This window comes from Pelodiscus sinensis, chromosome 30 (assembly GCF_052426305.1).
Source record: "Pelodiscus sinensis isolate ZL-2025 chromosome 30, ASM5242630v1, whole genome shotgun sequence".
NCBI lineage: Eukaryota > Metazoa > Chordata > Testudines > Trionychidae > Pelodiscus > Pelodiscus sinensis.
Window position 1 is genome coordinate 7,365,948 of NC_143081.1, and position 69,536 is coordinate 7,435,483.

General features: G+C 55.9%; 2 protein-coding genes, 1 long non-coding RNA gene and 1 gene segment (V, D, J or C); 1 reads left to right on the forward strand and 3 right to left on the reverse strand.

The window, feature by feature from the left end:
• The first annotated feature begins 2,982 nt into the window (after positions 1-2,982).
• LOC142821387 (olfactory receptor 10A7-like) lies at positions 2,983-4,018 on the forward strand. Its single transcript, XM_075912300.2, has one exon. It carries the CDS (start codon positions 2,983-2,985, stop codon positions 3,952-3,954), a length of 972 nt encoding a protein of 323 aa, XP_075768415.2. The 3' UTR covers positions 3,955-4,018.
• Positions 4,019-6,900: 2,882 nt separating this feature from the next.
• On the reverse strand, positions 6,901-8,057 carry LOC142821244 (immunoglobulin heavy variable 6-1-like). The segment is given in 3 exon segments: positions 6,901-6,948; positions 7,399-7,745; positions 7,954-8,057. Coding segments are annotated over 3 exon segments (441 nt in total).
• A 9,766-nt stretch (positions 8,058-17,823) lies between these two features.
• Positions 17,824-24,986, reverse strand: LOC142821231 (uncharacterized). Its single transcript, XR_016348097.1, has 3 exons — positions 24,837-24,986; positions 24,266-24,421; positions 17,824-18,501 (listed from the first exon to the last, which is right to left on the reverse strand). It is a non-coding gene; the product is annotated as an uncharacterized LOC142821231 (long non-coding RNA).
• Positions 24,987-51,615: 26,629 nt separating this feature from the next.
• LOC142821232 (olfactory receptor 5M5-like) lies at positions 51,616-52,557 on the reverse strand. Its single transcript, XM_075912079.2, has one exon. It carries the CDS (start codon positions 52,555-52,557, stop codon positions 51,616-51,618), a length of 942 nt encoding a protein of 313 aa, XP_075768194.2.
• Positions 52,558-69,536: the final 16,979 nt, after the last annotated feature.

Consider the following 69,536-nt stretch of genomic DNA (forward strand, 5'->3'; position numbering starts at 1 on the left):
CAGGGACCTGGGTGTTTCTTTCCAAGGGCAGCAGGAGGTTTGTTTCCAGACTGGGCAAGCTCAGCCAACCATGCTGAGATTGTCAAGCCCGGTTAAGGGAATCGGATGAGAATTTTGTGCCTAAACCACTTAGGCAGCTCTGACGAACTCAGCCACACAACGTGTCCTTAGAACCACTGAGTTATTTCTTGAGAGCCAGCGCAGCCTTCGCCCGCCACAGAGGGATTTGCTTTAGCGCTCAAAGTTTCTCTCCTCTTTGGGATTTTGCTTTTGAGACTAGAAGTTTGCACCTGCCGGTATCATCCAGAAACAGACCAAACACCAACCTCCCTCGCCGGTGACGGTCCCTGTGGGACTGGCACCTGGGGAGGCGGCCCCTGCCCGCACCAGGCTATACAGCTCAGCGGAGAAGATTTTCCACAATTGGCGCAGGGCTGAGGCGTGGGGCGCGTCACCGGACAGAGCGAAGGAGCCTTGGTCGCTGCTCTGGGCTCTGACGTTCCAGTGACCGGGCCCGGGGCTCAGGCGAACGCGCCGGGCAGAGCAGATGGGCGGAGGAACCTGCCTCTGGTCCTGAGACGCTGCGTGCGGAGGTGGGAGCCGGGATCCCGTTGCTGCCTGACCTGCCTTGGAGGTAAATCAGCCGTTTCCTCCCGGCTCCCTGACGCTCCAGGGTTGTGAAGCAACGTGGGTTTGGTAGGACACTAGTGGAGGCGGGGTGGATGGGGCTATGGGCGCTGGTCTCTAACAGTTCCCCACCCCCAAAGGCGAGGATTTCAGATCACCAAAGAGCTTTCAGCTCACAATTTCCCTCGCTCCCATCACCCTGGTATCTGGGCTCCGCACTCTCTGGAACGTGTCTCTCCTGCCCCATCCCCCTGAGGTGCTACGAGACCAGTTTGGCAGATGGGCACACGGCGTGTAGAGGGATCGATCTCTGGAGGAGTTTGGGCAGCTACTGGTGTGAAATCAATGGGTGCATGGTATCTCCCCCACTCTGGCATTGAGCCCCATTCTGAGACAGTGATGGAGCCTTGCTAATGGGCCCAGTGAATCCTAGAGAGAGCTGGGAGCAAAGCTGGGACGGGATTCATAGAATCACAGGAGACTATAAATGAAAGGGACCTAGAGAGGTCATCGAATCCAGTCCCCTGCCCTCATGGCAGGACCCAGTACCGTCTAGACCACCCCTGAGAGACATTTATCTAACCTGCTCTTAAAGAACCCCAAAGATGGAGATTCCACAACCTTCCTAGGCAAGATACTGCAGTGTTTAAGCACCTTGATAGTTAGGGAGTTTTTCCTAATGTCAACCCTAAACCTCCCTTGTCCAGTTTAAGCCTGTTCTTCTTGTCCTATCCTCACAGACCAAGGAGAATTTTTTTTCTCCCTCCTCCCTGTGAAATTCTTTTAGATAGCTGAAAACTGCTCTCATGACCCCTCTCAGTCTTCACCTTTCCAAACTAAAGAAGCCCAATTCTTTGAGTCTTCCCTCATAGCTCCTGTTCTCTAGACCTTTCATCACTCTTGTTGCTCTTCTCTTGACCCTCTCCAATTTCTTCACATCTTTCTTGAAATGTGGTGCCCAGAACTGGACACAATTCTCCAACTGAGGCCTCACCAGCGCAGAGTAGAGCAGAAGAATGATCTCTCTGTCTTGCTTGCAACACTCCTGTTAATACCTCCCAGAATAATGTTTGCTTTTTCTGCAACAGCATCACACTGTTGACTCATATTTAGCTTGTGGTCCACTATGACCCCTAGATGGCTTTTTGCAGGCCTCCTTCCTAGACAGTCGTTTCCCATTCTGAATCTGTGAAATGGATTATTTCATCCCAAGTGGAATACATTTCATTTGTCCTTATTAAACTTCATCCTATTTACCTCAGACCATTTCTCCAGTTCATCCAAATCATTTTGAATTATGACCCTATCCTCCACAGCAGTTGCAGCCCCTCCCAGTTTCATAGCATCCGGCGGGGAGGTAAAACACTGACAAGAGAAATGCCAGCCCCTGACCCACGCAGTCTCCCTCCTTGCTCCTCCCAAGGAGGACCAAAGGGGTGGGACACAGACCCTGACTCACCCCCCCCCCAATGGAACATGATTTCTAGGAGGTGCCATCGGGGTGTGCACTGTGCACGGTGGGTGTCTCTGTGTCTGTGGAGGAGAAGGGTGGAGTGGGAAGGGGGTTGGTAATGGGGGAATGGGGCACTGGAAATAGGGGAATGAGGAACAGAGACCCAGGCAGGGCTCTGCATGATTGGAGCCTGGGTACAGAGCAGAGGGACAGGGGAGCCCATTGGTGTGTGTGGCTGGGGGTTACAAGAAAGGGTCTGTTGGGTGAATAGCTGTAGTTGGGGAGAGGGAAACTGTTGGCCCACAGAGATGCACCCGACAGGTGGGCATGGCGTGGGAATCCACCTGCTTGGACACTGGCCCCAAAACAAGTCTCACTATCTGCACTTCAGACTGTGCCCTGCTGCTTTCTGCCTAAAGGGGCAGAACCAGGGTGAAGGGAAGCCCCTCACACCAGCCCTTATGGGTCCCAGGACCGCTTGCTTGGTTTATTTCTCTGCTGGAGCGTCCTGTGAAATATCCCCTCCTGGCTGATCTCCCCAGTGGAACGGCCCCTCCCTCATTCAGCTTTTAGCCACCAGGCAGTGATGGGAGTGACTGTCTGATCTGGTGTCTGGCACATCTGTCAGGGTGTCTGTATTCCCTGTCTGAGCCCAAGACCGCAGGATTGGAGTGCCTGGTGCCAGCTTTCAAGACGCTCCACAGGGTGCAGAGACACGGTCTGTTTCACCTGGGCTCTGCTCAGAAATCGAGAGACGGCGATTCCCTTCCCCACCCTCCATTCCCCACTTGGCTGCTGTGCCAGGGCTGGCAGCGGGAGGCAATGAAGACAAGGCTGCCATATTACAATGAATGTTAGTTACTGCTCACGGTGTCCCTCTTTGTGCCCCACAGACACACCCCATGGCAAGCCAGGGACAAGGGAACCAAACCTCCATCACAGAATTCATCCTCCTGGGATTCGGGGAGCTTCCTGGCCTGCAGGTTCCTCTCTTCCTGCTCTTTCTCGTGATCTACCTGATGACCATGGCCGGGAACATCCTCATCCTGGCACTGGTTGTGGCCGATCGGCACCTTCACACCCCCATGTACTTCTTCCTGGGCAACTTGTCGTGCTTGGAGATCTGCTACAGCTCCACCCTCCTGCCTCAGCTTCTGGCCGGGCTCCTGACTGGGGACTGGACAATTTCCTTCACTGGGTGCCTCACACAATATTATTTCTTCGGTGCTCTGCTGGTCACAGAATGCCTCCTCCTATCAGTGATGTCCTACGACAGGTATCTAGCCATATGCAACCCACTGCACTACACAGCCCAGATGAGTGGCAGGTCTTGCCTCCAGCTTGCCGGGGGATCATGGATAGGTGGATTCTTTGCTTGTAGTATAAGCACAGTGTCAATAACCCAGTTAACCTTCTGTGGCCCCAACAGTATCGACCATTTCCTTTGTGACTTTATTCCCCTTGTAAAACTCTCCTGCACTGACCCTCTGCTGATGGACACGTTGGCGTTCTCAATGTGCTTGATTTTCTCACTGGTCCCCTTCCTGCTCACCTTGGTGTCCTACATCTGCATCATCAGCACCATCCTCAGAATCCGCTCCACCACCGGGAGGCAAAAGGCCTTTTCCACCTGCTCCTCCCACCTCATCGTGGTGAGTGTTTACTATGGAGCGCTCCTGATTGCCTACATGTTCCCGACCACCGACCTCCCGAGCAATTTCAAGAAAGTTCTTTCAGTCTCCTACACCGTCCTGACGCCCCTGGTCAACCCACTCATCTACGCCCTGAGAAACAGGGAGGTCCAGGAGGCCCTGTGCAAAACTTGCAGGAAATTAAGGTTTCCAAGATACTGGCCCATTGGGTTGCTTAGGTGACAATGGAATAGCTGCAGCATGGGCGGGGTTAGGGCCAGTATCAAAGCCGACCAAATAGAAGGTTTTATTTCCACTCCCATCTGTGAGCTTCTTGCCCTGCACTTGTAGAGTCACAGTCTAGTGAGCAACGGGGGTGCAGGGACCTTTTCCAAACCCTTGCTCCGTTATAGTTAGGACCAATGGCCAATGCTACTGGGGAAGTACCAGCAGGCTGCAAGGGACATGAACTGGTGGCTCTGTAAAATGAAAAGAGCTGGAGAGATTGAGCCCAGAGAGAGGTGCAGGCGTCGGTCGCATGCTCTGTGCCTTGGGCCAGCTCTGCACCGAGAGCCAGCAGGGAGCATGTGACCGGTCCAATAAGACACTGACCAGGGGTAGCCAACCCGTTTGAGACGAAGAGCCACAATAGCAGTGGAGACAGTGTGAAGAGCGGGGACAAAGTTGTTGAGAAAAAAAACAAACCACCACCACGCGGCAGGGGGAGGGGGGAATAGATGTTGGTACTTCCATCCCAGGGCACGGCTTCTCTCTCTTTTTTTTTGGTTAACAACTTTTCCCCGGGGTCTTTTTTGGGGAGAACGGGGGGGGGGGGGAGAGAAGGGAGCTCAACGACTTTGTGCTGGCCTTTCATGCTGTCGCCACTGCTATTGTACCTCACAAAAAATACAGTGGGAAGGGGTGAGAGGTGCCAGCTCTGGGAGGGAATCTGGATGCAGGAGGAAGTAGAGAAGAGGATGCTGGCTCAAGGGGTCCCAGGCTGCACAGTTTTGGTGTCAGGGGGAGGGTTGGGGTTGTGTGTGTAGGGTAAACTGAGGCAGCCCTAAATGTGCTAGTAGGCCTCTAAACAGCATAACTCCATTTTAGGATTAAGGCCTGGGAACACCACAGTCAGGATAAGAGCTGCAGACAGTAAAAGACCCTGGGCACCATAGCAACCACGTTCTAAAACACTCGAACAGGGTCTCAGTTGGTAACGTGACACATTTTGCTTGAGATAAAATTTGCTTAAACTGTCTTGCTTCACTCCCAGATAATAAGCCTGAGAACCAAGCGCTGCACCAACTCAAGGCCATACCCGCCTGCTATAGCAACATCATCATCTATGCAGACTAAAATGTTATTACTGTTTTGCTGACATGTTTTGGCATTTAAACAATAACCACCCATATATTAATTAATAAGCTGTTACTTTGCAATGGACGGAGATATTATGTAATCTTTAGTAGTTCTATTGGCTTATGTGCTCATTTCATCTTGCTGCTAGACCTATCAAATAATTTCTCCTCCGTCCACCTGCTGACTATATAACCTATTGTATTGTGTTAATTAACCAGTGTTCACCAGGGGAACCCCTGCGTGTCACTCCATCAGCTGGTGTATAATAAATCCTCCGCTTGTTTTCACCTGCATCCAGAGTGTCCTGGATTATTTCCAACAGTGTGCAAGCTGCAGGCTTGTAGCAGTGAAAGTGCAGGAGTCTGGGCTGGGGTACATGAGGGGCTCAGGGCAGGGAGGCTGGGCAGGGACGGATGAGGGTTTTGTGGGGCCCAGGACGGCACAATTTTGCGGGGCCCCCCCTTTGGAGAAAAAACAGAAAAAAGGCATCAAATGTGCAAATTGAAGCTATTTGCATATTACATGTGAATTGAGTAAATGTGATAGAAACTTAAATTTACTTGGATAATTTTGTTTTAATAATATTGTAATTCTTTCTTAAACACAATTCTGCATTAATAATTAAACATTTTCATTTGTATTTAAGTCTACTATAGCTGTCTAGCTCTTTTGGCAGCACATTCTTCAATTATGTCAGTAAAGTCCATTTCTTTACACAGGTCTTTTTCAATCAATATAATCGAAAGATCTACAATACGCTCCTGGCTCGCAGTAGATTCTGTTTGGCTGCCCATGGCTGGTATTTGCCAGGCAGTGTTGGGTGTTCAGCAGCCAGGCAGCATTGGGACTTACGGGGGCCAGATGGAGTGTGGGTGTTGAGACTTGGGGGGGGGCAGAGGGCGTATGGGTGTTCGGGCTTGGGCAGCAATGGGTGTTGGGGGGGAGGCAGCGTGTGGCTGTTGGGACTTGGGGGGCCAGGCAGCATTAGGTGTTGGGATTTGGGGGGGATAGGCAGCGTGTGGGTGTTGGGACTTGGGGGGGGCAGGCAGTGTGTGGGCACTCGGGTTGGGGGGCAGGCAGGGTGTCGCTACATGGAGGATGGCGCACAGATGGGCCATAGGGAGGACCAGCGGGCAGGGGTGTCTGATGCATCAGACAGGCCAAAATGACCATTTCAGCCTATTGAACAGCTCCTGGCTGGGCGGGGGCAGCTGGCAACTTCCCCTGCTCCCAGGGATGGGGGGGGGGGGAGGAGGTGGCGCTGTCTGTGGTGCTGGGTTGCGCTGCACCCATGAGTGGGGGGGAGGTGGGGACTGGAGACAGGAGACGGGGATATTTCCTTTGTTTAAAAAATGAATTTTAGAGGCAAAATGTGTTTGGATACATGTTTGTTGTGTGTCCTTCACATTTAAGGTAGCTTTATTTCATACAAAATTAAATGCTGGTTTTGTTTATTTTAAATAGAATTTCCCTCCAGACAGAAGTAGATGCAAATCATATGTTTTAAAAAAAGTAGGCACCACTTAGCAAATAATAAATGAGGTAAAACAGGAAATATTAGGAAAATATTTTAAAAGTATAATTTAAATGATTAATTACTCATTTAAACCTAGGGTTTCTGCTTGCCAGGTTAAATCATGATTAAAATTAGAGATTTAAATCAAAGCTATTTAAATCAATCCACCCTGCTTCAGAGGCTGTTTTGTCCGTCCCTGAAGGAAAAAGCACCGGGCTGCTCTCATGGAATAGGTCCTAGGCTAGTGGGGTTTTGTTGTGTGGTGCCTGTCTTGTTCTGGACAGTTGAGCTGGGGAGTTGAAACAAAAGTTCCCTTAATCCCTTTGAACTGTTTCGTTGTAGAGTGAGGCTGGTTCTTGTCCCTGGACACCAAGAGTCGGACAGTTTATGTGTTGGGGATGGAGTCTGAGTGATTCTAAGACTTCTAATAAAATCCCTTTGCAGAGTGAGGAGTGGGACTCGGCCTCCAGCACTAGGTGATGTGAATAAGGGGGGGGGGCGGGAAAAGGGTGGTGATGAGTCCAGAAGGGACCCGCAGAAGGGAGCGGACGGTAACTCACCATTTCAGAGCGGGAACAGGTAACGGGGGCTCAGAAAGGGCCGGTCTGTGTGTGGCTGAAGGGGGAACAGAAAGTCAGAGCCGGGCCATTGTCACGGGCACGGATGTGCGGATGTAACTGCAGCCATGGACCGGGGAGCCGGTACCTGCTTTGTCTGCAATTCACCTGGTAAAGAAAAACTCCCCTCGAACAGACCAATGGCCCGGGACCTGCATCTCTGCCCTGCGGAGAAACCGCTTCCCCTTTTCGTACGGGCCCCGCTGCGCTCTGTGCCACTGTGTCTCTGGCGCAGTAATAGGTGGCGGTGTCCGCAGCTGTCAGCGAGCGGAGCTGCAGCGAGACCTGGTTCTTGGCGGTGTCTTGTGCGATGGTCACTCGGCTCTGCAGCGCGCTGGCGTAGTCATTGTACCACCTGCTCGGTCTGTAGTAAATGCGCCCCATCAATTCTAGCCCCTTCCCCGCGGGCTGCCGGATCCAGCTCCACTCAACACTGGCGCTGGAAACCGAGTCTCCGGAGATGGTGCACGTGAGTGTCAGGGACTCCCCGGGCTTCGCCGCTCCCGGGCCCGTTTCCTTCAGCGTCACTTGGGAGAGGACCCCTGGGAGGGAAACACGGAAATGACGGAGTGAGCCAGGCCCTGTCCCCTAGGCACATGGAAATTTAGTATCTGGAACCCCGCATAAGGGAATGAGGCACCCAACTCCCACAGAACTGCATTGGGATCCGGGCACCTTATTCCCTTGGGCTGCGTCGAACAGCTCCTGTTCTACGTCAGGGATCCCTCCTGTCCCCCAGTAGCCACGTACCTGAAGGCGCCTCCAGCACGAAGAGGAAAATCAGCAGCAGGTTCATCTTCAGTGAAGGCGCAAACTGTACCCAGCAGCCAGGGCCGGGCAGGTCTGTGACTGGGGAGAGAATGAGGCTGCTCCGGTCAGAGGGTGAATTTAACCAGGACCGGGCGAGGCAGGGATTTGCATGCTGGGTTCCCTGCATGACTATATGAATGAAGAAAGGGGGCAAGATCTGTCTACAGGTGGGGTCTCTCCCTTGGACGCTTCCTTCCCCTTCCCCTCCTCACCCAGACAGTCAGCCAACTGTGAAACAGCCAAAGGTATTTGGAAGCCCAAACTGAATTTAAATAAATCACTTTTTGCCGTTTAAAATCTTTTAAATTCCCAGCCAAATGTCAGGGCAAAGCAGCGCCTTCTCGGGAATGAAGGAAAATTTGGGAAAGAGAAACTGCCCCCTTCTCCTGAGGCTTTGGTGGGGATTTCAAAACAGCCCCTGGAATTCAGAGCCCAAACGGCAGCGAAAATCGGTGGGCTCGAGGCCTTTAACTGTCTGACCCTATCTCTTCAGTCCTACTCCGTGTCCAGCAGAGATTTACCATAGTGTGAGCCAGAGCCCCGCCTGCCCTGTGCAGCCGGACACTTGCCCAGGGGCTAAAACTCTCGTTCTGCCCCGCTGAGTGTCATGGAGCCTTTCGGCTGCTGTTACCAGGCGCTGTGCTGCTCACAGGTAGCGGGGCAGGGAGCTCTCCGAGATGGGGTGCGGGGCAGTTTTGGAAACAAAACAAACTCCCAGGTTCTCCGAGTCAGACAAATACTTGGGGAGCGGGAACGAGAAATCTCCCCCCTTATAGCGGGTGAGCTGGTAATTGCCAAATATTTGGCTACTTCCTATTCAAGAGCGGGTGTTGGCCCCTGTAGGAGGCAGAAGGCTGAGCTAGACTGGCCCTCGGGGAGAGAGAGGCCTGGCACATATGGGGGCCCCACATCTCTGCTGGCTGCTTAAAGGTAACAGTGATTCCTGCAGGCCAACTGAGGGTAAAGGCTCCGGGCTTATTGCTACGCAAGGGATGGAGTCTAAAGAGGTGGAAGGAGGAGTCTAGGTCTAAATATTCCACCTGTCCCCAAGGATCTTGTCGAGGTCAAAGGTTTAAGAGGGTCGAAGAAGTATCTGGCAATGGGCAAGCGGAGGTGGATCACTTGATAATTCGCTGCTCGGTTCATCCCTGACAGTGGCCTCCGTTGGCAAACAGGACTGTGGGTTACTAGAGGGGACTTTGGTGTGACCCTGTGACACTCACAGGCTATGTCTACACTGGCACATTATTGCACAAGAACTGCGTTCTTCCGGAAAGCGTACACACTGCCCACCCACTCGAGCGCAAGAAGATTTACAGTATGGCTGGTAAGAGAGGGCTTCTTGTGCAAGAGCTACGCTCTATTATAACAGGGCTACATAGGCGTGTGTATCTGGCAGCGATACAGGACGGTGTCTGCAGGCCGCTCAGCTGCAGGGACACTGCCGCACGGTCACTGCTGCCCCCAGGCGGCTCAAGGCGGAGGTGCAGGCTGGGTTCTTGTAGACTCTCTACTAGGATGTGTGTCGCTGTGTGCGCGGAACAGTAACAGTGGGCGGTGTCTTCGGGCTTCAGACCGGCCATTTGCAAGTGCAGCAGGTTGTTGGGATTGTCCCTGGTGATTGCGAATCGACCTTTCACAGCATCAAGGAAGTGTGTCGTACTTCCCTCGTTCCTTATATAAGCCACCCGCTCCAGCCGGTTCCCGGGAGCCTTCCGGACCCAGTACAGACTGTGGCTGCTATAGGTGAAGCCGGTGGCTTTGCAGGAGAGGCGCAGAGCCTCTCCTGGCTTCTTCACATCCCCTCCGGACTCCACTAGCTGCACCTGGGACCGGGCACCTGGGAACACAAACCGGTTATAAATATTGGAATCAACACAACGGGAATGTAATATTCTTGAATCTCTGAGGCTTTTCAGAAGAAGAAAAACACCTTCCAACGCCGTTACAGCCAAAATTACAAGGACCAAAATATTCATTGTCTCTGCTGCGGGACTGGCTGGTCACTGCCCAGACCCAGGGGGCAGCGGATTGTCCCTGCAGGTGCAGCCTGGGCAGAGGGAGGGACAGATTTAAGCAGATCGCTGACTTCCTCATTTGCATACCCCGCGTTATAAGAGACCCATCCTCTTCTCCCAGGGATCTGTGTGACTCGCCGTGGGGCTCCGGGTGCAGGAGTCAGACTGCCCCGCCTTGGTTTCTGTGCAGCGCCGGGCACGGGGCACTGGGACCCTCCTGACACTTTCGGACCTGGAGGAGCGAACAGCTCCCTGCAGTGACTGTTTCCACACACAGGGACCAAGGGGCTGGTGACTCTCAGGTGATGGGGGAGAGTGATCTCTGGAGCCCCCTCCCGTGTGCAGAGGGGCCAGACAGCGCCGATCACTGGCTCGGTGTCCGAGGAGGAGCCGTGTCCCACGGAGCCATTCTTCCGGGACCCCGCTGGGGAGGGCAGATTTCCCGCAGCACTGGGGCTGGATTTCGGCCGGAAGCCCCTTTCCCTCCCCTGCAGCGATCGGCTGCACCGAACTGACCCGTGGCACGTGGGAGGTTCCCTTAACAAGTCAAGCTCCTGAGTGGGAGCAGAAACAGGCTATTGGCCCATGGACCATTGCTCTGGCCCGGTTCGGCCAGTCCTATGTTCAAGACCGGATTCATTTCCTGGAGCCTAACACGGCATTTCTGGACAACGCCTGTCTGTTAGTGCGATGTAAGTTCCATTGGGATACAATCAGTAGAATAGCAAGTCCTGTACTGTTGCAAAGAAGGAAAATCCGATTCTTTGTCCTTTCCCTGCGTTGAAAAACCCTGTCGAGCTCCCGAACGCCCCGGGAACAGAGAGTGACAAGACCGGACACCGGAATTTTAGCTTTTCTCTCACGGGATATGGTATAATTGACCCAACTCCCTGCCCTGCCTCATCCTGACGTAGGGCGAATTCAATTTTCCTTCGAAACAGCGCCCCAGAGTGGCCGCATCTAGAGCTGCAGCTGCTGCGAAGAGAAAGTCTCATGAATCGCTGCTGGGATGAGAGAGGGAAAAAGCGGAGTGAGAAGGGGAATTGCTGCAGATGGGGCCTGAGGCAGGGAGAGAGAGGAACTGGGTGACCCACTCGTCTCTCAGGCAGTGCCTGGCAGAGACCAGAACTGAACCCAAATCCTTTCCCACCGATCCATCCAGCGCCTTTCCCCTATATCTACCCGTCCTCCCAGAATGCACTGCAGCCAGAGCGCTGATGTTTGGCGGTGCAGGGCCCCTGCAGATTTCATTGACTTCAGGTGGAAACGTTCCTGCCCAGCACCGCTGAGATTTAGCCCCCTTGGAGCAACGTTTCCTGAAGCGGTTCCCGAGTCTGAGAGTCTGAATTTGTCGGTGCCCAATGGGGTCACAGGCAGCCTGATCCCCAGAAGTGAATCGTCCCCCACAACCGGGTCAGTCAGAGAGGCGGGCGCGGAGCATCTTGTGGTGATCAGGCCCCAGGCGTCTCCCCGCCGGTGTAACCGTCACCCCTGTGCGCGTGCACCCCTGGGTGCGCATTGCAGCGGGGCGCAGGGAAGCGCCAAGTTTCACATTCCCGAGTGGAAGGGGCAAAGGCCCCTGGGCTCCCACTGTCGGCTGTGCCCTGCCTCCCCGTGCCCTGCAGGCTGCAGTGCCCATGTCTGGATCCTCAGACATTCGCTTCCCCCGTTCGTGCGGGTCCCGCCTTTGCCCCTTGTCACTGGGTGTGTCTGGCCAGCACCAGGGGGCGGCATCTGCAGCTGCCAGCGAGCCCAGCTGGAGATAAACTTTGTCCTGCGACGTGTCCCTGGTGAAGGTGACACGAGGCCGGAGAGCCGGGCTGTGCGGTGTGGTCCCTCCCTGTGCAGCGCTGCGGAATTTGTGGAGACCAGGGCTTGAATAAGGTGGAGAAAAAGATCTAGATGAACTCATGAAGGATAAGTCCATCAATGGCTATTAGCTACGATGGGCAGGAACAGTGTCCCTAGCCATTTGTCAAATTCTGGGAATCCAGTCCACTATGAAGGGGAGGGGAAATCAACCCAGCCTGACCACAAGTCTGACCAGAGGAAGATGGTCCAGTGCCAGCATGCCTGGCTGCAGACTTGAGGGAATTGGTGGATGAGTGGCTGGCAGAAGCTTTCATGTGACTCAGTTGGGTGAGGCCCCACGTGTAGGTGTCTGTGCAAGGGCAACACCTGCCAGTGATTTACTGCTTGTCACAGCATCACAGGGCGAGAGGACTCAGGGAGCAGTGGCCCATGGCTCAGGCAGCATCCCGGGGATCCCCTCCCAGCCTTTGAACAGCCCCTGCAGATGTTTCCTGGGACAAGGTGGAGATGCCGAGCAGGAGGCTTCCAGGGCTTCAGGCATCGAACGCTCAGAACTCTGCACCCAGCGAGCAAAAGGCCTTTGGAAAGACCCGCCTGTGCCCAGATCTGGCCCTGCCGGGCTTAATGCTCCCTGCTCTGGCTGCAGGATCCATGCAGGCAAGCAGAGTTACGGGGCCTTTTCCTTGTCGCCGAATTTCTTAGGTGCCCCCTCCTGAGTCTGGTGGGAAAAAACTGCCCCGATCTTTTGCCAACACTTGCCCTGCTGGGCACGTGCAGAACTGTCTGATTCCTCAAGAGACGGGGGAAATGGTGGGAAGAGCAGACACATTTGTCCAGGCACCAGGGGGAGCTGCGTCCTTCCTGTCCCCCTTAGCCTGACAGGTGCCTTGGCCAGCTTAGCCCTGGTGCTGCCCTATGGGACTTTTCTCCCAACCGCTCCATGTGTTGCCATTGACCATCCAAAGGGAGGCGAGAGGAGAGTAACTCCCCATCGCTGCCCAACCTGCAGAGGCTGCGCTCTCAGGGCGCTGACACCCCCAGGGAATCACAAGGGATGTGACTGTAGCTCTCCTCTCCCAGCACTTGCAGTCAGAGCCCTGCCTTGCCAAGGCCAGTCCCAGCAGCCTCCTCACCAGCTCCAGGCTTGTAGTTTCATTCTTCCCAATGCTCCTCTCCAATAAAACTTTTGCTTCACAAGCCATCACTTGCGTGGCCAGTGGAGGCTTCTTCTGTTTCTCAGAAGGACATTGGGAAAGGGGAGCAGAGAAGAGTAAAGGCCACAAGAAGTCACCTCTGGGAGTCGAAACCAGGATTTCCCGCTTACGAGGAAGCCCTTTTGGCAGGCTAAGCCACGCGCCCTGTTGGGAAGCTGTGTTCAACTGTTCTAGTTTATGGACGAGAATTCTGTTTCCAAGGTGCAGACATTCCCCATTTCCCTCACGACTTCCAGACCCACTCGAAGAGAAACCAGAATGCACCATCCAGGTGCCCTGAATTGGCTGATGATATTTGAACTCTCTAACTTCTTCTGCCGCTACTCTAAGGGAAGCCCGAAGTGCTTGGGGGAGGGGGGCAGTGAAATGAGGTCGCTTCTCCACATCGAAAACAAAAGCCACGGCGGGGGTGGGATTTGAACTCCTATCTTTTTCTAGCGACGAGACCACCCGCGCTTGTGTCTGGTGCCTTAGAGCACTCGGCCGTCTTGACAATAACTTAGTCTGCGCTTCCATGTCCCCACCTGACCAAGGTCCGGAGCTCAGCCGTGTCCCAGGGCACAGCAGCTCCCCTTGTCACCGCCACTGCCTGATTTACCCAGAAGCCTAGCCCCGACGGGCTGCAGTGAATTCCAAACCAGTTGTGTGTGTGAATGGAAGGCTGGCTCTTTGCCGGATCTAACCCGGATTAAGGGTTTTGCTGATTCCAGCCCCAGCTGCGGCCAAGGGCACCTCTCAGGGACAGTCTGGATAACACTGAGCCCCGCGAGGAGTGCAGGGAGCGGGACTGGATTTCCGCTCTGGGCCCCTTCCAGTCCCATGAGTCTGTGTTCTAAGGAACAGAGGATTTATATCAGGGAATTCCCATTCCAGTATCCTCCACGTGCCGGTGTGTGTGTGCGGGAGGGGAGGATGGGGGGAGGCCCCTGTGGCTCCCTTCTGGAGAATTCAGCCCTGTTAGTGTGGGGCGGGGAGGGGCTCTGGGCTCAGCTCTCCCAGCTGCTCTCGCTTCACTGCCCTGCTCAGAATCCGCTTCCCCTTTTTGTGCCAGTCCCTGCTTCGTTCTGTGTCACTGTGTAGCGTGTGGCACAGAAATACGTGGCGGTGTCTGCAGCTGTCAGCGAGCTGAGCCGCAGATAATACTTGGTGCTGGAAGAATCCACGGTGATGGTGATGCGGCCTTGCAGGGATGGGTTGTAGCTCGTGCTCCCGGTCCATAATCCCATCCACTCCAGCCCCTGGCCCGGGGCCTGCCGTATCCAGTTCCACCAGTAGCTGCTGGTGACGGTGCCCCCGGTGACAGAGCAGGTGAGTGTGAGAGTCTCTCCGGCCTTCACCGCGCCCGGGCCGGACTCCTGGAGCTGGAGCTGAGACCAGGCACCTGGGAAAAGCAGGGATCGGTCAGACTCCAACTCAGCTGCCTCCTTCCCCAACCCGCGCCGCTTCCCACTGCCTCCAGCCGTGACTCACCTGGGGCCAGGGCCAGGAGGAGCAGCGGGAGGAGCGGGGAGTTCATGGTGCAGGAGGAGGAGGCAGCTCGGCGGATGGGGACACGGTGGTTGTGCTCTACCCCGGGGCCGCTACTTTAGCCCAGAACCCGGCGCGGGGATTTGCATAAGGAGGCAGCGCCCAAGGGAGGAGCTAGAAGGAGCTGATCAAAAGGCCCCTCTGCCTCCTCGTGCCCTTCCTGGACAGACCTTCTCTCTCTGTGTCTCTCTCTCACACACTTTGCTCCGTTGCTGCAAAGGAGGAAAACACGAAAGCCCGCAGGGAATAAAACTCTCTCACCCCGCTCCAGTCTGTCCCATTAGTGTCTGGTTTATTCGGGTGAGCAAAGCAGGCGCCGAAGAAATCGAGTTTTGGGCCCTGGGACTCCAGTTATTCCGCACCCTTCCCTGTTCCAACCCGCAAACACTTACCCCTGATGCATTATTGACCTCAGCTTATTGGTTATTGATTATCAGTTGGAGGCACAGGTAGGTAGCGAAGTGGGCGGTTCAATGTTTCTATTGCCTTATTAAGGGAGAGGGTCCTTGGCGCCCATATCCCCAGGAGAACTTTGCAAATCTCGGCCTGGTATTCCCAAGGACAAGAGGCTCCGTTTCTGGAGGGTTTGCCCGCTGTTCTTTCCCCATAACCACTCGCTGGCCAGGAGGGTTTGTGACACTTTAAATGGGCTCTGAGCGCTTCACACTGGTGGGCGCAGGGGCGCAGAGGCGGTGCCTTGGAGGGCTGGGAGGGGATCGGGAAATGTTACGTGACTCTGAGCCGGGCCATTCTCGTGGGGTTGCTGGACCCTGAGTCCGGCACATACACGTGAGCTTTGTGAGCAACAACCCCCGGTAAAGGCAATGGAGACTGACAGCCAGAGCCCCGCCCCCCAGTGTGACCAATGGCCCAGTCCCCAGGGTCTGCGCACGGTTGAAAACCCGCTTCGCCTTGTTAGAGCGGGCCCGGCTCTGCCCTGTGTCACTGTGTCTCTGGCATAGCACTAGGGGGCGCTGTCTGTAGGTGTCAGCGCGCGGAGCTGCAGCCAGACCTGGTTCTGGCGGTGTCTGCAGAGATGCTGACTTGGCCCTGGAGGGAGGGGGCGTAGGCTTGTTCTCAGTCCTGGTTTCTGCTGTCATAGCACATCTGCCCCATGCGCTCCAGCCCCTTCCCTGCAGGCTGCATGATCCAGTTCCAGCCAGCGCCGCTATCCACAGTATCAGAGACAGCGCAGCTCAGGGTGAGGGTCTCTCCGGGTTTCGCCGCCCCCGGGCCGGAATGGACCAGTCGCGCCTGACCGAGGACACCTAGGAAAGGAGAAAACAAGCCAAGACAATAGTAACCCCCGAACCAATCCAGGGCTCTGTTCCTAGTTCCCCTTCATCCCCCCGGACACTCACAGCCGGGGGCGGCGAGCAGGGCAAGGAAAAGCAGCAGAGGTTCCATTCTCGGTCTCAGGCACTGAGGGAAACCAGCAGGGCCGGGCCGGGCTGGTCTGTGTCTGATCAGAGACTGAGGCTCCTAGAGCCAGGGGCTGGTATTTAACTAGGAGCCCGGGCAGGGATTTCCGTGCAAAGGTACTATAAAAGATGCCAGCGGCTGAGCTCTCATGCGGGTTCCCAAGTGAGTTTAGGAACTGGCAGAGGGAGATCGCAGTACTGGAGGTGTCACTAATGGTGTCCACTCGACACTGGGAAGATGGGAATATCCAGCTCCTAGGCCAGAGGTTATGCACAGTGCCCTCCCCAACTGTGTCTTGGGACCCAGGGCCCAGTATGGACCCTGGAGAGGAAGTAACCAGACACAGCGCAGATCCGTGAGACAGGCCTACAGGGCTTCCCCCTCCCTAGCGCGGACTGGACCAGCTGAGCTTGTAGTGTGCTCTCTGTAGTGTGCTTGTTCTCGCCCCACTTCACACCAGGTTCCTCACGGGTCAGATTTACACAGGTGCCTCAATACACAGAGCGGTACCTAAGGGCTGTGCCAAAGAGCCTGAGCGATGGAGGCGGCTAACTCCCCCTGCAGGTCAAGGGAAATGAAGCGTCTGCTCCTTCCATGTGTGAAATCCGCCAGGGCCAGGTTCTCGGGGCTTTGCAGGACCCTGAAGACACCGACAGACGCCGAGTGAGGGTCACCAAAGGAACGTGCAGCTCCCAGGTAAACCACTGGGCGTTAGACGCCTGGACACTTCTGAAAATCGCGCCAGGCCCCTCTCTGCGTGTCTGGGTGGGCGGACACCTCTAAAGATCTGGCTCTGCAGGACTTGTCAGCGGTCACACGGGGAGGCCGCGAGGGATCAGGGAAGCGAATCCAAGTGTGTGAGCCCCAGGCTGGAGCCCTTAGCTCCGGATGGAGGCAAAGGCGGGCCGAGGGGGAAGGGCAGGGATTCCTCATTCGCACCGAGACACGGAACAGGAGTCTAGTGGGTCTGTTCTCTGGGTCCCCGCGAGCTGCTATTTAAACAGGGCGACCTGGTCATTTGCAGGGACAGCAGGTTGTTGGAGTTGTCCCTGGAGATGGTGAATCGGCCTTGAATAGCCAGGGAATACAACTGTTCACTCCCACTCGGGGAACTGAGGCATGCCACCCACTACAGCCCCTTCCCGGGAGCCTGTCGGGCCCAGTTCATGTAGGCGTTGCTGAAGGTGAAGCCGGAGGCTTTTCAGGAGAGGAGCAGTCCCATCTGTGGAAGGGAGTTAGGTACCGAACTTCAGTTGGGATTCACAGCCCTGTCCTGGTGGGAGGTGCCTCAGATGATGCTTAATAACCCCTCCAAGCCCCTTGTGCGACAGAAGGAGTTGCTGGTGGCTTCCCTTAGCTGTTAGCCTAGTGGTTAGAGCACCTGCCTAGGAAATCTAACGGGCAAGATCATCTCTGCTCAGCCTGGCGTGGGAGCAGGGATTTGAGACCTCACTCCACTGTCAAGGGGAGGGTGACGAGCGGTTCTGTCCCTTCAGTAACCACAGAAGCGATTCCCCCTCTTCGTCCTTTTAGCTTCGTGTCATTTGCTCACTTGTATCCCTGCAGGGGTGGGGAAGGGGGAGGGGTTTGCTCTGAAACAATCCACTGAGAGTCTGGCAGTGTCTGTGCTCGTCCTGTGACTTGACAGAAGCACAAAGCACCGGGCACCTGCGAACACACAGCACCCCAGTCAGGTGGCCAGTGCAAACACTTGGTAGGTCACGTGACTCCTCGTTACAGAATGCCCGGGCACAGGGGCGCCCCGGACGGAGTGGAGACATGGGGGCTACGAAAGGCAGCACAGTGGGTGTGGGAGGGGCTGCCTGGTGCAGCTTCTAGTTTTAGGAAATGCCGAGGAGGGGTCCCACCTGTGAAAGGGAGTTAGGTCTCTAAGTGCATTTGGATTCACAGCCTGTCCTGAAGGTAGCTGCTTCGGCTGATACTTAATAACACTCCCAAGCCCCTTGTGCCAGGGAAGGAGTCCATAGCCTAGTGGTTAGAGCACTTACCTAGGGAATGAAACAGGAAATGATCACCCCCCTTGAGCCTGATGTGGGTCCAGGGATTTGAGACCCTCTGCTGCCAAGGGGAGGGTGCCATGGGGGTGCCGACATCCCCCTTATCTTTCAGCCCTAATGAGTAATTTATTTATTGACTGAGAAAGAGCTTCACGAGGAGATACTGAACGACGCCTCCGTCAAATTTCCTTCCGTTCAGCGCTCAGGGTTGTTTTCCTGCTGACACAAGTGGCTGTCACAGAAGCCTACTTCATATTTTGAAAACTGGCTCAGCGCTGCAGCCAGAAATATCTCCTGCCCATGAGGGGCTGTAGCTGCGGTTTGTGTCACTGTGCCCCGAGCACGTGGCGGTGTCATCGGCTCGCAGGCTGCCCAGCTGCAGCCAGGCCGTGCTCATGGAATTGTCCCTGGTGATGGTGAATCGCCCCTGAAAAGCCTGGGCGTAGCCAGTGCCACCACTACTTGGACTGATGTATCCTACTGTGACGTAGTGGGGGTACTTGCTGGGCTGTGGTGACCCCTGCTGTCTGGAGCAAGACCCAGCAGGGAAAATCTCGCTAGGCAGAGATAAGGCCAAACTTGTCGAACCAGTGGCCAGACACCCCCCATGGAGAGGAACAAAGGAAGGTGAATGCTGCCCTGGACTGGGGGGCAGGGCTGCAAGGGAATTTAGTTGTTACTGTGGGAGAGCATGGAGGAGACAGCCTAGGGAGAGGAGCTGGAGTTTAGGGGCCCAGTCTCCCCCCAACTCAAGGGGGCCTGAGGCATCCTAGCCCAGTTCTGTGACCAGACTACATCTGTGCTATGCTGTATCCTGGAGAGGCAATAAACTTCCTCTATTCCACTGGCTGGTGCAGTCTGTTTGTGCCATCTCGGGGTGCAGGAGACGGGGAACCCCCAACACGCCGTCACACTGGTGTCAGAAGTGGGATCCACTGCACCCCGTGGATGAAGCTTCCAGCGGTGAGCGACAAGGCGCTGTAGAAGCAAGAGCCCTGGAGCCAGGCGTGCTGGAGACAGAGCGAAGCGGTTCCTGGGAATCGTGGGGCGCTGCAGCACTAGACTGGTGAGTCTGCACCGAGGGGCCCAGCGGGCAGATGGCCTACGCCCGACTCTTGAAGGCAGAGCTGGTGGGGCTGTGCAGAGAGAGAGGCTTGCCGGTGCGGAAAGCAACCAAGGCCCAGCTGATTACCCAGCTGGAAGAGAATGACCAGCCACGGGGCCAGGATCTTGTCCCCAGGGGAAGCAGCCAGACCCCCCCTGAGAGTGTGTCAGGCTCAGAGAGGGGGAGGAGCGCTGGAACCCACCGGAGAGATGAGACAGCGTCTCCCGGGAGGCCTGCAAGCCGTAGCCCATCTAGGGCAGGGGCCAGCCCAGCGGAGCTGCGGCGGCTGGAGATCCAGCTGCGGATGAAGGAATTGGAAGTACAGGACAGAGAGAAGGAACGCCAGGACCGAGAGAAGGACCGCCAGGACCGAGAGAGGGAGCGCCAGGACCGAGAGAGGCAGCGACAGCATGAGCTGGCCATGGCAGAGCGGAGAACCTGCGGGGCCCCGGCTGCGCCAAGAGTGGATGGGCCCCAGAGTCCCGGGGATGCCAGGCGCTTGGAGAGGCTCACAGTGGCCCAATTGAAGGACGTGGGCGACATAGACGGGTTCCTCAGCTCCTTTGAGAGGGCCTGTGGGCTGCAACAGGTCCCCCCAGCTGACTGGCTGCAGGAGCTCGTCCCCGCACTGAACCAGGAGGCGGCCGGAGTGCTCAGTCAGCTGGAGGACCTACAGCCAGGGGATTACAACCGAGTCAAGGAGGCCCTGCTGCACAAGTTCGGGCTGACCCCCGAGATGTACAGGAAGAAGTTCCGGGGGGTACAGAAAGGGCCACGGGAGACCTATGTGGACCTGGCCTCCCGCCTGGCGCAATACTGCCGCAAGTGGGTCTCGGGAGTCGGAGCCCAGACCGCAGAGAAGCTGCTCAAGCTGGTCATGATGGAGCAGTTCTATGAAGCGTGCCCACCCAAACTGAGGCTGTGGCTCAAGGACCGGAGACCAGAGAACCCCCAGGAGGCCGGGAGACTGGCGGATGAGTTCACGGAGAGCCGGTCCGGGGGTGAACGGGAGTCCCGGAGAGAAAGAGAATCGCGCAGAGACCGGTTCTCGGCGGAGCAACGGAGAGAGACACCTCCGAGGCGAGCCCCAGGGACCAGGACCAGTCGTCGATACCCCAGAAAACCAGCCAGGGCCCGGGCAGAGCCGACCCGAATGGGCCCACAGAACCTAACTTGCCATCGCTGTGGGCAACGAGGCCACAAGAGGGCTCAATGCACCAGGCGCAAGAACAGGTCCCATGACCTGGGACGTTCCAGGGTTAACTGGCTGGGGCGGGAGGAAGGGCAGGCTGCCCCAGAGGCAGGGGCTGGCCGGCAAACCCCCGCTCGGGGAGAGGGGAAGGATGCTCAGTGCACCTCCCCTGGGAGGTCTGACCCTCGGGAGACAGATTTATCCGTGCACCGGGTGGGGGCGGGGCGGCCCCTACGGAGGGACTGCCTCGTACCCCTGGAGGTGGATGGCAGGAAGGTGACGGGTTTCTGGGACACGGGGGCGGAGGTGACGCTGGCCCGGCCCGACATAGTGGCCCCAGACCGTATGCTACCCGACACTCAGCTGACACTGAGGGGCATAGGCGGCACCCCCTTTGAGGTACCTGTAGCCAGGGTGCATCTGAAATGGGAGGCCAAGGAGGGCCCCAAGGAAGTGGGGGTGCACCCGCACTTGCCCACCGACGTGCTAATGGGGAGTGACCTAGAGGAGTGGCCAGACGGACCCCACAGGACGCTGGTCACCACCCGTAGCCAGAGCAAGCGAGGGGCTTGCGGCCCGGAACTCGAGGAGGTTCCCCAACAGGGGGCCCAGGGCCCCGTCCCAGCGGACCTAGAGTTGGACCTAGGCAGTGGGGGGAACCACGGCCCTGTCCCAGCCCCAGCCGCTGAATTCCAGGCGGAGGTGCGAGCGGATCCCTCCCTGCAGGCCCTGAGGGACCGGGCTGACCTGGGTGCCGCTCAACCCCTAGGAGGAGATTGCCAGGAGAAGTTCCGGTGGGAGAGGGGATTTCTGTACCGGGAATGGCTTTCCCCCGGGACGGTAGGCAAGTGGGGGCTCCAGCGGCAGCTGGTGGTTCCCCAAAGGTATCGCCGCAAGCTGCTACACCTGGCCCATGACATCCCGTTCTCGGGACACCAGGGGATCCGGCGCACGCGGCTGAGGCTGCTCCAAAACTTCTATTGGCCGGGGATGTTTGCAGCTGTCCAGCGGTACTGCCGGTCCTGCGACTCCTGCCAGCGGGTGGGGAAGGCCCAAGACAGGAAGAAAGCTGCATTGAGACCCCTGCCCATCATAGAGGAGCCTTTCCAGAAGGTGGCGATGGATATTGTGGGGCCCTTCAACAGAGCGACCCGGACAGGGAAGAAATACATCCTGGTGGTGGTGGACTTCGCCACCCGCTACCCCGAGGCCGTGGCCCTGCCCTCCATCGAGGCAGACACGGTGGCAGACGCACTGCTGACCATTTTCAGCAGGGTGGGGTTTCCCCAGGAGGTTCTCACGGACCAGGGATCCAACTTCATGTCAGCCCTGCTCCGGTGCTTGTGGGAGAAGAGTGGGGTGCAACACACCTGGGCCTCGGCGTATCACCCCCAGACCAACGGGTTGGTGGAGAGGTTCAATGGGACTCTGAAGCAGATGCTACGGACCTTTATGCACAAACACCCGCAGGACTGGGACAAGTACCTACCCCACCTGCTGTTTGCGTACAGGGAAGTGCCCCAGGAGTCCACGGGGTTCTCGCCGTTCGAGCTGTTATATGGGAGGCGAGTGAGGGGCCCCCTGGACTTATTGAAAGATGAGTGGGAGGGGAAGGTCTCCCCGGAGGGTGAGCCGGTCGTGGAATACGTCCTGACATTCCGGGAAAGACTTGCCGAGCTCATGGGCCTGGCCAGAGAGAACCTGAGCAGGGCCCAGAGGAAGCAGAAGGTCTGGTACGACCGCAATGCACGGGCCCGCGCCTACGCTACCGGGGACCAGGTGATGGTCCTGATCCCCGTGCGGAAGAACAAGCTGCAAGCCGCCTGGGACGGCCCCTTCAAGGTGGTTAAGCAGCTGAACGAGGTGAACTACGTGGTGGAGATGACGGGCCGGACGCGCGGCCAGCGGGTATATCATGTTAACATGATGAAGCCGTACTGGGACAGGGAGAACTTGGTGCTGGCCGTGTGTAAGCCCTGGGAGGAGCAGGGGGAGGATCCCCTGGTGGGCCTGTTCCCTGGGACCGGAGAGGACTCTTCGCTGGAGTCAATTTCCCTCTCGGACCAGCTCACCCCGGCCCAGCAGGCCGAGATCCGGGAGGTGCTGCGCTCCCACCAGCAGCTGTTCTCCAACAAGCCGGGTCTTACCAACCTGGCTGTCCACCGGGTGCAGACGGGCACTCACCCCCCGGTGCGCTGCTCCCCATTCAGAGTCACAGGGAAAACAGCCCAGGACCTGGAGAGAGAGGTCCAGGACATGTTGGCCCTGGGGGTGATCCAGCCGTCCTCCAGCCCCTGGGCCTCTCCCGTGGTGCTGGTTCCCAAGAAGGACGGGTCGATCCGGTTCTGCGTGGACTACCGGAAGCTCAACGCCATCACGGTGTCCGACGCCTACCCGATGCCAAGGCCCGACGAGCTCCTGGACAAGCTGGGGGGAGCTCGCTATCTCACCACCCTGGACCTCACCAAGGGCTACTGGCAGGTGCCGCTAGACCAGGAGGCCAGACTGAAATCGGCTTTCATCACGCCACTGGGGCTCTATGAGTTCCTGGTCCTACCCTTTGGCCTCAAAGGGGCGCCGGCCACCTTCCAGCGCCTGGTGGACCAGCTGCTGCGGGGAATGGAGAACTGTGCCCTAGCGTACATCGATGACATCTGCGTCTTCAGCCAGTCCTGGGAGGACCACGTGGCCCAGGTCAGCCAGGTACTGGATCGGCTGAGGGAGGCTGGACTGACTGTAAAGGCTGGGAAGTGCAAGGTTGGAATGGCCGAAGTGTCCTACCTGGGCCATAAGGTGGGGAGCGGCTGCTTGAAGCCAGAGCCGGCCAAAGTGGAGGCCATCCGGGACTGGCCTGTGCCCCAGACCAAGAAGCAGGTCCAGGCTTTCATTGGGATGGCGGGGTACTACCGGAGGTTTGTGCCCAACTTCAGCTCCATCGCTGCCCCGATCACAGAGCTGTGCAGGAAGGGGAGGCCCGACAGGGTGGTCTGGACGGAGCAGTGCCAGAGGGCTCTCTGTGCACTGAAGGGAGCCCTGGCCAAGGCCCCAGTGCTGGTAAACCCAGACTTCGACAAGCCCTTTATCGTGTTTACTGACGCCTCGGACACTGGGCTGGGGGCGGTGCTGATGCAGGCGGACGAGAAAGGGGAACGTCACCCCATCGTGTACCTGAGCAGGAAGCTGCTGCCCCGGGAGCGGAGCTACGCGACCGTAGAGAGGGAATGCCTGGCCATGGTGTGGGCCCTGCAAAAGCTGCAGCTGTACCTGTTTGGCCGGCGTTTCACGGTGTTCACCGACCACTGCCCCCTGACCTGGCTGCACCAGATGAAAGGGACGAACGCCAAGCTGCTGCGGTGGAGCCTGCTCCTGCAGGACTACGACATGGAAGTGATCCACGTCAAGGGGAGCGCCAACATCATCGCCGACGCGCTGTCCCGTAGCGAGGGGCCCGAACTTCCCCAGGTCACGAGCGGAGTGACCCTGCTCAGTTCACTCTCGGAGGGGGGAGAACTGTGACGTAGTGGGGGTACTTGCTGGGCTGTGGTGACCCCTGCTGTCTGGAGCAAGACCCAGCAGGGAAAATCTCGCTAGGCAGAGATAAGGCCAAACTTGTCGAACCAGTGGCCAGACACCCCCCATGGAGAGGAACAAAGGAAGGTGAATGCTGCCCTGGACTGGGGGGCAGGGCTGCAAGGGAATTTAGTTGTTACTGTGGGAGAGCATGGAGGAGACAGCCTAGGGAGAGGAGCTGGAGTTTAGGGGCCCAGTCTCCCCCCAACTCAAGGGGGCCTGAGGCATCCTAGCCCAGTTCTGTGACCAGACTACATCTGTGCTATGCTGTATCCTGGAGAGGCAATAAACTTCCTCTATTCCACTGGCTGGTGCAGTCTGTTTGTGCCATCTCGGGGTGCAGGAGACGGGGAACCCCCAACACGCCGTCACACCTACCCACTCCGGTCTGTGTCCGGGAGCTTGCCGGACCCAATCAATATTATAGCTGGTGAAGGTGTAGCCGGAGGTTTTACATGTCAGCTTCACAGACTCTCCGGGCTTCTTGATTTCTGCCACAGATTGAGTCAGCTGGACTTGGGAGCTGACACCTGTCAATCATACAAACACAGTTAATTCGGTTCTTCTCCCCCTCCCCCTCCTTCCCAGATTTCCCAAGTCTCTCTGCTGCCCCTCTCCCGGCAGAAGCTGATCTGTTTTTGTAAATAGGAATTTACCCGACCACGCTCTTGTGTAGTAGGCAGTCACAGTTATCCCCATTTTACAGAGGGGAAACAGAGGCATGGACTGATCTGGCTCTGAGTTTTGAGAAACGCAGTTTCAAATGAAAAATAATAATGCATTTGGCTATTAAAAATTCTCTTTGCGGCTTCAAAACCCGAACCTGTGTAATGTGTCCGATGTCAGAGACCCCTGAATCTCACTCGCTTTGTCTTCATTCTAGAACCATCTTCTCGCCCCTAGCCCAGCTGTGCTGAGTAGCTACCAGTGTGTCCATCCACTTACCTGAGAGAGCTGCCAACACGGAAAAGACGCCCAGACGGAGCATTTTCAATCTTAGAGCAGTGGCTGGGGAGCAGCGACCCTTTCTCTGCCGGCAGCTGTTCAGGGAGGGCCGCTTGTTCGCCTTTATCGGTCAGTTTCCTTCTTCATTTGCATGTGAGCACCGCCTCGTCATTTGACTAAACCTCAGCGTCACCCGCCTGTACAAATAGCCGCCGGGAGAACTGAGCGGGCGCGGTCCTGGAGGGCACTAAACACTGGAACGATCCCGGCAGACACTGACGCACGTGGACATGGGTCTGAGCTCGGAGTTAACTGGGGGACCCAGCAGGAAGATTCCTCCTATTGTGAACTCAGAATGTAACAGGGGATAGGAAGGAAACTGACAGAACAGAACCAAGGACTCTCAGTGACTGGGTGAAAGGGGCCGAGCGCGGCCGCTGCCAAACACTCCCAGCAGGGTCCGGCTCTGGGCACCAGCAAAGCAAGCACGTGCCTGGGGCGGGATTCAGGCTGAGACACTCACTGGCCACAGCCCCCTGCAGGCCAAAGCTCCTGAGCTCAAGAGATCCGCCAGCTTCATCACAAGCACTTGCCACTGCCTCAGGCTGGCTACCAAAGGCTCCAGGCTGCACCTTGTGTGAGCAGTGTGTGTGTGTGTGTGTGTGGGGGGGGGGGTTACCTTGCTGGTTGCTAGGCTTGCGTTGTGAGTGACCTCCACTGGATGCTGTCGGCCCAGCAGGGCATGGGGGTGAGTCATTATGCAAGGGGGCTTCAAACCTGTCTGACAAGTAATCTCCCAGGGAGCAGAACAGTGGGTAGAAGGGGAGCGGAGCCCTGGCTGGGGGCAGAGCTGGAAGTGAGGGAGTTAGTTTCAGTGTGGGAGCATGGAGGAGACAGCCTAGGAAAAGGGGCTGGGATTTAGGGGCCCAGTCTCTCCCATCTCAAGGGGGGGCTGAGACATCCTAGGCCTGCCCTGTAACCAGATTATATCTGTGCTGTGCTGTATCCTGGAGAAGCAAAAAACTCCCTCTATTCTACTGGCTGGTGCAGGAGACAGGAAAACCGCAATGCGCCGTCACAGCTTGTGACAAGGAAAACCAAACAGCTCCCTGGAAGGCGCTGGATTCCCTAGAAGGGACATTGGGGGCCCGGTCACAGTCCCGTGGTCTGGCTCGGGACACTCGGAGATGCCGGTAGAGATTTGCCACCTGATGCAAAAAAAATGTGTTTTAAATCTGACGCGAAAGAAAGGAGTGAAGATTGACCCACAAGGAAGAAGCAAGGCGGGGACAACTCTCAGCTTTACAGCCCCCAGACAACCCTGAGGGGCTTTGGAAGGCCGGTCCCTGGGGTCAGAGTGAGTGTGTGTGTGTGGGGGGGGGGGCGATTCACCCTCTCTCTGGGAAGCGCAGTTAACCGGGGGCGCTGGGAGAGAGCGGGGGTTTCACTCCGCACCCGCACAGTGCCCAACAGTGCCCGGCTCCAGACGAAGCTATTCCCTGGCGGGCTGGGACACCTTGCTGGGGGGCCGCCCGCCCTGTTCTCACGCCCTGTGGTGTCCCCCTTTCACTGCAGCGAGAGCAGCGGCCGGAGGGAGGCGGGTGGGGCTCTGCTCCGGGTTGGTGTCTCGGTGGGACATTTCCACGGGCCAGTCCTCTCACAGCTAGTGTCACACGCGTGGCTAAGGCCACGGAGCTGATTTGCCGGGTTATTTGGCCTCCTCTCCCATCCCAGCCCCTGGGCAGCAGGTCCGTGCGGCTCTGAGCCGGCGCAGGGATGTTCGCCTGGGGACTGGCAGGCGGGTCACTGAGCGGTAGCTAGGCGGAGGCGCGTGCGCGGAATCGCTGGGTGACGTGACCTGAAACTGGCCGCGCGATCTCTGCTCCGCCCTCCGCGCGGACCCTGCAGGTTCCAGGCTCCTCTGACTCCACGCGGCGATCGCAGCCTCAGTCTGGGACCCTGCTCACAACAGAGCCCGCGGCTGCGTCTCGCGGCATCTCTGTGCTGGGCCGAGTCCTTCCCAGACCAAAGGGAGCATCCGCTGCTCGGTCCCTGGGGGCTCAGAAAGTCCCTTCCCGCCTGTCTCCTGTGCCAAGGATTCTAAGTGTGCGCGCTGCCCGCTGCTGGAAAGAACGAGAGAGGGTTCGTGTGTTCGCCCCGCTCTTCTGATGAAGAAACCAGAGACTCTCTCGGTGCCTGTGACACACAAGCAGAACAGACACATCATGCGATTACTGTGTAGCATTTAATTCCGTGACTCTTTCCCTGCCCGATCCGACAGGCGTATGAAGGGACAGAAAGACCTTTGTTTAACCAGCGATTTCTGCGTCTGATCACAGCTGACCAGAGAAACTGGGTAAATCCTGCCTGGGTTTAAAATAAAACCCGCGACCCATCTGTGTGTTCTCATAGAGACTTCACTATGTGTCACCGGTTCTCTGCTGCGGCTCCGCGGTGCGTGGGACTGCAGACTCCTGGTGCTAGTTAGAAACTGCTTCCCGTGTTTGTACCATTCTCTGCATCGCTCTGTGTCATTGTATGTCTCTGGCGCAGCACTAGGGGGCGCTGTCTGCAGCTGTCAGCGAGCGGAGCTGCAGAGAGACCTGGTTCCTGGCGGTGTCTGCAGAGACGGTGACTAGGTCCTGGAGAGAAGGCGCCGGCCTGATTAGGGACAGGTCTCTGAGCCCACATCTTCCAGTGCTCAGGGACTTTGTGCTGCAGACACCACGGGCCCCATGATTATTAATTTATTTACAAGGGAACAGCTTCAAGAAGAGAGATTAACAGACCCCCCTACACCCACCTCTAATACTCTATAGCCTGGTGCTTAGGGCATTCGCCCAGGACCGTTTGGCTGCTGTGACGGGTGGTTCTGTCCATCAACCTAATTCATACTGTGCAGTGACTTCAGAGGAGCCCGGGGGAAATATCTTTCCCACCAGACTCCGGTGAGTGAGGAGCCTAAGCAATGTTGGGAGAAATGACCCAAGGTCTGTCTGACTGCCGGGAGACGAGTCTGGCTGGGGTTTCTGGGTCCTAGAAGTCAATTCGCCTCCTGGGCGTCTTGCTCCAGTGTTGACAGGACACTTGGGTACTCCTCCTGGGGGTTTGTGAAGGGCTGTAGCTGCGGTTTGTGTCTCTGTGCCCCAGCACAGTAATACGTGGCGGTGCCATCAGCCCTCAAGCTGCCCAGCTGCAGCTAGGCCGTGCTCATGGAGCTGTCCCTGGTGATGATGAGTCTACCCTGGAAAGCCGGGGCATGGTCGGTGCTACCGCTGTATGGACTAATCCGTCTGACCCATTCCAGGGCTTTCCCGGGAACGTGCCGTCCAGGCTTTTTCATTTCTGCCCCAGACTGGGTCAGCTGGACCTGGGAACTGAGACCTGTCTTTTCCTCCTCTTTCCAAGCTTATCTAAGCCTCCCTGTTCCCCGCCTCACGGCAGCATGTGATCGGTCTAGGTCTATTATTTCTCCGCACCACGTTCCTGTAAGAGTGCTCTGTGCTGTTATCCCCACTTTACAGGAGAGAAACGGAGGCACATGAGCAGCGTGACGCATTTCAGAGCTGCCTATGGGATTCTGACACCTCGCTCCCACTGCACATAGATGAAATTGCTTCTGAGAATCCGCTGTGGGGCTTTACAATTCCATCCCATGTGAATTGTGCGGAGCTAAAGAATTTAGAATCCCGGATTTCTGGGTCGCGCTGCTGCGTCTTCACCCCAAGCCCATGTCTCCTGTTTTAGCCCAGATACCCGAGCCAGAGGCCTGCGTGTCCCTCGGCTTACCTGAAAAAGCTGACAGAAAGATAAAGAACCCGACAGACAGTGTTCATTCTCCACAACAGCCTGGTGACTGCAGATCACTGACCCTTCCCCCGCGGGCAGGTTTTCTCTGAGGGCCGGTTGGTCTCCTTTCTCCACCAGGTTTCTCGCTTCATCTGCACTCAGGCACCGCTAAAGCATTTGACTGACCCGCAGGTCCGCCAGGCTTTGTAGGTATTTGATCGCAGAGCTGAGAGGGACACGGCAGAGGACGCTAGAGCGAAGCGATGAAATTTGAGCCCCGATTCAGGCAAACACTGAAGCTACTTTGACATCCTTGGGGCTGGAGCACGAGCTTAAAGAGAACTGGTGAGCTGCAATAATGAGATGCCAAATGTGAGGGCAAACACTGGGACCTCGGTGCGCACCAACGCGCTCTGGGACACAGAGGCGCGGAGAGGGACACACACCCCATGCGATTATTCATTCCCTAGCTCCTGGTTCTGTGAATCTCCCCCTGCCCGCTCCGACGGGCGTCTGGAAGGAGAGAAAGGCCTTTGCTCTAGTGGCGAGTGTGACGCGATTTCTGTGGCAGCTCCACGGGGAGCCGCGTGCAGAGACACTGGGCAAACTCCGCGTGGAATTCTTCAAAAGTCCCCCAAGGGGCGTTTTCCACAGCTCGCTGCGAGTGTGCTGGGAGCCCCAAATCCTCCTGGCCCCTCTGAGCTTTCTCCAACGGGCTTCTCCTGTCTCATCCTGTCCTGCTTTGTTCTGTGTTACTGTGTGATCCCCTGGCACAGTAATAGGTGGCGGTGTCTGCAGCTGTCAGCGAGAGGAGCTGCAGCGAGACGAGGTTCTTGACAGTGTCTGCGGATTGTGACTTGGCCTTGGAGAGAAGGGGCGTAGCCTGCACTGCATCCCCACTATACAGGTACTGTGGTGGCATGTCGGGGTTCCCCATCTCCTGCACCCCTGAAATGGCACGAACATACTCCACCAGCCAGTAGAACAGAGGGAGTTAATTGCTTCTCCAGGATACAGCACAGCACAGATGTAATCTAGTTACAGGGCAGGCCTAGGATGCCTCAGCCCCCCTTGAGATGGGGGAGACTGGGCCCCTAAATCCCAGCCGGTTGCTTAGGCTGCTTCCTCCATGATACCAGACAGAAACTGCCCAACTTCCAGCCCTGCCCCCCCACCCCCAGCCAGGGCTGCACTCCGCCTTCCTTCCTTTGTTCCTCTCCCTGGGGGGTAACCTGTAGAACAGGTTATCTCCCTGTCCCATCAGCTACTCGGCTGGGCCGTGGTACAGGCAGCAGCCAGTGGGGGTCACCCACAGCCTAAGCCTAGCAACCAGCAAGGTACCAACACAATGTCACAGGTACACAAACCACATCCACTCCAGCCCTGTCCAACCTAAGTTCCAACCGCTACTGCTGTCAGTGACGGACGTCCCAGAGACAGCGCAGCTCAGGCTGCGGGTCTCTCCGGGATTTCTCGCCCCAGCGTCGGACTGGACCAGCTGCACCAGAGAGAAGGCACCTGGGAAGTGGGAACAGGGAGAGAGAACGAGGAATACATTAGCCACGAACTCGTGTCTGTGTGTGAGTGTGTTCCTAATTCCCCCGCTGTCCACAGACACTCACAGCGGGGGGCGGCGAGCAGGGCGAGGAAAAGCAGCAGAGGTTCCATTCTCGTTCCCAGGCACTGAGGGAAACTCCCCAGCGGGCAGGGCCGGGCAGGTCTGTGTCTGGGGAGAGACTGAAGCCCCTGGAACAAGGGGTCGGTGTTAAAGAGGAAGCCCCGGAGAAGGGATTTTCACGGGGGTCTCACCCAGCAAAGGTACAAAGGGGCGGGCAGGGGCGGCTCTGGCTTACAGGGGACGTGTCATCCCCAGGCACAAAGCGGGGAGTCCAGCCCTGTCCCGGAACCTACATCTCATCTTGTTTCCGGCCGCAGAGAGTTAGCCCCGGGCAGGTTTAGCGCCGCTGGAATTTCCACCCCGATCCTGGGCTTTACAGGTGGGGCCTAGTTGTGAATTGTCTCTGGGGAGGAGCCCGGATTCCTGGGCTTTGTATGTGGCTGGCAGGAGGGGCTGCCCAGTTCCCGAAACAGGGAGGGAGCCGGGGGCGGGAGTGTTCTTCCCAGCCGGGTAGGACCCTCCATACCTTCGAGTGGGTCACTGCTCCGCCCTGGGAGAGCGCCTCACAGTGACAGAAAGAATCCCCACTAGTGACTCCCACGCTGCGGTTTGCTGGGAAACGGAGCAGTCTCTGCCCGGTGCCCAATGTGCAGCCAGCGGTGAAGCGGCCAGAAAACTGCGGGGTTAAAAGTCCAGTGCAGAGTTTTCATTTACACGGAGCCTTTTCTTTCTCCAGTGCCCAGGGCTGCGCGGTCACTGCTGCCCCCAGGCGGCGCACCGGGGATGGTGCAGGCCAGGTTTTGTCATCAGCGCTGCCAGGATTCGTGTTACTGTGTCTCTCGCACAGTAATAGCGGGCGGTGTCCTCGGGCTTCAGGCCGGTCATTTGCAGATAAGCCGAGTTCACGGAGTTGTCTCGGGAGATGGTGAATCGGCCTTTCACAGCCGGGGAATACCACTGTTTGGATCCGCTTGGCTGACTGACCGTAGCCACCCACTCCAGCCCCTTCCCGGGAGCCTGCCGGACCCAGCTCATCCCGTAGTCAGTGAAGGTGAAGCCGGAGGCTTTGCAGGAGAGGCGCAGAGAGTCTCCGGGCTTCTTCACATCCCCCCGGACTCCACCAAGTTGATCTGGGACCGGGCACCTGGGAACAGAGGCGGGTTACAAATCACTCTCACGTCAGCTGCAGCCCTGCAATGTCCCCCGGCCTCTCCAGAACCCGAAAGGGGAGAAAATACCTGCCACGGCCGCTGCAAGGAAAAGGAGAAGGAGCCAAAGCCTCATTGTCCCCGGCGGAGAAAGTTCTCAGGCGACTGGCTGGTCGCTGCAGGGGCTCTGGGTTGTCCGGGCGCTGCCTGGGCAGAGACAGGGACACATTTAAACGGGGAAGTCTCGCCCTCATTTGCATATCTCCCGCCTTAAAAGACACAAACTCTGGTGCGGTTTGTTACTCGCAGTAGGGCCGAGAGGGGGGAGTCAGGTTCGGCCAGCCCGAGCGTTTGTGCAGGGTCCCCCTTTGCAGCGATATAAACCGGTGCCCCACCGACCCCGACCCCGGATCAAACCACCTCTGGGGCCGGATTACGCCCGCCCCACTGGCAGAGCCCCTTGGTGGCTGGTCAGCCCCAATCCCCTGCTCCCCCCTGCCTGTGCCGAGAGAGGGAGGGCAGGGGAGAGGATCGAATCCATCCTGCCCTGGCTCATGGCGCCTCCTTTCCTTCCTGTCCCCGCACGGCTCCTCCACCCACCGCCACGTACCTTCTGCCAGCTCATTCCTGTAGGGACGGTGCTGCTCACACCTGACTTGGAATAGCGGTGGGCAGGGAGGGGACGGGTGGCTGGCAGCACCCACAGAAACAGGCCTGTTCCCCCTCCTGCACGCCTAATCCCCACAGCCTCCTTCTCTGCCCTGCACCCCCTTATGCGCCCCTAGTCCCTGAACCCCTCACTGCTAACCCCTGTGTGCCCCTGTGACGGCGCGTTGGGGGTTCCCCGTCTCCTGCACCCCGAAATGGCACAAACAGACTGCACCAGCCGGTGGAATAGAGGAAGTTTATTGCCTCTCCAGGATACCGCATAGCACAGATGTAGTCTGGTCACAGAGCTGGGCTAGGATGCCTCAGGCCCCCTTGAGTTGGGGGGAGACTGGGCCCCTAAACTCCAGCTCCTCTCCCTAGGCTGTCTCCTCCATGCTCCCAGACAGCCAGCAACCAACTCACTCACTTCCAGCCCTGCCCCCCAGCCAGGGCAGCATTCACCTTCCTTTGTTCCTCTCCATGGGGGGTGTCTGGCCACTGGTTCAACAAGTTTGGCATTACCTTGGCCTAGTGAGGTTTTCCCTGCTGGGTCTTGCTCCAGACAGCAGAGGTCACCACATCCCAGCAAGTACCCCCACTACGTCACAGCCCCTCCTGTGCTCACATGGGGAAACTGACCTGGAGGCACAAAGCAGCTGGCATTTGCCATGGCCATTAGGGGTTCCCTCCCATCCTGCAGCCCTATAGCAGCAAGAACAGGCTCCGCCAGCCAGTAGAATAGAGAAGGTATATTGCTCCTCCAGGGTACAACACAGCATAGTCGTGTTGTGACTACAGGAGTCAGGGCCAGGATGCCTCAGACCCATCGAGATGGGGTGCCTGGGCCCCTAGACTCCCAGCCCCCTCCTTAGTCTGTCTCCTTCATGGTTCCAGCCAAAAACTGCCTGGTTCCCAGACCCCGCCCCCCAGCCAGGTGGCTGTCTCGGCCTCCCTTCCTTTCTTTCTCTCCCTCGGAAGACACATGTTATCTGCTCAAGCTGGGTCTTGGTGTCTGGGCCAATACACAGGTGGGTGAGTCAGCGGGAATCACACATCACAGCACAGGGGGACACCAGGTTACAGAGCAAACAGCACCCCCACTAGGTCACAGCAGTGCTGCTCGGTGTCCCTCCGTACTGCTGCTCCTCTGCCCCCCACACTCCTAGGATATCAGGGTTACTTGTATCTAGATCATTTCCCAGGCCGGGCTGTGAACGGTGAGAGCAGGAGAGCAGCAGCTCCTGGCAGTCACCACAACATTTTGGCACCAGAGGCGGGGAGCTCAAATGATGCCCCCAGGCCCCTCGCTTGTGCCAAAACTTTGAAAGGTCTCAATTCTGCCTCCTTCCTGTTCTACTCCTCTCATGGGACTGGTGTGCCACCTACATCTGCACCAGCAGCAGACACAATTTTCTACACTCTGGGTCTTAGTGGTGCCTCCTCCCTCTCCCCGAGGCGGCCACTCTGTTGGCCTCATGGTAAGGCCAGCCCTAGTGGTCACAGCCCAGCCGAGGTGGGGAAACTGATGAGGGTGTGTTGGGTGGATGGCGGGTAAGAAAGATTGTGTGTGTGTGAGGGGAACAGTTTACAGAATCCCCAACTGACCAAACCCCAGACATAGGGATTTGCCCCAATTCATAGGGACCCATCCCACTATCTCATCCCTGCCCTCGGGCTCTGCTTCTCCATCCGGCAGGACAGGGAGGGGGCCTGGTAGATTTTCTGTGCTCCAGACCCATGCTGGGAGAGAGGAGGGGGACTGGAGCACCACTGAGGGATCCCAAATGCTAGGAAAGACCCTGAGCCTTAGGGGGCCAGAGCCAGGCATGCAGGGGTCTGTGTCGGACTCCTGGATCTGAGATTTCCCAACCCCTGTGCTAGAGCACTACTCTGGTCCATGGGAACCGGGTGTTCGTGCCTCGGTCTGCTGGGCTGCCTTGGATAAGTCACTACTCTCCCTACAACTGGGATGGAGCCCCCACCCCTCCTTTGTGAAGAGCAGGGAGATCTCATGAGGGAAATCACTTTGATCAAAGGCCAGAGGCTGGTGCTATTACTAATGTCTGGTCTTGGCGCTTTCTTCTGTCGGAAGAAGGGGGCAAACGTTTGAAACCTTTGTATCCCTGCGGTTGCTGCAAGACATTGAACCAAATTTACAGGCTAAATAGAATAGAATAGAGTCAGCTCCAAGCCCTTTGATCCAGCATCTGCGTTTGAAACTCTTCCTGGCAGGGCTGGATTCTACAGGACAAAATTATTCTTAGATTAACCCCTGAAAATCCGGGGGAGCTGGATGTGGTACCCACTAGCATGCTCTGAATGTCTGAGCCCAGGCGACCGAATGAGCTGAATTCTGCTGAGTCACAGAGTGAGCATGGGCAGTGGGTGCCCTGAAAGTATCTACAGGCAGGAACTGTGACCCGGAAGGTGTCTGTAGGCCTGTGTGGCTGTAAATGAAACACCTTCAAGTGCTGAGTGGGGCTAATTGTATGAAAAAAATCGATTACGTTCAACTGTTCTATCTCTCTTCTCCTTCTCATGATTTTCAGCACCCTCTCTATACAGGCAATTATACAGATAAAAGGGTATTTAGAGCATAAGAACGACCAGACTAGGTCAGACCAAAGCTCCACCTAGCCCAGTGTCCTGTCTTCCAACAGTGGCCAATGCCAGATGCCCCTGAGGGAGTGAACAGAACAGGGAATCCTCCAGTGATCCCTCCCCTGTTACCCATTCCCAGCCCCTGACAAACTGAGGCAGGGACCCATCCCTGCCCATTCTCCCATAGCGCTGCGCTCTGAAATGCCGCAGGCAGCAGGTGCTCAGGGGCTGGAGCTGCCCCTCCACACAAGGGTGGGGTTTGATCCAGTCAATTGTCAATGGGCTGGGGGTGGAGGGGTGCCTGAGTGATCAATGACCCCATCCTGCCTCTCACCGGCCCTCACTCAGGGCTCCGCCCGCCCCCTGGTTGCCCTAAGTGCCCCGCTGCCTTCCCTGGGAGGGGGGAGCCTCACAATGAGCGGGGTCTGAGCTGCAGCAGAGAGTCCCTGGGGCAACCAAGCCGCGAGGCCGGATGCAGCTGTTTGTTCTCCCTGCGCCGGGAAACACCCGCTGGGTATCCGCTCCCCGGGGAGCTCGGCTCAGCAGAGCCTGTCTCCTTCCCAGCTGGACGCGGGACCCGTGGGAGGGGGAGGACACTGCCCGTGTTATTGTGCGGGGCGTGAGCGCCACCCCCAGGAAATCCCGCCCCGATCCCTGCAGGGGGAGGTTTTTGTGCGAGCTCAGATTCGCTTTCCCTCGCTGTGCCCCTGGCGCAGTAATACCCGGCGCTGTCCTCCGCTCTCAGACTGGTCATTTGCAGGTAGAAGTTGGCGCTGTCCTTGGAGGCCGTGAACCGGCCCTGCACGGAGGCGGCGTAGTACTTGTTCCCATCATTGTAATAATAAACCAGCCAATCCAGCCCCTTCCCCGGCTCCTGCCTGATCCAGCCCATCCAGTAGCTGCTGAGATCAAACCCGCTAGTGGCGCATTGCAGCTTATGGGCCTCTCCGGGCTTCTTCAACGCTGGGCCCGACTGGGTCAGAACCACCTGCGAGCGGGCCCCTGGGGAGAAGGGAAACAGGGAAATTGGAAATTAAAACATTTGCAACGGATTGGAGCCGCGAATTAAAATCAGCAGGAGTAAAAGGAGCCGCATGAATCACACTTGCCAATAAAGGGGGTGAGACCCCAGCGTTAAGCGCTGCTACAAACCCCATCGCTGGCAGCATCTCCCCCAGAACAATCCCTTGTCCCTGCCGTGGGGGTACCGGGGAGAAAATACCTTCCCAAGCCGCAGCGAGGAGAACTAGAAGCAGCCAAAGTCCCATTGTCCCGGGTGCTGGAGGGGAAAGTTCTCAGGGGACTGGCTGGTCACTGCACAGACCCAGGGGGCTGCGGATTGTCGCTGCGGGTGCAGCCTGAGCAGAGAGGGGGGCAGATTTAAACAGGAGACTCAGCCCCTATTTGCATATCCCCTCCCTGCGACACATAAAACTGCCTCTCACTGAACGAGCCCAGCTCACCTGCCCGGGATTCAGACGGGTCAGGAGGGAGCGCATCTGGGGCCAGGCATGGCCAGGCTCGGTTCCCTGCTCTGGCCGGCCTGTTATAAGAGGCCCATTAGTGCGCTGTGTTTTACATTGGGCCTCAGGGAGCATTCTCAGACAGTCGCAGCCCACGGGCCCTGCAGCGCTTGGGCGGTGGGATCCTGAGGATGCTCTGGCTCACGAGAAGAATGAGGTGACCTCCGGTCCCTGGAAAGCGTGCGGTGGCCGAAGGGAGCTTGTGTTGAGGGTTCACTCAGAGAAAGCCCCTCCCCGGGTTCTCCATGGTCTTGGGGTCAGAGGACTGGAGGCAGGAGCCCTTGGCAGGAGAACGGGGCGCTGCGTGTGGGTCTAAGAGGAAGCTAAAGCAGGATTGTTCACAATGGGAACCCGGGCACTTTGCAATGAGCTGATGCCTGACGGGGGAGCGGGGTCATTGAAGGCGGGTGGGGGGAGGGGGAAACCTGGGGCTGTATCTTATTTTGTGGGAACCGCGTTCTGTCTCCTTCCCACGCGCCCCCGCCCCCCGCCCAGCTCTGCTGGTCCTAAGGCCTCTCCCCGGCCCTGCGCACCAGCCTGTCCCCGAGCGATTCCCATGGCCCCGCCCTGGCCTAGAACCCTCAGCCTGCTCCGGCGTTGGGCTGAGTGACGTCACAAAGGGCCGGGCTCTGTTATCTCCAGGGTGACCCTATTTCATTTCCCTCCCGGAGACCTGCCCCTAGATCAGTGACCCCGCCCCTCCAGCCAGTCACCTGCCCCGCGGGTTCAGCATCGCCCCGGGCCTGACCGCGGGCTCCGCCTCTCTCTTCAGTGGGACACAAGGGAGCCTGGCCCTGAGGAGCGGAGGGTCGGAGACAGAGTGAGGGGGACGCCTGCTCCTGCCTAGCAGAGTATATAAAATTGTGTCGGCTGCTGGTGCATCTGTATTCTCTCTGCTCTAGGTGCACTGAGGTGCTGGCGGAAAGAGGCCACAACAGACCTTTCAGAGTCTTGGCCCAAGCAGGGAGCATGAGGGGGGGGGGGGATCATTTGAGCTCCCCTCCTCAGGTGCCAAAATGTTGTGGCCCATCCCTGGGGACTGTGCAGATGACACCAGGTCTGCACAAATGGGCACAGACTCTCCCAGGCGAACAGGGCAGAACACGGTCCTCGCCCGGAATCGGCCCCTGCCTCTCAGAGAGACTCTAGTGCGAACAGCTCACTGAGCGGTGGCCTGGACATGATTCCTGCTGCCGCTGGGACAGGCCGGGTGGGGGAGGGATAATGGGGGGTTCTGAGGACAGTTTTAATAGCCTCTCAGCGGATATTTGTGCTGTTCTGTGCACTGCCTGCCTCTGAGCGGGGGCTCCAATTACCCTTCTCATTCTGGCCTCGCTTGGCTCTTTACCAGCCGCTTCCCCTTTTGGTGCCAGGCCCTGCCTTGCGCTGTGTCGCTGTGTGTCTGGCGCAGTAATAGGTGGCGGTGTCCGCAGCTGTCAGCGAGCGGAGCTGCAGCGAGACCTGGTTCTTGGCGGTGTCTGCGGAGATGCTGGTTCTGCCCTGGAGAGACCGGGCGTAGGCTGTGCTCCCCCCGCCAGCTGGATACACGTACCCCATCCACTCCAGCCCTTTCCCGGGGGGCTGCCGGATCCAGTTCCATCTGTAACCAGTAGCGATGGAATAACCGGACACAGCGCAGCTCAGGGTGAGGGTCTCTCCGGGCTTCACCGCTCCCGGGCCGGACTGGACCAGCTGCACCTGGGCGAGGACAGCTGGAGAAAGGGGAAGAAAGCGAGGGATGATTTAGCCATTGCATGTCTCTCTGTGGGATACTGATTCCGCCGCTTGCCTTACGGACACTCACAGCGGGGGGCGGCGAGCAGGGCGAGGAAAAGCAGCAGAGGTTCCATTCTCGTTCCCAGGTACTGAGGGAAACTCTCGATCGAGCAAGTCCGGGCAGGTCTGTGTCTGGGCAGAGACTGAGGCTCCCACAACCAGGGGTTCGCATTTAACCCGGCAGCCCCGGGCAGGGATTTGCATGCGGGTTCCCCAGCGGGTATAAAGGGAGGCAGGGAGCGGGGCGTGGTGAGAAGTAGGGTTACGCTTCCCTGCGCGTCCCAGAGTCAATTCACGTGCAGAGGAGCTTGTCAAAGGGCAGCTCTGGTCTGTGGCTCTGGCCTGCCCAGCGCCCCTGGCATCGCTGTCCGACAGACACCACACGAGGCAATGGCCGGAGAGGAGGCTGCACTTTGCCCCAGTGCTAAGGAGAGAAAGAAACTGCTCTATCACGCAGAGGATCGTGGCTCTGAGGCTAAATCAGCCTGCGCGGTCCTGCGGTGCCCGGCGATGGGGTTTGTGCGATTGTCCAGCTAAAAAGTAAATTGAGTATTTGAAAGATCAAAGTGCGGAGCCCCCGTGTGCTCGGCGCTGCGCAGAAGCAGAGACAAAGCGAGACCGGTGGCTAGGAAGGTGCCACATCCCCCACCCGGAGGTGTCTGTGAGGGGCCTGTGCACGTGGGTGAGCCTGCGGGAGGGACACGATTTCTTATTATTTTATTGTTTATTCATTGCCACCCGAAATCTCTGCTGGGATCCTCTAGTCCGGCCTGCAGCCCCGCACGCGCCACGCCGGCTCTGCTGGTACCGAGCGGCTGCTCTGTGAGGAGAGGGCACCAGGCTGGGTCTCAGGATTTGTGGATGCGGTTCCTGGCTTTGTCGCTGGCTCACTGCGGGCAAGTCCCTTGTGCTCCTGGTGCTTCAGTTTCCCCCTTTGTGAAAGGGGGATAATAGCACTGACCGCTCCTTACAAAGAACTCCCGAGTCCGACGAGAAGCAGGTACCAGGGCTTCTAGGAAAAGACACGTGTGTGGGGCTGGTCCATGGACACACTGGGGAGGAAAATACCCCACGTGACCTGCTGTCGCTAGTAACTGAGGGTATGTCTACACTACCCCGCTAGTTCTAACTAGCGGGGTAATGTAGGCATACCGCACTTGCAAATGAAGCCCGGGATTTGCAAGTGCGGTATGCCTACATTACCCCGCTAGTTCGAACTAGGAGGGTAGTGTAGACATACCCTTACTGCAGCCAGACGCGGAGCGGATGGAAAGTGAAGACTGAAGAAATATAAGAAGAAACAGGAGAGACACAAGCACCAGCCAAGCCAGCCTGCTCCGTGTCCAGGACCTGGCTCCCAAAGCCCTTTGGGGAGAACATGGGTTCAGTTTTTTCAGTTTAGAAAAAAGGAGACCAAGGGGGAATATGATAGAGGGCTATCAAATAATGACTGGTGTGGAAAGAGTGTTTAAGGAAAAGTTATTTACCTATTCCTACTAGAGGGTCAACAAATTAAATTAATAGGCAGCAGGTTTAAAACAAACAAAAAGAAGTTGATCTTCACTCAGTACACAGTCAACCTGTGGAACTCCTTGCCACAGGAGGTGGGGAAGCCTGGGACTTTTACAGGTTTCAAAAAAAAGCTAAATAGATTCATGAAGGTTAGGTCCATCAATGGCTATTAGCCAGGCTGGATAGGAATGATGTCCATAGCCTCTGTTTGTCTGGAAATGGATGACAGGAGAGGGATAACCTGAAGACTACCTATTGTGTTCCCTGCTTCTGGGGCAGCTGGTATTGGCCACTATCGGCAGACAGGATACTGGGCTAGATGGACCTTTGCTCTGACCCAGTCTGGCCACTCTTATCATGTTGTTCTGTTCTCCCTGGCTGCACGTTACACTCTGCTCTCAGCAGTGTCACTGAAGACCTGCGGGAATATTTGTCTCATGTCCCTAGATAAAGAGACTTTATCTAAAGACTTCAAAGAGAATCCTCAGAACTGTCATTCATGCTTAAATTTGACACTTTATGTCAGGGCCTTAACAAAGATGCTTATTATCTCACCCATTACAAAGACTCTCTAAGAATGCCATTACAAAGACAGCTTCCACAATTATCACCCCTAATTTCATTACCTTACAGACACTAACCTTCTCCCCTCACCCCCCCCCCCCAGAATCTGATTTGTCAATGTTATATGTGTTCACTTCTTTTGTTTGTGTCACTCTGGCATATATGGTTGTGCCAATTTTCTTCCACAAATTGATCTGAGGAAGTGGGTCTGGCCCACGAAAGCTCATCGTCTAATAAACCATCTTGTTAGTCTTTAAAGTGCTGCATAGAGCTGTCTTTTTTTTCAGCTACACCAGACTAACAGGACTACATCTCTACTACTATCCAATGAATCACATTTTAACATCCATAATGTGCAGCAGGAGACCTGCGTGCCCCTCCCCCAACTCCAGGTTGGACCAGAGTAACAGTGGGTAAGTTTTCTAGTTCCATATAAACCACATTTGCCTAGTTTGTGTAAGAGGCTGCTATGTGGGGTTGTATGGAAGGTACTACAACAATCCAGATAGATCCCCACATCCACTGGGAAAGTGACCCTGACAAAGCAGGAAGCCAGGTTGTTTCAGCCTGATTTATTTCTGGTAATTCCACACTGGCTGCTCTTTGTTACCCTACTGCCCGCTAGATTGGGGTGGGAAAACACCAGCCCAAGGGTTGAATCTGGTCTGCCGGGGTTAGCGCTGAAGGCTCCCACCCTGCTGTATTTACCTCTGCCTATGGTGGTATGGGGGATCACAGCTCCCTTTGGCTGTGTATCACCATTCCTGGAAAATGGGAGCAGGGCTCACCTCTAACTGTGGAGGTGCAGGGAAATAGAGCGGCAGTGGCCCACCAGGGCTAGCTCTACTGAACTGACCCCATTGCATTGCGCTCCATTGCACGAGGTCCTTACAAATTGCTTGTTGAGTAATTTCTTGCAGGATTATCCCAGGTATGGAAGTTCGGCTTCCTGATTTAAAATTCCCTGAATCCTCTCTGTTCCCTTCACCAACTTGTTTACTTTGGGAGACTGCAGTAGTTGGAGTCCAGATCTATAGAGCTACCTGGAAAGTCTCAGCAATAGGGTAACCTAAGAGAGATTTCACTACCTAGAGAAAGATCAGCTTATAACTGTGTCAGTCTAGCATGTCCCGCAGCGAGTCACCGCTTCCATATATATTACTGTATCACTATATCTATTAGAACTATCAGGTGTCTTGACTTTTTCTCTCAGAGCTGGGCTACTTGGAGGAGGTGGCACGGGGCCAAAATCGGAAATGGCTTGATGTGACGGCGCGTTGGGGGTTCCCCGTCTCCTGCACCCCGAAATGGCACAAACAGACTGCACCAGCCAGTGGAATTGAGGGTGGTTTATTGCTCCTCCAGCACAGCGCAGCACAGATGTAATCTGGTTACAGGAACTGGGCTAGGATGCCTCAGGCCCCCTTGAGATGGAGGAGACTGGGCCCCTAAACTCCAGCCCCTTCCCCTAGGCTCTCCTCCATGCCCTCCGACAGCCAGCAACCAACTCACTAACTTCCAGCCCTGCCCCCCAGCCAAGGCAGCATCCACCTTCCTTTGTTCCTCTCCATGGGGGGTGTCTGGCCATACTGGTTTGCATAGTGACTCATCCTGTTTTGCTGGGTCGTGGTCCCCACGACAGCCAGTGGGGGTTACCCCAGAGCCAGCAGCATAGAAACCAGCCAGGTACCCCCACTACGTCACAGTTCTCCCCCCTCCGAGAGCGAACTGAGCAGGGTCACTCCGCTCGTGACCTAGGGAAGTTCGGGTCCTCTGCGTGGGAACCCGCCCTGGGGACATGGGTGCTCCCCTTGACTCGGGCCGGCCGTGGCGAGGCCCCACATGAATTGGCTTCCCTCTGTCCACTCGCCGCCCTGCTCCAGGGCGACTGGCACAGGCCTGTCCTCGGGAGTCACACCCACCCTTCCACTGGCCTTGATCTCTGGCCAGGGTCTCTCGGGCCGGGGCCATGAGCCCAGCGAGCCTTCTCTGGACAGCCAGGGCGGCTTCCACCCCCGATGCTCCATCCAGGGAGGACTTCCCCTCCCATAACTCTCTCAGCCAGCCCAGAGGGTCCTCTATCTGGGGTAGAGACCCCCAAGCCGCTTTCCTACTGTCTTGGGCCTTCCCGCCCCTCTGGCAGGAGTCACAGGACCGGCAGTACCGCTGCACGGCTGTAAAGATTCCCGGCCAATAGAAGTGCTGGAGCAGCCTCAGCCGGGTGCTCCGGATCCCCCGGTGGCCCCCAACGGGGGAATCGTGGGCCAAATACAGCAGCTTGAGGCGATACTTTCGGGGGACGACCAGCTGCCGCTGGACCCCCCATGCCCTCGCCTTCCTGGGGGGGAGCCACTCACGGAACAGGAGCCCACGCTCCCGCAGGAATCTCTCCTGGCCACCTCTCCCCCGGGGCTGAGCTGCACGGAGGCCAGCCTGGTCCCTCAGCCTCTGCAAGGAGGGGTCTGCCTGCACCTCAGCCTGGAATTCAGCTGCTGAGGCAGGGATCGGGACCTGTCCCCCACCTCTGCCTAGGTCCGGAGTCCCAGCCTGGCTGGACCCCGTGTCCACTGGGATGGGACCCTGAGGATGCTGCCAGGAGTCCTTCCCTGGACCCACGTTGTCAGCCCCCCGCTGGCTCTGGCTCCAGGTAGTGACTAGAGCCCGCTGGGATTCATGGGGCCACTCCTCTAGGTCATTCCCCATCAGCACCTCGGTGGGCAAGTGCGGGTGCACCCCCACTTCCTTGAGGCCTTCCTTGGCCCCCCATTTCAGATGCACCCTGGCTACAGGCACCTTAAACGGGGACCCATCTATGCCCTTCAGGGTCAGCTGTGCGTGGGGTAGTATCCGCTCCGGGGCCACTATGTCGGATCGGGCCAGAGTCACCTCCGCCCCCGTGTCCCAGAAGCCCGTCACCTTCCTACCATCCACCTCCAGGGGTATGAGGCACTCGCTCCGCAGGGGCCGTCCTGCCCCCACCCGGTACACGGAGAAATCCGCCTCCTGAGAATCAGACCTCCCAGGGGAGGTGCACAGAGCATCCTTCCCCTCTCTCTGAGCTGAGGTTTGCCTGCCAGCCCCTGCCTCTGGGGCAGCCTGCCCTTCCTCCCGCCCCAGCCAGTTAACCCTGGAAAGTCCCCGGTCCTGGGACCTGGTGCACTGAGCCCTCTTGTGGCCTTTTTGCCCACAGCGATGGCAAGTTAGGCTTTGGGCTGTCTCTGTCCCGGCCCTGGCTGGTTCTCTGGGGCACAGACGACCTGTTCCTTGGTCTCGCCCCGTAGTTGACTCCCTCCGTCGCTCAGCCAAGATCCGGTCTCTGCGCAGTTCCCTCTCTCTCCGGGACTCCCGTTCACACCCGGACCGGCTCTCCGTGAACTCATCCGCCAGTCTCCCGGCCTCCTGGGGGTTCTCTGGTCTCCGGTCCTTGAGCCACAGCCTCAGTTTGGGTGGGCACGCTTCATAGAACTGCTCCATCATGACCAGCTTGAGCAGCTCCTCTGCGGTCTGGGCTCCGACTCCAGACACCCACTTGCGGCAGTATTGCGCCAGGCGGGAGGCCAGGTCCACATAGGTCTCCCGTGGCCCTTTCTGTACCCCCCGGAACTTCTTCCTGTACATCTCGGGGGTCAGCCCGAACTTGTGCAGCAGGGCCTCCTTGACTCGGTTGTAATCCCCTGGCTGTAGGTCCTCCAGCTGACTGAGCACTCCGGCCGCCTCCTGGTTCAGTGCGGGGATGAGCTCCTGCAGCCAGTCAGCTGGGGGGACCCGTTGCAGTCCACAGGCCCTCTCAAAGGCACTGAGGAACCCGTCTATGTCGCCCATGTCCTTCAATTGGGCCACCACGGGCCTCTCCAAGCATCTGGCAGTCCTGGGACCCTGGGGCCCCTCCGCACTTGGCGCAGCCGGTGCCCCGCCGGTTCTCCGCTCTGCCATGGCCAGCTCATGCTGCCGCTGCCTCTCTCGATCTTGGCGCTCCTTCTCTCGATCTTGGCGCTCCCTCTCTCGGTCCTGGCGGTCCCTCTCTCGGTCCTCTACTTCCAATTCCCTGATCCGCAGCTGGATCTCCAGGCGCCGCAGCTCCGCTGGGCTGGCCCCTGCCCTAGATGGGCTACGGCTTGCAGGCCTCCTGGGAGACGCTGTCTCATCTGTCCGGTGGGTTCCAGCGCTCCTCCCCCTCTCTGAGCCTGACACACTCTCAGGGGGGGTCTGGCTGCTTCCCATGGGGACAAGATCCTGGCCCTGTGGCTGGTCATTCTCTTCCAGCTGGGCAATCAGCTGGGCCTTGGTTGCTTTCTGCACAGGCAAGCCCCTCTCTCTGCACAGCCCCACCAGCTCTGCCTTCAAGAGTCGGGCGTAGGCCATCTGCCCGCTGGGCCCCTCGGTGCAGACTCACCAGTCTAGTGCTGCAGCGCCCCACGATTCCCAGGAACCGCTTCGCTCTGTCTCCAGCACGCCTGGCTCCAGGGCTCTTGCTTCTACAGTGCCTTGTTGCTCACCGCTGGAAGCTCCATCCACGGGGTGCAGTGCATCCCACTTCTGACACCAGTGTGACGGCGCGTTGGGGGTTCCCCGTCTCCTGCACCCCGAAATGGCACAAACAGACTGCACCAGCCAGTGGAATTGAGGGTGGTTTATTGCTCCTCCAGCACAGCGCAGCACAGATGTAATCTGGTTACAGGAACTGGGCTAGGATGCCTCAGGCCCCCTTGAGATGGAGGAGACTGGGCCCCTAAACTCCAGCCCCTTCCCCTAGGCTCTCCTCCATGCCCTCCGACAGCCAGCAACCAACTCACTAACTTCCAGCCCTGCCCCCCAGCCAAGGCAGCATCCACCTTCCTTTGTTCCTCTCCATGGGGGGTGTCTGGCCATACTGGTTTGCATAGTGACTCATCCTGTTTTGCTGGGTCGTGGTCCCCACGACAGCCAGTGGGGGTTACCCCAGAGCCAGCAGCATAGAAACCAGCCAGGTACCCCCACTACGTCACACTTGATGAAATAACCTCACGGTGGGCCCGCAATCTTTGCTCGGTCCTTTGCGGAGACGCATCTGTTTGGAAACTGGAGTGAGCGGGTCACACTGGGGAGCAGCACAAACACGCCAGGGGCTCTTCATGAAGAGGGGAAGACTATAACCATGCGCCTAGGGTGCAGAGCGCAATGGATTAGCCGTCCATCACTTTAACCACTCGGCAACCTCACCTAGCCGTGCGCACCTTTTCTCAAACTTACCCGAAGAAGGATTTGAGGAGTATTTTTCTTTTGTTCTGAACTTCTTTTACCTCCCTTCTTTTTGTGTGTGTGGAGAGGGAAGTGTGTGGGGGGGGAGTTTTTTAAGTTTCCTCACTAGCGGAGCTGGCAGAGCATCAGGCCCTTTCTCTGAGGACTCAGTTGTCAGGCCCACGTCCAGGCAGGTGATTCATAACTTTCATTGCGCACCTGTGACGGCACGTTGGGGGTTCCCCGTCTCCTGCACCCCGAAATGGCACAAACAGACTGCACCAGCCAGTGGAATTGAGGGTGGTTTATTGCTCCTCCAGCACAGCGCAGCACAGATGTAATCTGGTCACAGGAACTGGGCTAGGATGCCTCAGGCCCCCTTGAGATGGGGGAGACTGGGCCCCTAAACTCCAGCTCCTCTCCCTAGGCTGTCTCATCCATGCCCTCCGACAGCCAGCAACCAACTCCCTCACTTCCAGCCCTGCCCCCCAGCCAAGGCAGCATTCCACCTTCCTTTGTTCCTCTCCATGGGGGGTGTCTGGCCACTGGTTTGCATAGTGACTCATCCTGTTTTGCTGGGTCGTGGTACCCACGGCAGCCAGTGGGGGTTCCCCCAGAGCCAGCAGCATAGAAACCAGCCAGGTACCCCCACTACGTCACAGTTCTCCCCCCTCCGAGAGCGAACTGAGCAGGGTCACTCCGCTCGTGACCTAGGGAAGTTCGGGTCCTCTGCGTGGGAACCCGCCCTGGGGACATGGGTGCTCCCCTTGACTCGGGCCGGCCGTGGCGAGGCCCCACATGAGCTGGCTTCCCTCTGTCCACTCGCCGCCCCGCTCCAGGGCGACTGGCACAGGCCTGTCCTCGGGGGTCACACCCACCCTTCCACTGGCCTTGATCTCTGGCCAGGGTCTCTCGGGCCGGGGCCATGAGCCCAGCGAGCCTTCTCTGGACAGCCAGGGCGGCTTCCACCCCCGATGCTCCATCCAGGGAGGACTTCCCCTCCCATAACTCTCTCAGCAAGCCCAGAGGGTCCTCTATCTGGGGTAGAGACCCCCAAGCCGCTTTCCTCCTGTCTTGGGCCTTCCCGCCCCTCTGGCAGGAGTCACAGGACCGGCAGTACCGCTGCACGGCTGTAAAGATTCCCGGCCAATAGAAGTGCTGGAGCAGCTTCAGCCGGGTGCTCCGGATCCCCCGGTGGCCCCCAACGGGGACATCGTGGGCCAAATACAGCAGCTTGAGGCGATACTTTCGGGGGACGACCAGCTGCCGCTCTACCCTCCATGCCCTCGCCTTCCTGGGGGGGAGCCACTCACGGAACAGGAGCCCACGCTCCCGCAGGAATCTCTCCTGGCCACCTTTCCCCCGGGGCTGAGCTGCACGGAGGCCAGCCTGGTCCCTCAGCCTCTGCAAGGAGGGGTCTGCCTGCACCTCAGCCTGGAATTCAGCTGCTGAGGCAGGGATCGGGACCTGTCCCCCACCTCTGCCTAGGTCCGGAGTCCCAGCCTGGCTGGACCCCGTGTCCACTGGGATGGGACCCTGAGGACGCTGCCAGGAGTCCTTCCCTGGACCCACGTTGTCAGCCCCCCGCTGGCTCTGGCTCCGGGTAGTGACTAGAGCCCGCTGGGATTCATGGGGCCACTCCTCTAGGTCGTTCCCCATCAGCACCTCGGTGGGCAAGTGCGGGTGCACCCCCACTTCCTTGAGGCCTTCCTTCGCCCCCCATTTCAGATGCACCCTGGCTACAGGCACCTTAAACGGGGACCCGTCTATGCCCTTCAGGGTCAGCTGCGCGTGGGGTAGTATCCGCTCCTGGGCCACTATGTCAGATCGGGCCAGAGTCACCTCCGCCCCCGTGTCCCAGAAGCCCGTCACCTTCCTACCATCCACCTCCAGGGGTATGAGGCACTCGCTCCGCAGGGGCCGTCCTGCCCCCACCCGGTACACGGAGGAATCCGCCTCCTGAGAATCAGACCTCCCAGGGGAGGTGCACTGAGCATCCTTCCCCTCTCTCTGAGCTGAGGTTTGCCTGCCAGCCCCTGCCTCTGGGGCAGCCTGCCCTTCCTCCCGCCCCAGCCAGTTAACCCTGGACAGTCCCCGGTCCTGGGACCTGGTGCACTGAGCCCTCTTGTGGCCTTTTTGCCCACAGCGATGGCAAGTTAGGCTTTGGGCTGTCTCTGTCCAGGCCCTGGCTGGTTCTCTGGGGCGCAGACGACCTGTTCCTTGGTCTCGCCCCGTAGTTGACTCCCTCCGTCGCTCAGCCGAGATCCGGTCTCTGCGCGGTTCCCTCTCTCTCCGGGACTCCCGTTCACACCCGGACCGGCTCTCCGTGAACTCATCCGCCAGTCTCCCGGCCTCCTGGGGGTTCTCTGGTCTCCGGTCCTTGAGCCACAGCCTCAGTTTGGGTGGGCACGCTTCATAGAACTGCTCCATCATGACCAGCTTGAGCAGCTCCTCTGCGGTCTGGGCTCCAACTCCAGACACCCACTTGCGGCAGTATTGCGCCAGGCGGGAGGCCAGGTCCACATAGGTCTCCCGTGGCCCTTTCTGTACCCCCCGGAACTTCTTCCTGTACATCTCGGGGGTCAGCCCGAACTTGTGCAGCAGGGCCTCCTTGACTCGGTTGTAATCCCCTGGCTGTAGGTCCTCCAGCTGACTGAGCACTCCGGCCGCCTCCTGGCTCAGTGCGGGGATGAGCTCCTGCAGCCAGTCAGCTGGGGGAACCCGTTGCAGTCCACAGGCCCTCTCAAAGGAGCTGAGGAACCCGTCTATGTCACCCATGTCCTTCAATTGGGCCACCACGAGCCCCTCCAAGCGTCTGGCAGCCCTGGGACCTTGGGGCCCATCCGCACTTGGCGCAGCCGGTGCCCCGCCGGTTCTCCGCTCTGCCATGGCCAGCTCATGCTGTCGCTGCCTCTCTCGATCTTGGCGCTCCTTCTCTCGGTCCTCTACTTCCAATTCCCTGATCCGCAGCTGGATCTCCAGCCGCCGCAGCTCCGCTGGGCTGGCCCCTGCCCTAGATGGGCTACGGCTTGCAGGCCTCCCGGGAGACGCTGTCTCATCTCTCCGTTGGGTTCCAGCGCTCCTCCCCCTCTCTGAGCCTGACACACTCTCAGGGGGGGTCTGGCTGCTTCCCCTGGGGACAAGATCCTGGCCCTGTGGCTGGTCATTCTCTTCCAGCTGGGTAATCAGCTGGGCCTTGGTTGCTTTCCGCACAGGCAAGCCCCTCTCTCTGCACAGCCCCACCAGCTCTGCCTTCAAGAGTCGGGCGTAGGCCATCTGCCCGCTGGGCCCCTCGGTGCAGACTCACCAGTCTAGTGCTGCAGCGCCCCACGATTCCCAGGAACCGCTTCGCTCTGTCTCCAGCACGCCTGACTCCAGGGCTCTTGCTTCTACTGCGCCTTGTCGCTTGCCGCTGGGAGCTTCATCCACGGGGTGCAGTGCATCCCACTCCTGACACCAGTGTGACGGCACGTTGGGGGTTCCCCGTCTCCTGCACCCCGAAATGGCACAAACAGACTGCACCAGCCAGTGGAATTGAGGGTGGTTTATTGCTCCTCCAGCACAGCGCAGCACAGATGTAATCTGGTCACAGGAACTGGGCTAGGATGCCTCAGGCCCCCTTGAGATGGGGGAGACTGGGCCCCTAAACTCCAGCTCCTCTCCCTAGGCTGTCTCATCCATGCCCTCCGACAGCCAGCAACCAACTCCCTCACTTCCAGCCCTGCCCCCCAGCCAAGGCAGCATTCCACCTTCCTTTGTTCCTCTCCATGGGGGGTGTCTGGCCACTGGTTTGCATAGTGACTCATCCTGTTTTGCTGGGTCGTGGTACCCACGGCAGCCAGTGGGGGTTCCCCCAGAGCCAGCAGCATAGAAACCAGCCAGGTACCCCCACTACGTCACAGCACCAGGAGCCCAATGAATCCACATTGTACCAGGGGCGACACCCCAATTCACAACCCATGTGGCCACTGCCTGGAAAGGAAATTCCCTTTCTCCTGGGGGGCCCTTAGGAATCAGTCTGGAGGCTAAAATCCAGAGGGACAAGCCTGGAAATTTCTACTCTCCAGCTGGCGGGAAGCGCTGCAGGGCCGGGAGCTGAGAAAGCCAAGGGAGGAGAGAGGGAGTCCCGGAGACACAGCAGCTGGGCAGAGTCAATAAGGGCAGGGGGCCTGGGAGCCGCCTGTGGGTGAAAGGTGCCCAGAGAGAGCGATGCCAGCCAGGCCACAGGTGTCGCGGCAGCGTTCAGGCCTCCACATCCTGCCATCCGAGCTCAGATCTCCACGGGCACCTCCTGGTGCTGTGTTGGCCTCAGGCAAAGCCCAAGTGTTCTCGCTGCGCTGCTCCCCGCCCCCTCCCTGTGCCAGAGCGAGAGCGGGCGAATCGCACCCCCCAGAGCCGGGTCTCTGGTGTAGCTGGCGCGAGGGGAGGGGGGCAAGGACTGGTGCCCTGGGATTCGACGTTCAGCCTAGAGATCCAGTAGTCTCGATGCTTGTGTGAGCTGGAGTGCCCAGGGCAGCCCTCCTGCAAAATGCCCTTTCTCCCCGCCTGGAGAGGCTGCCGGCTTGGTGCGTTCTCTGTCTCCCAATCGGCGCCGGGGCTGGAGCAGGGAGAAGGGATTTAACCCCCCTGCTCACAGGTACAAACTGCCCTTCTGACCCCAATGAGGCAGCACATGACCAGGCCGGGCTCTCCCGCCCACCGCTGCCCCCACCCAGCCCTGCAGCGTGTGAACCTGAAGGTTTATTACCAAGGGGGGAAAGACCAAGCAGGGGGCCGTTCCATGGTGCGTCACGTGCCTCCAGTGACTCCAACATCCATCGGATTCCAGGCCGGGCACCAGGCCTGTGCTGTTCTCGTGCAGCTGGCCGGGTGCTGCTGCTCCTGACCCGCAGCCTAGTGTCTTCTTGGGCCGGTCACGGGCAGCCTGCTGGATTGGTTCTCGGTGCAAAGCCAGCCCGAGGCACAGAGCACTCGACTGACCCCTGCACCTGTCTCTGAGCTCAGTTTCCCCAGCTCTTTTCATTTCGAGTATCCACCTGTTCATGCCCCCTGCTGCAGCCTGTTGATACGCCCCCGGGGGCATTGGCCATTGGCCATAAATATAATGGAGCAAGGGTTTGGAAAAGGTCCCTGCAGCCCCGTTGCTCCCAGGGCCGTGACTCTGCAAGCGCAGGGCAAGAAACTCACGGAGGCGAGTGGAAATAAAACCTTCTATTTGGTAGGGTTTGATTCTGGCCCTACCCCCACCCATGCTGCAGCTATTCCATTTTCACCTAAGCAAGTCAATGGGCCTGTATCTTGGAACCCTTAACTGAATACTGCGCACAGCTGTGGTTGCCTCATCTCAGAAAAGATCTATTGGCATTAGAACAAGTAAAGAAAAGGGCAACACAAATGAGGAGGGATTTGGAACAGGTCCCATATGAGACGAGATTAAAAAGACTTGGACTTTTCAGCTTAGAAAAGAGGAGACTAAGGGGGTCTATAAAATCATGACTGGTGTGGAAAAAGTGATTAAGGAAAAGTTATTTACTAATTCCCAAAATATAAGAACTAGAGGTCACCAAATGAAATTAATAGTCAGCAGGATTAAAACAAAGAAAAGGAAGTTTTTCTTTATTCAGCACATGGTCAACCTCTGGAACTCCTTGCTAGAGGATGTGGTTGTGATGGCGCGTTGGGGTTTTCCCGTCTCCTGTACCCCCATAATGGCATGGACAGACTCCACCAGCCAGTAGAATAGAGGGAGTTTATTGCTTCTCCAGGATACAGCACAGCACAGATGTCATCTGGTTACAGGAACTGGGGCTAAGAGGCCTCAGTGCCCCCCCTTAAGATGGGGGGTGGCTGGGCCCTACAGTCTCAGCCCCCTCCCTAGCTCCTTCTCCCCTGCTTCCCAGACAGAAACTAAAACTCTTCCAGCCCTGCCCCCCAACCAGGGGTGGCATTCCACCTTCCTTTGTTTCTCTCCCTCGGGGGTAGCTGGTCAGACAGGTTGAGAGACCCTTGCCTAGTGATTCATCCACTGCCCTGCTGGGCCCTGCTGCAGACAGCAGCCAGTGGAGGTCACTCACAACCCACTGCCCAGCATAGCCACCAGCAAGGTACCCCCCACTACTTCACAGTGGTGAAGGCTAAAACTTTAATAGGGTTCAAAAAAGAGCTAGAAATATTCATGGAGGTTAGGACCATGGATGGCCATTTGCCAGAATGGGTAGGAATGGTGTCCCTCCTCTCTGTTTCTCTGGAAATGGGTGAGAGGGGAGGGATCAGTGAGGATTACCTCTTGTGTACTCTCCCTCTGGGGCACCTGGCACTGGCCACTGTTGGCAGACAGGATACTGGGCTAGATGGATATTTGGTTTGACCCAGTGTGGAAGTTCTTATGTTCTTAGTTCCCTGCAAGCTTTGCACAGGGCCTCCTGGACCTCCCTGTTTCTCAGGGCGTAGATGAGTGGATTGACCAGGGGCGTCAGGACGGTGTAGGAGACCGAGAGAACTTTCTTGAAGTCGCTCAGGAGGTCGGTGGTCGGGAACATGTAGGCAATCAGGAGAGCTCCATAGAAAACACTCACCACGATGAGGTGGGAAGAGCAGGTGGAAAAGGCCTTTTGCCTCCCTATCGTAGAGCGGATTCTGAGGATGGTCCTGAGGATGCAGATGTAGGACCCCAAGGTGAGCATGAAGGGGACTAGTAAGACGATTAAGGAGACTGTGAATGCCAACGTGTCCATCAGCAGAGGGTCATTGCAGGAGAGTTTTACAAGGGGAATAAAGTCACAAAAGAAATGGTCAATACCGTTATGGCCACAGAAGGTTAACTGGGACATTGGCAATGCTGTTATACTACAAGCAAGCAAGCCGCCTATCCACGACCACGCAGCAAGCTGGAGGCAAGACCTGCCACTCATCTGGGCTGCATAGTGCAACGGGTTGCATATGGCTAGATACCGGTCGTAGGACATCACGGATAGGAGGAGGCATTCTGTGGCCACCAGAGAACCAAAGAAATAATATTGTGTGAGGCACCCAGTGAAGGAAATTGTCCTCTTCCCAGTCAGGAGCCCGGCCAGCAGCCGGGGCAGGATGGTGGAGCTGTAGCAGATCTCCAAGCAGGACAAGTTGCCCAGGAAGAAGTAAATGGGGGTGTGGAGGTGTCGATCAGCCACAACCAACACCATGACGAGGATGTTCCCAGCCATGGTCACCAGGTAGATCACGAGGAAGAGCAGGAAGAGAGGAACCTGCAGGCCAGGAAGATCCCCGAATCCCAGGAGGATAAATTCTGTGACAGATGTTTGGTTTCCTTGTTCATGGCTTGCCATGGGGTGTGTCTGTGGGACAGAAACAGGGTCGCTGTGAGCAATAATTAACATTCATTGCAATATAGCAGCCTGTGGCACTGGGCTCAGGCAGGGGGTACAGACATCCAGAGAGATGTGACAGAGGCTGGTTCAGACAGTCACTCCTGTCACTGCCTGCTGGCTAAAAGTCGAACTAGGGATGGGTCATTCCACTGGGGAGATTGGCTAGGAGGGAATATTTGACAGGGAGCTCCAGCCAAGAAACAAACCAAGCAAGTGGACCTGGGACTTGTAAGGGCCGGGTGAGGAGCTTCCCTTTGGCCTGGCCCCCGGTTCTTCTCCTTTAGATAGAAATCAGCAGGGCACATTCAGGGGAGCCTGGACCGCCTTTCCTTGACCAGAACAACAATGTCTTCAGTGCCAGGCCTCGTCCAGTCCTTGTCCAAAGTATGGGTCTCTAACAAAGCAAAGCCTAGGTCTGACTCAAGTCTGGTGGATGCACAGACACATGCAAACAAGGCCAAAAAGGAGAGTCAGGAGTTCTGCCCAATAATGCACAGCTTGTACAAGACAGCGAGACCAGGGCAATTGGACCAGAAACAACCTGGTCCTAGTGCATCCCATTTTGGATAAAAATTCCAGAGACAGCTGAAAAACTATTAATTAAGCACTTTTGCAATATTTTGGCACAGCAAAATGTATCCTAAATATTGGCATAATAGATATCCTACATAACATGTAGATATGTAGATTGGCAGATATGACTAGAACCACCAAGTCTTGCATTGCTATAAATTTTGTTTAATAAGAAAAATTGATGGGAGGGAATAAGCAGGATTGACCCACAGGTCTTGCTTTTGATGTAACGAGAAATAATGGATCCCTTCACAGCGGCAACCCCAATGCCTGGCATTCAAAGGAACCACGACCTCCTGTCTGGTACTGTAGGGAGCATACGGATGAAGTGTAAGTGAACCAGGCCTAATTATTGTATTATAATAACATTCTATTTCTTGCTTTTGCATTGCTTTGTATAGTGATTGGTTTTAAGGCTGTAAAACTTAAACAACTGCATTAACTGCTTAAAGCTTGCAATAAATAAGAAAGTGGTTAAGACTCCCTGGGCTGCCCTGGTTTCCCTGGGATCTAAAATAAATCTCACTACAGGACAAAAGGGTCAGTGAGAAGGCAGTGAATACCATGATGCCACGGTATAAATCCACAGTAAGGCTCCGCCTTGAATATTGCAAGCAGGTGTGGTTGTCCTATCCCAAAAAAATCTATACTAAGTATGGAAAAGGTGCCAGGAGGGTAATAAAACATGAGGGGTTAGGAAACAGTTTCAAATGCGGGGAGAAGAAAAGCATCGGAATTGTGGAGCTATGGATGGTCTGTGAAATCATGAATGATCATCCCCTGCAAGGATGGGCAGAAGAACCAGGCCGTTTCACCAGGGTTAGCCCCGACTGGGCTGCCGCCACCATATTTCCCTGCACCTCCCCTGGTACTGGTGATCCCAGCTCCCAGTGGCCAATGGATGCAGTGTTCCCTGTACCTGCTGAGGTTCAGGTAAATATGGTGGGGCCGGGGCCTGCCAGGGGTTAACACTCTGAGACCAAACCCAGCCACAGGCCAGTATTTGCCCAACTCTGCCACAAAAAAACACCCAACCTTGATTTAAACCTGACCAGAGAAGGAGAATCCACCACAAGTGGGCGAGAGAGAATGAGTTCGCTCTACAGCCTCAGCGGGGACCCAGCTGTTGTTTTGCTCAAGCAGTAGAGCAACAATTCTGAACCTTTTCCGGTCCACACACCCCTTGGTCTCAGCTAAACACATCACGTACCCCTCTTGGTAGTAACAGTTTTTATAATTCAATTCAATTAAATACCTGTCCTTGAACATACTTGAACATCACGTACCCCCTGACAAGGCTTCATATACCACTTGGGGGTCCATGGACCCCTCCCCCCCGTTCAGAACCTCTGCAGTAGAGCCTCATGCGCAGGTTCAGTTCTGCCTGTCGGCGTTATGCAGCACCAAGCTGGAAGCTCATGTTCCGCTGGTTTTTCACCAGGACCCTTGAGACTTTTTTTCAAACTCAATTTTCCTTAAAACTCATCCTAGAACATCTCACAAAAAGCACTTTCAAATGCAGATGGTCCCCATTGCCGCTCATGGGCTTTACTGGGAATAATATTTTTCAGTATTTCAAGGTTGGCAAACCCTTACATTAAAATATGTTCACAATCCCACCAAGGTAGATATAAAGAGTCAAATATTTATCAGTGACATCAAGAAACCTATTTAATACAATCACTACCTGTGAACTCAGACATTTTGAAGTTTTAATGACCCCAAATTTATTCTAAAAGATGTATTTTCATTGTATCAGAAATATGCAATGTGTACAAATGTCAGTGATCTACAGCTACCCCTCTCGGATTGCCTTTCATTTCACCGCCCCCAAAATAGTTGCCAAACCAAGATTTAATCTAGTCTCAGCATCACATAAACTATACGATTGTATTGTAATGTCACCAGTCAACCCACAACTTGGATTTGCAATAGAGAATATCTTCTGGAAAAACATAGAGACTCAATTTAAAGACTTCATGTGATGGCATATTTACCACCTCTCTAATCCCAACCCTAACCCTAACCCTAACTCAATTGTTAACAGCTTTCACCCTTTAAAACATGCACCTTACCTCTTATTTCAATGTGTATAATTATACACTAATTTCTACTAGCTATCTATCAGAAATCTTTCCCCACAAAGTCTTTTCTCCACCTGTTCTTCAATAATCTATTTGAATTGAATTTCATTGTAATGTCTGAGGGGTTTTTTTTTTTTGGTTTGGTTTTTTTTTTTTTGCTCCACCATTCTGTATTCCTTGCTAAATTCTTCTTCTATACTTTTTCATAGAGCGACACCATAAACACAGCAGCGATAGTGCCACTTACGTGTGCCTTCTTGCGATAGACTTAAGGAACTCAATCCACTCAGCATAACACAGAGACATTTCAGGGATGACTTCGCTGCCTGTCCGTAGTACGTACATGAGGAGCAATTGGACTCTTCTATCTAACAGCGACACTCAAACATGCCCCACTGAATGGAGGTTGAAACAAGACAAATTCACACTGCACATAAGGTGCACGTTTTAACAATGAAGATAATTAACAGTTTACCAAGGACTGTGATGGATTCTTCATAACAGCCTACTTTTAAATGAAGATTGGATTTTTTTCCTGAAAGTTCTGCTGTAGAAGTTTTTTCTGTGAAGTTCTTGGCCAGTGCTACACAGGATTACAGCCTAAGAGATCAAACCGATCCCTTCTTGTCTCTGAAATTGTGAGCCACGGAACATCAAAGCGTAGGAATAGGTATGCATAGTTATACAGATCTCACCTTTTCAGGCTGGCTGTGGTACAGATGCTGTAATCAGAAATGAAATAAACACCTCTCTCTCATTCTCTGAATTACTCTTGATCTCCCTTGCTCTATCCAGTGTGTTGCCTCTGCCCATCTGGGCAATAAACTTTACTTGCATCTATTCTATAAATAGGTCAATTGATTTCATCTGAGCTCTGCCAATGCCAGTGGGAAATTACCAGATTCAAGAAATCTCCTATGACCTCTTGAGATATGTGACCAAATTGAACACAAAAATGGTCATCTTCTGCATGGATCAAATTTTTGAAACCAAAACCAAACCAAAACAAAACAAAACAAAAAACAACAAAAAAAATCCCTTAAGGAAGTTAGGTGCAGAGCTGCCATGGGATTCAGGTACTCAAATGACACAGGAATCTTTGACAATCCTACTATGTAATTTTAAAACAAACTTGGGTGACTAATTCAGATTTTTTGAATTTCCCACATTTTGATTTTTTCATTATTTTTTTCCCATCAAAGTTTGGAAGGATGCTCTGAAAACATACTGGAAATATTTCTCTTCAAGAGTCACCAATTCTTTATCCATTTTGCAAGCACTTCTATTGATTGCATTCTTAAACACAGAGGCTGTTTCTAGACTAGCAAGTTTTTCTGCAAAATCAGCTGCTTTTGCAGAAAAACTTGCCGGCTGTCTACACTGGCTGCTTGAATTTCCTCAACAACACTGACTTCCTACTGTCTGAAATCAATGCTTCTTGTGGAAATACTATGCTGCTCCTGTTCAGGCAAAAGTCCCTTTGGCACAAAGCTTTTGCACAAAAGGGCCAGTGTAGACAGCTCAGATTTGTTTTGTGCAAAAAAGCCCTGATCATGAAAATGGCATACCAGGCTTTTTTGTGCAAAAGAGGATCTAGATTGGCACGGATGCTTTTCCACAAAAAGTGCTTTTGCAGAAAAGCGTCCATGCCAATCTAGACGCTCTTTTCCGCAAATGCTTTTAACAGAAAACTTTTCCGTTAAAAGCATTTCCGGAAAATCATGCCAGTCTAGACGTAGTCAGAGACTGTAGGAGTTGTAGCAAATGAGGGTGTGAGAGGGTAGCTGTGTGGATGAAGGTGTTCAGTGACCTTGCAACTGAAAAAAATATTTGAGGTTGAAACAAAAATTAATTTACTTTTGTAAAAGTAAAAACAAACAAACAAAAGTCCCAAAACTCTTCTTAGATCATATTCAGCATATTAACCGAATTTCAGGAAAGATGTGGAAAAGTTGGAGATGGTCCACAGAAGAGCAAGAAAAACAATGAAAGGTCTAGAGAACATGAACTATGAGGGGAGACCGAAAGAACTGGGCTTGTTTAGTTTGGAAAGGAGAAGACTGAGAGGGAACAAGATAGTGGTTTTCAGGTATCTAGAAAGGCATCACAAGGAGATGGGAGACAAATTGTTCTCCTTGGCCTCTGATGATAAGACAAGAAGCAATAAGCTTAAACTGCAGCAAGGAAGGTTTAGGTTGGACATTAGTAAAGATGTCTTAATTGTCAGGATGGTTAAACACTGAAATAAGTTGCCTTGGGAGGCTGTGGAATCTCCATCTCTGGAGATATTTAAGAGCAGGTTAGATAGACACGTGTCAGGGATCGTCTAGAATGTACTGGGTCCTGCTGTGAGGGCAGAGGACTAGACTCGACGACCTCTCACGGTCCCTTCCAGCGCTAGTGTTCTATGAATAACGGGTTGGTGCGAGGACATTGGAACAGCCTGGGACAAAACTCTCCCAATATGTAAATTTTAATTAGGAACTGAGCTATTTTTCTGCATCTGGGGAAGCAAAAGAGACAATTAGACAAGGCACATGGAATGCAAGTGCCTCTGTGCAAGTCCCACTGGGCATTGTTAGCTCCAAAGCTCTGAAGACAAAACCAGTCAGTCGGGGAAAGGCTGGCGCTGGGCAGTTGTAAAAAGTGTCAAGACATCAGAGGACACGAACTTCAGGAAGTGCTGAGCAGAGTCGCAGTGAGGCCAGGCTGGGATTGCTCTGCTGGGGCAAATGGCAAAGAAGGGGGCAGACAGTCCCCCAAACTGTCAGTCTGATATTTAGATTGTCCAAACCAGGGAGCGAAAAGCTTCTGCAGGACTTTGCAGGGTGCCCAGAAGCCAGAAATTCAGTTCCCTTAAAGCAGTGCTCACCCACCAGTAAATCTGAATCTACCAGTAGAGCTTTAAGCCTCTGACAAGGGATCCTCGCTGGCTTGGCCAGGAAGCTTTCAAGTGCCAGCACTTCAGTTGCTCCTCCACCCACTGTCATGCTGCTCCTGCCCTCTGCCTTGGAGCTGTTCCTTGGGAGCATCCTGCTTGCTGGGCAGGGTGTGGGAGGGGGAAAAGGGGGGGAGCTGATGTCAGGGTGTCCCTCCTCCCCCCTCCCGGTGTGGGTAAAGGAGAAGGGGCTGGAGGGAGCTTGACAATGCAAATCCCTGCCACGCTCACACAGTGTGTGGGTCTCTGTCTCTGTCATTCTCTCTCTCTCACATACACACACACACTGTCCTTCCCTCTCCTCTCCTCTCCCATCTCACACATGGTGGTGGTGGGGGGGGGAGGTGTTACTACTTTTACTGCTTGTAAAGTGGATTAATTGTGGGTTTTATGCATTTCATAACTGTAATTTCCTATGCTCTCTTTGAGCAGTGAGTTCTAAAATGCTGAACCTGTCGTGTCAGGAGTCATTATCCCAGTGGTAACTGCTGCTCCTGGAAGTGGCTGGCATGTCCCTTCAACCCCTGAGAGGCAGAGCGGGTGGGGGAGGAGGGCAGGTCTCCCCATGCTGTTCTTACCTGTGGGCACCCTCCTGCAGATCCCATTGATCAACACCATGGAGCTGTGACAACACTGCCTGTAGCTGAGGGGCAGCACATTGAGCCATGGAGCCATTGCTGTACATGCCAGCTGCTTTCAGGAGTGACCCTTGCCTCTGCTGCTCCATCCCTCCCAGGGTGGGTGGAGATAAAGCACCAGGTCCTGTGTTCCCCAGGTGAATGCCCTGGCCTCTAACCCACCCTACAGCCCACCAGGACTTCAGGGGGCCCCTTATCCTGCCTTCCTAATGCAGAGGCCAGATCCATCCCTGGGACAGCTGGTGTTGGCTCCCCCGACATTCCCGTGGTGGGCAGGACCTGAACCTACCTACCTGTGCTCCCTAGGCAAATGCCCTAAACTTTAAACCACTCCACAGCCCACCTGCCTACTTTCAGAGGGTCCTTTGTCAGCTGTCTGGTCACTCCCAGGGTGGGCCTCAAGCCCCCAACCCTGTGCTCCCCAGGGAAATGCTAGACACCCCAGGCCACTTCAGAACCCAACCCAACCCACCTACCTCTCTTCAGAGAATCCCTTATCCTGCTTTCCAAATGCAGGAGCTTGTCTGTCCCTGTCCATTCTACCCCTCCCAGGGTGGGTGAAGCATAAACCCACCAGCCTACACATGCCCCAGGCAAATGCCCCATCCCCTTGGGCACTCCAGAATCCTCCCCACCTCCCTACCTTCAGAGTGTCCCGTCCCACACTCTGAACCCCTTGGCCCAAGACCAGAGCCTGAACTTCAACCCCATACCCCAGCCTGGTGAAAGTGAATGAGATTCGGGGAGGAAGGGGGATGGAGTTTACAGGGTGAGGCCTTGGGGGAGAGGTGGGGCAGATGCCTCAGAGAAAAGGAGGGAATGAAGGGGGCAAGGGTCTTTGGGTCTGAGGTAAATCTGACATGGCACTTCAATTGAAAATGTGATTTAGTGGTTAAAAATGTTGGAGAGCCCTGTCTTAAAGCAACCCAGCCTGGGGCTCCCACCTAGGGATGTTAAATTGCGGTTAATTTACTAGTTAAGTAGTCGATGGAATTTCCAGCGACTACTCGACGAGTCGATAGGCACATCCCCATTCCTCCTTTGAAAGGAACAAGAGCCCCCACCAGGAACTCTGCGGACAGCCTGGGGCCAGTGGGACGTCCCACTGACTACAGGCTGTATGCAGGTGTCAGCTTTGAAAGTTACAAGAGTCCCCAGCGGAAGTGTAAAGTGGAAGCACCCTCAAGGAGCCATTTCAGCAAGGCTCAGCTGTGCAGCACTGCCCTTTGAAGTATCCACTCCTCTCTCTCCTTTGCTGCCTCTGTCTGATATCTGATAGAGGCAGCAAGGGGAGGGGGGTGAATTGACTTGTCGACTGGTCTGTAACATCCTTACTTCCACCCAGACGGCCAAGTCACAGCCAGTGAGAATTAACGAGACTCTTGTTAACTGTATAAAAAGTTCCAGCAGTCCCGAAAGGTTAGGCACATCACCCACCAGGTCAATGATTATTTCAGCCCTTAGCCAAATACAGATGCACAGACAATTCCTATTAACTGAACAAAGGTTTATCTAAAAGGAACAGAGTGAGAGTACTGGTTCAACGATCATTAGACAAATGTAGGAACAGCCAGACTTGGTCAGGCCAAAGGTTGATCTAGCCCAGTGTCCTGTCTGCCAAGAGCCGCCACTGACAGTTGTCGCAGAGGGAGTGAACGGAAGAGGGAATCATGAAGTGATCCCTCCCTTGTCATCCATATCCAGCCTCTGAAAAATAGAGGCAAGGGACACCATGCCTGCCCATACTGTCTAATAGCCAATGATGGACCTATTCTCCATGAATTGATGTAGCTCTTTTTTTTGAACCCTGTTAAAGTCCTGAGCTTCACAACATCCTCTGGCAAGGAGTTCCACAGGTTGACTGTACATTGTGTGAAAAAAACTTCTCTTTGCTTGTTTTAAACCTGCTGCCTATTAGTTTCATTTGATGGCCCCTAGTTCAGGTGCAAAAAGTTCTTTGGGAGTTAGTTCCCCAGCTTACAGCCCAGTGTCCAATACCAGGGTGGTAGAAAGGGAGCTGCAGACTCGGTCTGGTGGCTCCAGTTTCCCAACAAGAGGCTGCGGCAGAGCTGGGAGAACAGGGTCAGGGCCGCAGGTTTCTTGTCTCACTTCTCTGGCAGGCTCCTGACCACAGGCCCATCTCGGGCGCGGTGCTGCGGCGTGGCAGGAAAAAGTCCCCTTTCCTACAGATCACGGGCAGCTAGTTGCATTCATGAGCCCGGGACAATTGACCATTCAGCAGCCGAGTTGCCAATTAACTTCAAAGCGACCCATGGACACTGACACTGTCACAGTTAAGCTCTGTCTGGTGGCAGCCCCTTGGGGTCTCAGAATCAAGAGCAGAGAACAGGGACAGAAACCGCCTGGGCCCAGCACTGACCTCCAGCGAGGTACAGAGACCCCCAGAGCAGCACAGTCACTAGCGAGCAACCAGCCGGCCTGTCAAGCGCTGCTGTGTCGAACGTGGCTCCATTCGCCACGTGTGGTGACGGGCTCTTATGACCATTTATACCCTGGTCTCATCTGCCTTTAGTGGCTGAATGTGGGTGATGTAGCCTGGAAGTTTCCTGTCCCTTCCCAGCTCAGTATCAGAGACTGTGGGGACATTTTCACACACACTTCAGTGACTCTCGAAAGTGACTGATGAGTCGGTTGAATTTCAGCGAGGCAGAGACTGCTCAGCCCTAGCGATGAAGCCCCTTTGAAAATGGGATTCAGGGCTCCGAATCGCTTAGATGCTCATTAATATGACACCTGAACTGAGCTGTTACAGACGCTGACAGGACAGGGACCTGGGTGTTTCTTTCCAAGGGCAGCAGGAGGTTTGTTTCCAGACGGGGCAAGCTCAGCGAACCATGCTGAGATTGTCAAACCTGCTTAAGGGAATTCAATGAGAATGTTGTGCCTAAACCACTTAGGCAGCTCTGACAAACTCAGCCACACAGCCTATTCCTGGAATCCGTGTGTAATTTCTTGAGAGCCAGCGCAGCCTTCGCTCGCCACAGAGGGATTTGCTTTAGGGCTCAAAGTGTCTCCCCTCTCCGGGACTTCACCTTTGAGACTAGAAGTTTGCACCTGCCGGTATCATCCAGAAACAGACCAAACACCAACCTCCCTTTCCGGCGACGTTCCCCGCGGGACCCGAGACTGGGGAGGCGGCCCCTGCCCGCACCAGGCTATACAGCGCAGCGGAGCAGACTTCCCCCAATTGGCGCAGGGCTGAGGCGTGGGGCGCGTCACCGGACAGGGCGAAGGAGCCTCGGTCGCTGCTCTGGGCTCTGATGTTCCATTGACCGGGCCGGGCGCAGGGGAACGCGCCGGGCAGAGATGGGCGGAGGAACCTGCCTCTGGCCCTGAGACGCTGCGTGCGGAGGTGGGAGCCGGGATCCCGTTGCTGCCTGACCTGCCTTGGAGGTAAATCAGCCGTTTCCTCCCGGCTCCCTGCCGCTCCAGGGTTCTGAAGCAACGTAGGTTTGACAGTGGGGGGGGGGGGGGCGGATTCATGGGGCACTGGGCGCTGGTCTCGCACAGCCCTCCCACCCAAAAGGAGAGGATTTCAGATCAGCGAAGAGCTTTCATCTCACAACTTTCCTTGCTCCCATCACCCTGGTATCTGGGCACTGCGCTCCATGGAATGTGTCTCTCCTGCCCCATCCCCGTGCATTGCTATGAGACCAATTTGACAGACGGGCACACGGCAAGGGACTAATCTTTGGAGGTGTTTGGATAGCTAACAGTGTGAAATCAATGGGTACATGGTTCCCCCCCACACACACACACACACTGGCACCGAGCTCTAGTCTGAGGCAGTGGCGAGCCTTGTTAATGGGCCCAGTGAATCCTAGAGAGAGCTGGGGGCAAAGCCGGGATGGGATTCATAGAATCATAGAACACTGGGGCTGTGTCTAGACTGGCCAGTTTTTCCGTAAAATCAGCCGCTTTTCCAGAAAAACTTGCCAGCTGTCTACACTGGCCGCTTGAATTTCCACAAAAGCACTGACTTCCTGCTGTAAGAAATCAGTGCTTCTTGCGGAAATACTATGCTGCTCCCATTCGGGCAAAAGTCCCTTTTGCGCAAAACGTTTGTGCAAAAGGGCCAGTGTAGACAGCTCAGATTTGTTTTCCTCAAAAAAGCCCCGATTGTGAAAATGGCAATGTGACGGCGCGTTGGGGGTTCCCCGTCTCCTGCACCCCGAAATGGCACAAACAGACTGCACCAGCCAGTGGAATTGAGGGTGGTTTATTGCTCCTCCAGCACAGCGCAGCACAGATGTAATCTGGTTACAGGAACTGGGCTAGGATGCCTCAGGCCCCCTTGAGATGGGGGAGACTGGGCCCCTAAACTCCAGCCCCTTCCCCTAGGCTCTCCTCCATGCTCTTCCACAGTCTAACTAAATTCCCCTCCAGCCCTGCCCCCGCAGTCAGGGCAGCATTCCACCTTCCTTTGTTCCTCTCCATGGGGGGTGTCTGGCCACTGGTTCAACCAGTTTGGCCTTACCTCTGCCTAGCCAGGTTTTCCCTGCTGGGTCTTGCTCCAGACAGCAGGGGTCACCACAGCCCAGCAATTACCCCCACTACGTCACAGTTCTCCCCCCTCCGAGAGCGAACTGAGCAGGGTCACTCCGCTCGTGACCTAGGGAAGTTCGGGTCCTCTGCGTGGGAACCCGCCCTGGGGACATGGGTGCTCCCCTTGACTCGGGCCGGCCGTGGCGAGGCCCCACATGAATTGGCTTCCCTCTGTCCACTCGCCGCCCCGCTCCAGGGCGACTGGCACAGGCCTGTCCTCGGGGGTCACACCCACCCTTCCACTGGCCTTGATCTCTGGCCGGGGTCTCTCGGGCTGGGGCCATGAGCCCAGCGAGCCTTCTCTGGACAGCCAGGGCGGCTTCCACCCTCGATGCTCCATCCAGGGAGGACTTCCCCTCCCATAACTCTCTCAGCAAGCCCAGAGGGTCTATCTGGGGTAGAGACCCCCAAGCCGCTTTCCTCCTGTCTTGGGCCTTCCCGCCCCTCTGGCAGGAGTCACAGGACCGGCAGTACCGCTGCACGGCTGTAAAGATTCCCGGCCAATAGAAGTGCTGGAGCAGCTTCAGCCGGGTGCTCCGGATCCCCCGGTGGCCCCCAACGGGGACGTCGTGGGCCAAATACAGCAGCTTGAGGCGATACTTTCGGGGGACAACCAGCTGCCGCTGGACCCCCCATGCCCTCGCCTTCCTGGGGGGGAGCCACTCACGGAACAGGAGCCCACGCTCCCGCAGGAATCTCTCCTGGCCACCTCTCCCCCGGGGCTGAGCTGCATGGAGGCCAGCCTGGTCCCTCAGCCTCTGCAAGGAGGGGTCTGCCTGCACCTCAGCCTGGAATTCAGCTGCTGAGGCAGGGATCGGGATCTGTCCCCCACCTCTGCCTAGGTCCGGAGTCCCAGCCTGGCTGGACCCCGTGTCCACTGGGATGGGACCCTGAGGACGCTGCCAGGAGTCCTTCCCTGGACCCACGTTGTCAGCCCCCCGCTGGCTCTGGCTCCGGGTAGTGACTAGAGCCCGCTGGGATTCATGGGGCCACTCCTCTAGGTCATTCCCCATCAGCACCTCGGTGGGCAAGTGCGGGTGCACCCCCACTTCCTTGAGGCCCTCCTTGGCCCCCCATTTCAGATGCACCCTGGCTACAGGCACCTTAAACGGGAACCCGTCTATGCCCTTCAGGGTCAGCTGCACGTGGGGTAGTATCCGGTCTGGGGCCACTATGTCGGATCGGGCCAGAGTCACCTCCGCCCCCGTGTCCCAGAAACCCGTCACCTTCCTACCATCCACCTCCAGGGGTATGAGGCACTCGCTCCGCAGGGGCCGTCCTGCCCCCACCCGGTACACGGAGAAATCCACCTCCTGAGAATCAGACCTCCCAGGGGAGGTGCACTGAGCATCCTTCCCCTCTCTCTGAGCTGAGGTTTGCCTGCCAGCCCCTGCCTCTGGGGCAGCCTGCCCTTCCCCCCGCCCCAGCCAGTTAACCCTGGAAAGTCCCCGGTCCTGGGACCTGGTGCACTGAGCCCTCTTGTGGCCTTTTTGCCCACAGCGATGGCAAGTTAGGCTTTGGGCTGTCTCTGTCCAGGCCCTGGCTGGTTCTCTGGGGCGCAGACGACCTGTTCCTTGGTCTCGCCCCGTAGTTGACTCCCTCCGTCGCTCAGCCGAGATCCGGTCTCTGCGCGGTTCCCTCTCTCTCCGGGACTCCCGTTCACACCCGGACCGGCTCTCCATGAACTCATCCGCCAGTCTCCCGGCCTCCTGGGGGTTCTCTGGTCTCCGGTCCTTGAGCCACAGCCTCAGTTTGGGTGGGCACACTTCATAGAACTGCTCCATCATGACCAGCTTGAGCAGCTCCTCTGCGGTCTGGGCTCCGACTCCAGACACCCACTTGCGGCAGTATTGCGCCAGGCGGGAGGCCAGATCCACATAGGTCTCCCGTGGCCCTTTCTGTACCCCCCGGAACTTCTTCCTGTACATCTCGGGGGTCAGCCCGAACTTGTGCAGCAGGGCCTCCTTGACTCGGTTGTAATCCCCTGGCTGTAGGTTCTCCAGCTGACTGAGCACTCCGGCCGCCTCCTGGTTCAGTGCGGGGACGAGCTCCTGCAGCCAGTCAGCCGGGGGGACCCGTTGCAGTCCACAGGCCCTCTCAAAGGCACTGAGGAACCCGTCTATGTCACCCATGTCCTTCAATTGGGCCACCACGAGCCTCTCCAAGCGTCTGGCAGTCCTGGGACCTTGGGGCTCATCCGCACTTGGCGCAGCCGGTGCCCCGCCGGTTCTCCGCTCTGCCATGGCCAGCTCATGCTGTCGCTGCCTCTCTCGATCTTGGCGCTCCCTCTCTCGGTCCTCTACTTCCAATTCCCTGATCCGCAGCTGGATCTCCAGCCGCCGCAGCTCTGCTTGGCTGGCCCCTGCCCTAGATGGGCTACGGCTTGCAGGCCTCCCGGGAGACGCTGTCTCATCTCTCCGTTGGGTTCCAGCGCTCCTCCCCCTCTCTGAGCCTGACACACTCTCAGGGGGGGTCTGGCTGCTTCCCCTGGGGACAAGATCCTGGCCCTGTGGCTGGTCATTCTCTTCCAGCTGGGTAATCAGCTGTGCCTTGGTTGCTTTCTGCACAGGCAAGCCCCTCTCTCTGCACAGCCCCACCAGCTCTGCCTTCAAGAGTCGGGCGTAGGCCATCTGCCCGCTGGGCCCCTCGGTGCAGACTCACCAGTCTAGTGCTGCAGCGCCCCACGATTCCCAGGAACCGCTTCGCTCTGTCTCCAGCACGCCTGGCTCCAGGGCTCTTGCTTCTACTGCGCCTTGTCGCTTGCCGCTGGAAGCTCCATCCACGGGGTGCAGTGCATCCCACTTCTGACACCAGTGTGACGGCGCGTTGGGGGTTCCCCGTCTCCTGCACCCCGAAATGGCACAAACAGACTGCACCAGCCAGTGGAATTGAGGGTGGTTTATTGCTCCTCCAGCACAGCGCAGCACAGATGTAATCTGGTTACAGGAACTGGGCTAGGATGCCTCAGGCCCCCTTGAGATGGGGGAGACTGGGCCCCTAAACTCCAGCCCCTTCCCCTAGGCTCTCCTCCATGCTCTTCCACAGTCTAACTAAATTCCCCTCCAGCCCTGCCCCCGCAGTCAGGGCAGCATTCCACCTTCCTTTGTTCCTCTCCATGGGGGGTGTCTGGCCACTGGTTCAACCAGTTTGGCCTTACCTCTGCCTAGCCAGGTTTTCCCTGCTGGGTCTTGCTCCAGACAGCAGGGGTCACCACAGCCCAGCAATTACCCCCACTACGTCACAGGCAATCGGGGCTTTTTTGCGGAAAAGCACGTCTAGATTGGCCACGGACGCTTTTCCACAAAAAGTGCTTTTGAAGAAAAGCATCTGTGCCAATCTAGACGCTCTTTTCTGAAAATGCTTTTTACGGAAAGCTTTTCCATTAAAAGCATTTCCGGAAAATCATGCCAGTCTAGACGTAGCCTAGAAGTAAAAGTGACCTAGAGATGTCATGGAGTCCTGTTCGCTGCTACCACGGCAATAGCCAGTCCTGTCTAGAACAACCCCATAGACATTTATTTAACCTACTCTTAAATATCTCCAAAGATGGAGATTCCACAACTTCCCCGGGCAACATATTCCAGAGTTTAACAACCCTGACAGGGAGTTTTTCCTAATGTTCAAGCTAAACGTCCCTTCCTGCAGTTTAAGCCCGTTCTTCTTGTCCTATCCTCCAAGGCCAAGGAGAACAATTTTTCTCCCTCCTCCTTGTGACACCCTTTTAGATACCTGAAAACCGCTATCATCTCCCCTCTCAGTCTTCTCTTTTAAAAAATAAACAAGCCCAATTCTTTCAGTCTTCCCTCATAGCTCATGTTCTCTCGACCTTTCATCATTCTTGTTGCTCTTCTCTTGACACTCTCCAATTTCTCCACATCTTTCTTGAAATGTGGTGCCCAGAACTGGACACAATACTCCAGTTGAGGCCTAATCAGCACAGTGTAGAGCAGAAGAATGACCTCTCATGTCTTTCTCACAACACTCCTGTTAATGCAGCCCAGAGTCATGTTTGGTTTTTTTGCAGCAGCAACACCCTGTTGACTCATATTAACTTGTGGTCCACTATAACCCCTAGATCCCTTTCTGCAGGACTCCTTTCTAGACAGTTGTTTCCCATTCTCAATGTGTGAAATGGATTATTCCTTCCGAAGTGGAATATTTTTCATGTGTCCTTATTAAACTTCATCCTATTTATGTCAGACCATTTCTCCAGTTTGTCCAAATCATTTTGAATTATGATCCTATCCTCCAAAGCAGTTGCACCCTCTGCCAGCTTCGTAGCATCTCCAAACTTAATATGCATACTCTCTATGCCAATATCTAAATCGTTGATGAAGATATTAAACAGAAACAGTCCCAAAACAGACCCCTGCAAGACCCCACTTGTTCTGACCTTCCAGCAGGATTGTGAACTGTTATTAACTACTTTCTGAGAATGGTTATCCAATCAGCTATGCACCCACCTTATAGTAGCCCTGTCTAAGCTGTATTTGCCTAGTTTATTGATAAGAAGATAATTCGAGGCTCTGTCAAATGCCTAACTAAAGACTAGGTATACCACATCCATCACTTCTCGGCTGTGTCTAGACTGGCAAGTTTTTCTGGAAAATCAGCCGCTTTTCCAGAAAACCTTGCCATCTGTCTACACTGGCCGCTTGAATTTCCGGAAAAGCACTGGCGATCTCATGTAAGATCATCAGTGCTTTTCTGGAAATACTATGCTGTTCCCGTTCAGGCAAAAGTCTTTTTCCGAAAGACTTTTGTGCAAAAGGGCCAGTGTAGACAGCACAGTACTGTTTTCCACAAAAAAGCCCCAATCGCGAAAATGGTGATCGGGGCTTTTTTGCGGAAAAGTGCATCTAGACTGGCCACGGATGCTTTTCCGCAAAAAGTGCTTTTGCGGAAAAGCATCCTGCCAATCTAGATGCACTTTTTCGAAAATGCTTTGAACGGAAAAGTTTTTCATTGAAAGCATTTTCGGAAAATCATGCCAGGGTAGACGTAGCCCTCCAGTATCCATGAGACTCATTATCGTATAAAAAAAACCTGTCAGATTGGTTTGACAGTATTTGTTCTTTACAGATCTATGCTGGCTGTTACCTAACACCTTATTATCATCCAGGTGTTGGCAGATTAACTGCTTAAGTACTTGCTCCATTCTCTTTCCTGGCACAGAAGTTAAAGTGACTGGCCTGTTGTTTCCTGGGTTGTTCTAATTTCCCTTTTTATAGATAAGCACTAGAGTTGTCCTTTTCTAGTCTTCTGGAATCTCTCCTGCCTTCCATGATTTTTCAAATATTATTGCTAAAGGCTCAGATACCTCCTCTATCAGCTTCTTGAGTATTTTAGGATGCATTTCATCAAGCCCTGGTGACTTGCAGACATCTGTCCTTCATCTTCTTCTTGCTTCTAATAAATTTATAGAAAGTCTTCTTGTTTCTCTTTACATCTGTAGCTAGTCTGAGCTCATTCTGTGCCTTTGTCTTTCTAATCTTGACCCTGCACACCTGTATTCATTCTTTATCATTTGCCATAGTTCCAATTTTTATATGACTTCTTTTTTATGTTAAGATCATGCAAGGTCTCCTGGCTAAGCCAATGCGGTCTTTTGCCATACTTTCTATTTTTCCTATGCAGCTGAATAGTTTGCTTTTGGGCACTTAATAACGTCCCTTTGAAAAACTGCCAGCTCTCTTCAGTTGTTTTCCCACTTAGTGTTGCTTCCCAGGAGACCTTACCTACCAGCACTCTGAGCTTACCAAAATCTGCCTCCCTGAAATCCATTGTCTCTATTTTGCTGTTCTCCCTTCTACCATTCCTTAGAATCTAAAATTCTGATTTCAGGGCCACTTTTACCCAAGCTGCCTTCCACTTTCAAATTCTCAACCAGTTCCTCCCTGTTGGTTAAAATCAAACCAGGAACAGCTTCCCCCCAGTAGCTTCTTCATCCTTCTCAAATAAAAAGTTGTTTTCCGTGCAGTCCAAGAACTTATTGGATACTTTGTGCTCTGCTCTGTTAGTTTTCCGACTGACATCCCACCGAAGGCAGCCCTGCAAACCCCGGGCCCACTTCATCCCACTTCACGCTCCCCTCCCTGCAGTCCAGCGAGTGTCCTTCCCTGCCTGGCAGCCCTCACG

Excerpts from the sequence above, each read along its gene's own strand:
- LOC142821387 (XM_075912300.2), top strand. The coding sequence starts at position 2,983 with ATGGCAAGCCAGGGACAAGGGAACCAAACCTCCATCACAGAATTCATC.
- LOC142821232 (XM_075912079.2), bottom strand. The coding sequence starts at position 52,557 with ATGGCAAGCCATGAACAAGGAAACCAAACATCTGTCACAGAATTTATC.